Source organism: Nicotiana attenuata, unplaced genomic scaffold, assembly GCF_001879085.1.
Source record: "Nicotiana attenuata strain UT unplaced genomic scaffold, NIATTr2, whole genome shotgun sequence".
Lineage (NCBI taxonomy): Eukaryota > Viridiplantae > Streptophyta > Magnoliopsida > Solanales > Solanaceae > Nicotiana > Nicotiana attenuata.
Window position 1 is genome coordinate 100,790 of NW_017671863.1, and position 72,089 is coordinate 172,878.

The 72,089-nt window shown below is 38.7% G+C and overlaps 3 protein-coding genes across 3 annotated transcripts; 1 reads left to right on the top strand and 2 right to left on the bottom strand.

Moving 5' to 3' along the window:
- The first annotated feature begins 2,506 nt into the window (after positions 1–2,506).
- On the top strand, positions 2,507–9,955 carry LOC109210608 (auxin response factor 4). The gene is made up of 12 exons (XM_019374051.1): positions 2,507–3,397; positions 3,502–3,558; positions 3,983–4,168; positions 4,273–4,357; positions 4,425–4,515; positions 4,769–4,933; positions 6,859–6,978; positions 7,064–7,139; positions 8,008–8,167; positions 8,252–8,997; positions 9,079–9,269; positions 9,517–9,955. Exons 1-12 carry the CDS (start codon positions 3,017–3,019, stop codon positions 9,698–9,700), a joined length of 2,442 nt encoding a protein of 813 aa, XP_019229596.1. The 5' UTR covers positions 2,507–3,016; the 3' UTR covers positions 9,701–9,955.
- Positions 9,956–10,772: 817 nt separating this feature from the next.
- Positions 10,773–20,941, bottom strand: LOC109210609 (isovaleryl-CoA dehydrogenase, mitochondrial). The gene is made up of 15 exons (XM_019374053.1): positions 20,729–20,941; positions 19,054–19,137; positions 18,905–18,962; positions 17,055–17,179; positions 16,922–16,966; positions 15,735–15,783; positions 15,297–15,406; positions 13,985–14,061; positions 13,744–13,794; positions 13,586–13,650; positions 12,042–12,196; positions 11,907–11,947; positions 11,753–11,807; positions 11,578–11,634; positions 10,773–11,189 (listed from the first exon to the last, which is right to left on the bottom strand). The coding sequence occupies exons 1-15, from the start codon at positions 20,843–20,845 to the stop codon at positions 11,043–11,045; spliced, it is 1,236 nt and encodes a 411-aa protein (XP_019229598.1). The 5' UTR covers positions 20,846–20,941; the 3' UTR covers positions 10,773–11,042.
- A 9,497-nt stretch (positions 20,942–30,438) lies between these two features.
- Positions 30,439–31,147, bottom strand: LOC109210607. Its single transcript, XM_019374050.1, has 3 exons — positions 31,034–31,147; positions 30,816–30,967; positions 30,439–30,769 (listed from the first exon to the last, which is right to left on the bottom strand). Exons 1-3 carry the CDS (start codon positions 31,145–31,147, stop codon positions 30,439–30,441), a joined length of 597 nt encoding a protein of 198 aa, XP_019229595.1.
- Positions 31,148–72,089: the final 40,942 nt, after the last annotated feature.

Consider the following 72,089-nt stretch of genomic DNA (forward strand, 5'->3'; position numbering starts at 1 on the left):
TATTTGTAACTAATATTGTAAAAATAATTGATATATATATATATATATATATATATATATATATATATATATATATAAATGTGTGTGTGTGTGAGTGTGTGTGTTTCAAATTAATAATATTTTATTTTAATCAATTATACAAACTAAAATTACATATTTTGTAAGAACATCATGGACTGCATGCTTGATAAAATGATTAATATTTATAAATATAATGCCCTAGTATTACTCGAATATTTTACGAAAAAATAATCTATCAACTTTAACTGACAAATGAATGGCATGCAATCTGAATTAATAAGTGAGTACTACTAAAGCAAATAAAATGAAAACAAAATATAACATAAAACTCAAAATCCAAAAAAAAAAAAAACATAATACTCTTATGTAAAATTACAATATAACATAAAATAACTTTCAACATAATTTAAGTAAATATAATTTTTTTTAAAAGGAAAACATAAATCTATAACCTCATTCAATAATGAGACTCTACTTTAATGACATCATTCATAATATGCTAAGTTTATTAATGATTCATTTTATATTAGGAGTAGTTTCAAAACTAGAATAATAGCACAATTATACTAAATGAAGAAAAAAAATATGAGCAACTACATGGAATCACAAAAAATAGAGGTTGAAAAATGAGAATATTATTTAGATATTAAAAAGTAATATATCATTTTAACATAGTTAAGTTTGCATAGAACCTCGTTCAATAATAAAGTTCAACTTTAATGGCATCAGCCATTATAAGTCAATTTTATGGATGACTTACTCTTTCTAAGATTACAGGGTATAACTTTTTAAAAAATTAGAATAATAACATAACTAAATGTAATAAAAAATAAAAAAAATAATTAAGAAATAAATAAAATATGAGAAATTATATAGAAACGCGTGAAGTAAAGGTTGGAAAATGAGAAATAAGAAAATAAATAATGTAAAAAATAATATTTGAAAAAAAAGAATTTAAAAACTTAAAAACATAAAATAATCTAGACTCTTTTTTTATTTGTGGAATTTACTAATAAAGAAACTTTAACTATCCGATATATATGTCAAGTCAAAAAGTGCACAATATATGTTTATTTATATAAATTTTCATTGTTTAGAACATAATTTTATATTAAAAATTTACTAGCTTAGTACATGACAAGGATTCATCGAAAGAAAAACAAATCCCTGAATCTATGACAAGTACAATTTTAAAGCTAGTTAAATTGAATTCGTTGCATATATTAATTAGTGTACTAAAGTTTTTTAATTGAAGGGTACTTCACTAACCCTCATCAGAAAGACAAAAAGCTTTTTGAGCTCATCAGTGTTAAAAGAGAAAAAAGAAAGAGAAAGAAAACAGCTCATGATTTTTAATGAAGGTATTTTTACTAATAAATAATGTACTGATATAGGTATTTCTTTATGTTTTTTTTTTCAGAAAAAAATGATAAATACTGTTGGGGTATCTTTAAATCCCACTCAACAAAAAAGATAGGTAAGGCAAGAAGCATAATTAAATTCAGTGACCAAAAAGGAATAGTGCTACTAGCTACTAATTGAACACCTATAAATGTTTTTTTTTTCTTTTTTCTTTTTTCTTTTCAACTTCTTTTTTTGGGAGTTAAAAGCTGCATTTGTTTGCATTCAATGAAAAACTCCCCTTTTGTCTCGGTTGATGGAAATGGGGACCTCACCTCACTTCTGCTTAGTTAAAAAAAATTACTTTTCTAACTTTTAACATTACAATAATATTTATGTCTCGATCTCAAACAAGTTAAAAGGCAGCTCGGTGCACAAGGCAATAATGCAAGATTCGGAAGAGGGTCGCACCCCAAGAGGTGTGATGTAAACAGCCTATCGCTGCTTCCATAGCTCAAATCCGTGACTTATAGGTCACATGAATATAACTTACCATTGCTCCAAGGCTCCCCTTCACATAAGTTGAAGACAAGTTTACCGTTGTCAAACCTGTGACTTATATGTCTCAATTTAAAATAAGTTGAAGACCAGAAATTAAACTAATTTTACGATGACGGTTAGTCTATTGCAATTTTTATCTTTTATTCAGATTAAGACAGACAATATGAACAAGTTGATAACAAGAACAACAATAACAATACCAAATCCAGTGTAATTCTATCAGTGGAGCCTGGGAGGGTAAAGTATACGCAAACTTTGTCCTTATCGGAAGAAGATAGAGAAACTGATATCAGGAAAAAATAGAAAGGAAAAAGTTATAGCAAGCAATAAGCTGATATAAATAGAATTATTTTTTCAAATCTAACCATGGAGAAAAGAAATTACAAAAAGAAAAAAGAATCAATACTATGATTATGCTCCACATATATTGGTTTTTAAAAAAAAAGAAGGAAAAAACAAAGAGAAAAAGGCAAAATGCAAAGCAAAAGAGAGAAGGTTGATGAAGATGTGTGGGTTCTGTACTGTCTTTAACCTGTCCCCTCCACTCAACACAGTATTTGTTGGGGCTATCTTTCTCAAAAAAAAAAAAAAAGACAAGAGTCTTGAATCCAAAAGGGCACTAAACACATTGGCTTTTTTCCAACTTTTGCTTCTGTGCTACCTTAGCAATTGTCTATGTCTTCTGCTCCCTCTTCTCAGAACTGCAAATGGGAAGATGAGGAATCATACTTTGAATTTCTTGTTATTATTTGATACCCTTTTAACTTCTTTTCTTCTCCTCAACTTTTCCTCCTCCCTCTTTACTTCCTAAAACATGACTTTCTTCTTCTTTTTTATTCAATCTCTTTTCTCTGTTCTTGCTTTAAAGACAACCCCTTTTTAAATATTAACATTTCTTGAACCATGATTTGACTTCATTTCCCAATTTTCTATTACTATTTCTGAACTTGGTGACAAGTTCTTGATTACTATCCTCCCCACTTTTGATCTGCTTTTTCCCTATTTCTTTTTTTTGTTGAGGGTGTAATGCTAAACTAAGAACAAAGAAAACCAAACCAAAAAAACCAAAAAAAGAACCATTTTTTTTGGTTTAATGGAAATTGATCTGAACCATGCAGTAGTAAGTGAAGTGGAGAAGAATGCATGTTGTAATGGAGAATGTGACAAAAAGGGTGTTGGTGGTAGTTGTGTTAATTGCAATTTGTCCACTACTTCTACTTCTTCTTGTTCCTCAAATGCATCTTCCTCTTCTTCTTCTTCACTTACTCTTTCCTCAATTTATATGGAGCTCTGGCATGCTTGTGCTGGCCCTTTAACAAGCTTACCAATGAAAGGAAATGTAGTGGTTTATTTCCCTCAAGGTCATATGGAGGAAGCTGTTTCTGTTTCTCCTTTTTCACCCATCAAAATGGATTTTCCAACTTTTGGTCTTCAGCCTCAGATCTTCTGTAGAGTGGAAGATGTTCAGTTGCTTGTAAGTACTTGATTTTTTACCCCTTTGGGATTAAAAGGTTTTAGCTTTACTTGTGAACTCCTTGTAAACATGTTTCTTCTTTTTATAATCTTGTGAATTTACAGGCAAATAAGGAAAATGATGAGGTTTATACACAGCTCACTCTTCTCCCTCTTCCAGAGGTAAGACCAATTGCAACTGTAGCTACTTTTATGTCCAATCATGATTTTTTGCTGTTCCATGTGACATCAAGGAGGTCACGGTTTCGAGCCGTGTGTAAGGCTTCGTACAATAAACCCATGTATCCGGCCCTTCCCCGGATCCCGCACCTAGCGGGAGCTTAGTGCACCCGGCTGTCCTTATGCTCAATTTGTGGATAAAGGTGTTAACTTTACTGTGTTTAGCTGCTGTTCTATGTTCAATTTGTGAATAAAGATGTTAATTTTACTGTGTTTAGCTGCTGTTTTGGTTCATTTTTTATTTGGTTTCACTGTAAGGGGCCTTTTTCAGTTCTTTTAACTTGAACTGGTCTGTTTTTTTTTTTTAGTATGACTTTAACAATGAGCTAGAATTGAGTTGTCCATGATTTGTTGGTACTTTGCACAGTCAGTGGCTATAAGCTTAAAGGGAAAAGAACATGAAGATTTGGGGGTGGATGAGGAAGGAAATGGAGTTAATCCAGGAAAATCAGCTTCTCACATGTTCTGTAAAACCCTGACTGCTTCTGATACCAGTACCCATGGCGGCTTTTCAGTTCCTCGTAGAGCAGCTGAAGACTGTTTCCCACCTCTGGTGCGACTCCATTGTGCGATTTTTGCTAAAAGAGATTGTTAGCTGATTACATGTAATTGTCTGGTAAATTTACTTCTAACTTGTTGCTACATTATAAAATGTAGGATTACAAAGAGCAAAGGCCATCTCAGGAGCTGATTGCTAAGGATCTGCACGGAGTAGAGTGGAAATTCCGTCACATTTATAGAGGTATTAAGTTAAATACTTAGATACTTGCTCAGTCTGAGATTCTTATGATGTGATGCTTTTCTTTCAGGTCAGCCGAGGCGACATTTGCTAACTACTGGATGGAGTATTTTTGTCAGCCAAAAGAATCTTGTCTCAGGGGATGCAGTTCTCTTCTTGAGGTATACATATCTTGACACAATGGTAAACTCAGAGTGGTTAACTTTTAAGGCGCTAGAACATATGAAAAATATGAAGTCGTCGTGCTAGAAAGCTGTCAGGATCATTAGGTCCAATTCCTAGGTTTTTACTATGCAATAACCAGTTAGGATATCATTGCCAAGATTTTAATTGTTCCGATATTCAACTTTTGAAGCTTGTTCAGTTGCCATAGTTATTTAAATTTTATTGAATTAGTCCCAACGATCTTTGTAGGGGAGAAGGTGGAGATCTCAGGCTGGGAATAAGAAGAGCTGCTAGACCTAGAAATGGGCTTCCTGAATCAATAATCAAAAGTCAATATTCTGGTTCTGATGTTCTTTCAGCAGTTGCTACCGCTGCGTCAGCCAAGAGCACATTCCATGTTTTCTATAGCCCAAGGTAATTCGCTAAATCTCTGTGTATGGTTTTTTGTTTAGTTGCCTAATTTACATAGTAAAATCTGTGGTAATCTAAGTTGCGCGGACTCTTCGATTTTGGTGCCGTCCCCGTCCCGATACGAGACGGGACGGGAGCGGGAACGTCCCGGATTCGGTCAACTGACTTCGGACACTTTGACTGGAGTCCATCGACAAATTTGGGAGAAAAATTGAGATTTTGATTTCTCAAAATCAAAAATAAAACAGATCTAGGAGAATGAAAGAATAATGTCCATCTTGGAGAATGAAATTCAATATTCATGTAAGTTTTTCACAGAATATCTCTCAAAATTTACAATAGTTTTATAGCTCTATTTTTATTAGCCAAATCTCCGCACACGTATCCATATTCGAATCCGCACCCCCGAATCTTAAATTTTAGATTTTGCCGAATCCGATACTCGGATCCGTCCCCGTATCGGATACCCGCACCCGAGTCCGAGTAACTTAGGTGGTAATATCCCATGTCTTTACAGTTTTACTATTTAAGGCTGTACGATGTTAATTAGATTTGATATTCACGTCCTTAATTTTAATTCCATTTATTTGATGAAGTCAAAACAACCAAATATGTATAAATAAGGATTGCTAGTCCATCCAACTTGTCGTTGGTGAAGATTGAAATGAAGTATCTAAGCTTTGGATAACCGCCATATAATGCTTCCTGTTAATATCTTAATAGATACAACGGTGTAGCCTTCTACATGCAGATAAGTCGTATTAGAAGATTTGCTTAGCTTTCTATAAGGAAATAGTTGCACTAGGAGTAAAGCTGTACTATTTACAGTCAAACTTGGGAACTGAACTATTTTTGAAGTATATATTGATTTACTATCTCCTTTTCAGATGGTTTTGAGTGTTATTTTTTCTATTTCATTAAATAAATGTCAGTGCATAGACAATACGGAGACGACTTTATAAGACGGATGACACTAAAACATCAGTGATTGTTGTCATTGTTACATATTATTGTGTTGTTTTAGTAAGAATGATGTGATATTACACTGAAGCATGAGGTTAGATTTGGACTGTCATTGGTGGAGCGCCAGAACAGAGCAGAATGGTTGCATGGCCGTGTGGCAGTTATTTGGCTCTATTGCAATCCACCTTTATTCTATTTGTCAGTTGTTTCTAAATCCAGGAAGAGCTAGGGGTTCTTAATTCAATTATGTGGCATCAGCTGTGAAACAAAACAGAATTGAGCCTAGTAACTTATAAGAGCACCCCAAGTATTTGATCCGAAATTAAACTAGGTAGTGGTCTTTTCATTTACGAAAGAGTTCATCACCTTAATTAATTGTCCTGGATTCCCAACTTCCAGTAGTCAGATGAAAAATATTAGGTGAGACAAAAATAGGCTCGCTCGATTAGAATGAGTCATTCAGATGCATTTTGTGCTTACTGTGCAAATGTGGTGCATGCATTCTACAGTGGCTCATTTCAAGTATTTTGGCCTAGTAAACTAATTCTGTGGAAGCTTACTTGTGTACGAGTAGTCTGTACCTCTAATGGCTTGTTTTTCATGTTCGCTAAAGCAATCAATGGCTCATCTTCTTGATTCAGTTAAGAAGATGCACGAAGCATGATTTCTGCTGCTTCCCTCAATTCATGTGTGTCCCAGGCAGAGTCTTCTCCTGATTATAATACCCTTTATATCCTAAGGAACAACAAAGAATTATGAATTTTTTTATAACAAAAAAAAGAATCTAATGAATGAAAAAAATCTCATATTATGTGCAATCCTGTAATCAAATTCCTTTATGTTAAAATGTGTGAAATTTACTTCAAAGTCACTTTTGCAGCCTGCAGGAGTTTGCATTCATGAATTTTCCAGATATTATTAATGCTACATAGATGGTTTTGTGATAAAGTTTGCTTGTAATGTAGGGCAAGTCATGCTGATTTCGTTGTACCGTACCAAAAGTACATGAAAAGCATCAACAGTCGGATTCCTGTTGGAACAAGATTTAAAATGAGATTTGATCTAGATGATTCACCTGAAAGAAGGTACTTATATCCTTACAATCCCATATTCAGCTTTTCTTTGCAGAAGGTTTATGTTGTAATAAAAAATTTCCACTACTGCATGCAGGTACAGCGGTGTAGTGACCGGGATAAGTGATATGGATCCCTTTAGATGGCCCAACTCAAAATGGAGATGTTTGATGGTACTTCTAGCATATACTTGGCATTAAATTGTATATAGATGTTGTTATGCTCCACTTATCATTTCATGTTTTTGAGCCAGTTGGAAATTTGTTCTATTTATCTAGGGTGCTCTTCTTGCTTCCTTGTTAGTTTCAGACCCCTTTATGTTCTTGAATTTTCTGCCAGTGTTCACTTGTAGCAGTACCCTGTTTATCCAGACTCGGCAGTTTTCTAACACCTAGATCTGCTTGTTGAATACCACTAGGAACACCAGAAGGACACGCAGGACCATATGCTCTTTTTTTTCTTTTATTAATTGTATTTGTCGAAAGTCGGCAATTTGAAGAATTGGATAATTCAAAGGCTTGACCGGGTGTTGACTTTGGTGTTGTCGGACTCCTATGGTGGTTTTGATACCTTGGATAAGTTCATTTAGTTGATTGGAACTTGTGTGTAATGTTTGGTTGTGAACTGGATCGTCTAACTGTGATTCAGACGAGTTCGGCAAAGTTGGAATGTTTGAAAGTTAAGAGAATGATTTTGACCTTCGATTCTTTGTTTTGATGTTAAAAAATAATAATTAGAATATGGATGTGCATTAAATCCTGTAGAGCCCTTCAGGGCTAAGATTAATTATCAAACTATTCTTGCTTCGATTGTAACTACAACGAGAAATTGCTAAATGCTCAGTTGTTGTAAGATGCTTGATAGATTTTTCCTGTCAAGACTGATAAAGTTTGCTTTTGGCATAATATTAAAATACATCCTTGTATTGCATATCTTGAAATAATTTCTTCCAACCAAAGCTGTTACAAATTTACAATAAGTATAGTGTCCGTCGACTCGAAAACTTTTTGATCTAAGTGTCCTTGTTATCAACTATAATAGGTCAGATGGGATGAAGATATCATGAGTAATCATCAAGAACGGGTTTCTCCATGGGAAATTGATTCTTCAGTTTCCTTACCACCACTGAGCATTCAGTCTCCAAGACTGAAGAAACTGCGGACTAATCAGCAGGCTCCATCGTTAGACAGCCATTTTGCTGGTACTGATCAAACTTTTCAAATATTATTTTGATTATGTTGTCATTATGTCATGATTCCACTAACGTTCTCGTTCTTTTTTACAGGAGGGAGTGCTCTTTTGGACTTTGAGGAGTCGGTAAGATCCTCCAAGGTCTTGCAAGGTCAAGAAAATTTAGGTCTGATATCACCTCCCTATGGATGTGATAAGACAGTCCGCCCACTGGATTTTGAGCTGCAAAATGTAGCTCGTCACAATCTCATGCCAACTGGTATAGAGAACATAATTGTTGGAGACTTTGTGAAAACTCAGCCTCCAACAACCTACACAGGCTTTCTGGAATCCAATAGGTTTCCAAAGGTCTTGCAAGGTCAAGAAATTTGCTCGTTAAGATCCCTTACTGGAAAAGGTGATGTTAATTTTGGTGCTTGGGGAAAACCTGAATTTGGTTGCAATGTTTTTAGCACATATCAGAGGCCGAAGACCAATTTCTATCCTCTTGCTTCTGAAGGGGCGAGGAATGTGTTTCTACCATATAATGCGATGTATAGAGCTGGACAAGATCCTGTAGTGCATTCCTACATTAATAATAATTTCCAAAGAGAAAATCCTACCTCAAACCAGAATTCAATCCAAAATGGGGTTAGGAGGGAAGAAGGTGGAATGCAGAAGTTTGCAAATGAGCAGAGGCCACTGGAGATGTCCATATTGTCTATTCCGGAGACAAATTTCAAGAATGAGAACGGTGGCTCCTTAAATGCACAGGCTTCTTGTAAACTATTTGGCTTTTCCTTAATAAAAGAACCCTCTACTCCTAGCTCGCACAGTTCTGGTAAGAGGAGCTGTACAAAGGTAAGCTTCGATAAGTGCACGTAACGGATTGGAAATGCTTTCACTTCAGACTCTATTGCTAATTTTAATAAATGGATGAAGGTTCACAAACAAGGCAGCTTGGTTGGACGAGCCATTGATCTCTCAAGGTTGAATGGCTATGAGGATTTGCTGGTTGAGTTGGAGAGGCTTTTCAACATGGAAGACCTCCTAAGAGATCCCAATAAGGGATGGCGAATCTTGTATACCGACAGTGAGAATGACATGATGGTTGTCGGAGATGATCCATGGCAGTAAGTCTCTTTTTCATGCATTTGAGTTCTCATTGCTGTCTCAATTATTTTGTACCAAGTTCAAAAGATATTACTCAAACGATGTATATCTGTGAATCATGAGAACCCCACAAAATTTCTCTTCCAATTAGCTTCTTGAGTTTTGGATGTTAAATCATCTCTACAGGATCCGAGTTTTCTTTTACTTTTCTCCTCCCATAAGTGATTGGTCGATACACTTACGGGTACTTTCTAATGACTGTTGTAGTGAGTTCTGTGAGGTAGTATCCAAGATCCATATATACACTCAAGAAGAAGTGGAGAAAATGACAATTGAGGGGATCAGTGATGATACTCAAAGTTGTTTGGAGGAGGCACCGGCATTCATGGATGCCTCGAAATCTTCTTCAGTTGGCCAGCCTGATTCTTCTCCAACTGTAATCAGGATATGAAGAAGCTGAGGTCCTACGAATGTTGTGCTTGTTATGTTACTTAAGTGATATATATGTGATACTATTCTACCTACTAGATGTTCCTGTTATGTTAAATAAATTGTTACTCCTTAGTCAACTTGTGAAGTTATGTTGGAAGTCTGTTTTCAACTTACAATGGGGCTTCTTGTGATAAAATTATATGGTGACTCATATGCCATAACTTTGTATTCTGAATATGTTCCACTATGTATAACTTTGAACATTGTATGACTACCCCTTCTCTCCACCCCCCCCACCCCCACCCCACCCCCACCTCCACCCCCCAAAAAAAAAAACCAAACCCAAGTTGTGCCTGGGAAATACTATATCACCTACGTTAACTTTGTTTTCACCTTCTAACTTGTCTAATCTCTTATTTAGGTAGGAGGATATAAATGAATTGAGAGGAAATCTGAGTTAGCTTCTGATGGAGTTTGGAGCATGTTAATATTAAAATCATATTTTTATGACATCATTTGTTGAAGATAGTAGTGATATTATGGTGTTAGTGCATGCTATAATTGTAAGTTTTTGTAAAAAAAGAAACAAAAGGTTTGAGGCACTTATTCCAGACATACTTCTTTATTGCCCAGTAACAAGTCTAGACAACACTAAATATTTTTGGTGGGGAAGGGGGTGGGTTGTTAGTGCCATCTAATGCCGGCCTAGATTGCACTGGTAGTGTCAATAGTCAGACTATAAACACTACAAGTAAGTAGGCTTACTAATTGAATATTTTAATGAAGTAATCACCAATAACAACCCTATATAACTCGTTTCTAATACTAAGCTATGAAAGCACTGAAACCAATTTTCATAGGCTATCTTTGTATAAAATTCTTTGTTCTTAAAAATGGTATTATCTGTACAATTCCTATTAGCTACATGCGCTGAAAGCATGATCTGCTTTTCTTTTCTTTTTTTGCCTTTTACATTAACTTTAAACGCTTTACTAGAATCAAAATAACTAAATTTGGTGCATGCATCGCTTAGATTAAATTTTTTTCCCAAAATACTATCCCGGCTTCTCAGAGTAAGCTCATTTCTAGCCTCAATCACAACTCTTCCATTTCATTTATTAGGAACTCCCAAAAATAGAATGGCAATAAAGATTATTAGTCTTCCAGAACACTTGAGATAATGGCTTTCTTTCCTAATACACGAATTACTTCCTTTTTCACGTACATAAAGCTAAAGGGAACAACTTCACTTATTTTTTTTCTTTTGTTCCAGAAATGTAAAGAAAGGAGAGGTGGGAGGTCGTCAATTTGTGAGTTGTGATATTTTCCCAAGGAGCTCAAGAAGCCATCAATTTCAATGTTTATTGTTCTTTAAAGAGTTCACGACCTATTATCATTCTTCTGATCTCACTTGTGCCTGCCCCAATCTCATACAGTTTGGCATCTCGGAGAAGACGTCCTGTTGGGTACTCATTCACGTAGCCGTTGCCTCCAAGGCATTGAATCGCCTGCACCACACGCACAATCTCATAAGCATATCATCTTTCCTACTAAACTTGTATAACCGAGAAATTCCCAGTAGCCAGATGACACAGTTCAAAATTTGATGGACTACGGGCCGTCTCTCTACCTTATCATCTTTCCTACTAAATGATGGCAGCTTTTGTGCCTTTAGTTCCATTAACATTTTGGCATTACTAGACTAAGCCAAGACAAAAGAAATTTGTAAAGAATCCCCTAGCAGGGATTCTTTCAGAAATGACAGTCATTTTCTGTGTTCTTAAACCAGTCAGAAATAATAATAGCAAGTTCCGAACTAAAGATGACACGTGAACACAGCCGATGTAAAGAAGAATTAATTATCATAAAGGAACAGAAAGGAATTAAGTTTTTCACCTGAAGAGCTACTTGGGTTGCTCTTTCAGCAGCAGTGAGTATAACACCAGCACAATCCTGAACAAACATAATTTGCATGTTAAGTGCAAAGGAAAAATGTTTCTTTGGTTAAGTTTTAGCTTCTAAAGAGTAAAGAAACTAAAATTAAACAAATGAAAATTTCTACTGCAAGGACCTTTGTGTTAATATTCCCGCTGTCACATTCCCTTGCAACAGAATAGACATAAGCTCTGTTGTGAACAATGAAAAAGAATAAGTACATGATATTATCGATCAGAGTGAGTAACGAAAAGGATATAGAAGAAGTATGACAACAAAGAACACCTGACCTTGAAGATTGCAAAGACGTGTACATGTCAGCTACTTTTCCCTATGTTTTCAGGTCAAAGGCAAGATAAGTTTAAGAATTCTGACAGACAAAGAACAGCAATAAAGGTACATTTGTCCAGAAGGCAGTTAGGAACCTGTATAAATTGAAATTCTCCAATCGGTCGACCAAATTGTTCTCGTTGTTTAACATAGGGTAGAACGACATCAAGACAGGCTTGCATAAGTCCAACGGGACCAGATGACAAAACAAGTCTCTCTAGATCGAGTCCCGACATCAGGACATAAACACCTGAAGCAATAGAAAAACTTTTCTAAGAGAGAGATAGGAGCAATGACATTGTCTAGGTGTGACACTATGATAAAGAAATAAAAAGGAGACGAGGTAAACCCAACAAAAAAAAAATTCAAAGTAGTCGCTGCAAAAGACCTACAATCTCTCACAAGCTATGCAGACTTACGAAGAACTTCCAGTTCAATTTATACTACGGTGTTGGACAGGAAGTTTAAGATATTCATGTTTATATATGAATTATACTGATGCTGGTGGAAGAAAATAGTAAAGTAACAGTTGAAAAATTAGTGCGATAAAGAAAAATCACGTCTAAAATTTGGATAATTTAAGGAACTGAATTCCGGGAAATTGAAGAAGTTGACAGAAATGAAACGGTTTTAAACATTTCGGAACATCCCAAAATAGGAGTGTCATATGAATTGAAACAAAAGGAGCAGATGCAAAAGAATCCACATACGCATTACCAGCTAGTTTGGATTAAAGCTCAGTAACATTGTATTATACTACTTATAGGTTTGGCATAAGACTGAGTTTTAGTTCTTTAGAGATTTTTTGTATAGAATTTCTATTGTTGGAGAATCCCTAATTGTTTGAAAAAACAAATTATTAATTAGTGGAATAAAAATGGTCCGGATGGCATAGAATGAATATTGACGATTCATATAGCCAACCAAAAAAGATTAGGACTAGGCTTAGTTGTAGTTGTTGTAGTATTCCGAATTAAATCTCCATATTTCACTTGGCATGCTCTTTCAAAAGTTAAAGAGCATCTGCCGTTTAATCTTACTGCAAATAAATATGCAGGAGAGGACAAAGAATAACAAACTTTGAAGAGTCCCAAGTAACTTCCTTGTATTACATACCAATCAGGTACTATGTAATCGATCAAAAAAGCTGTTTCTCTTTAGGGAAAGGAACACTACTTGGTGCAACCAAAATAAAAGGGTGAATATATAGTGTGCGAGGAAAAAAGGGTATTATCTCAGAAATAGTAAAAGTAGGGGCAGTATAGCAGAATGAAGAAAATAGTTGGAATTCAAAAGTCAAAACTAGTGACAGCTTAACATAAAATCTTTGAACTTTACCTATACATAAAAATCTAGACAAAAACTTTGTGAAACTCTAAGATTAAGAATTCTTTAGCATAAGCTGTATTTAAAAATTAGACAAATGCTGCACTCTTTGCTTGAAATTTTTGTAGCTCATTAGATCACACCCTTCAAGTTTTTACCCTTCTTTTTTTGGATTCTCCACTACTTATTCCATTAGATAAGCTAGTCCCTCTTTTTTCGCTTTCAATACCGAAAGTGGAAGTAAGGTGTAATATTAAGGAAGAAATGAGGCAAGATATTTGGGCCAACATAGAAGTTAATTAAGAACTCATACCTTTTCCTACCTGCCCCAAAATATTTTCTTCAGGGACGAAACAGTTCTCAAACACAAGCTCACATCTACAGTTTAGATTGAAGTTATTAGGCCACCTTCAGTATAGTAAAAAAAATATAAATCCAAACAGAGCAACACTTGGGCAAAGATGTACATACGTATCACTCCCTCGCATCCCAAGTTTGTCTAATTTCTGGGCCGTAGAGAATCTGTATATTCAGTTAAAGTAGATGAATAAGCATGTCCCGACTCACTGGGATATGTTTTGTTATAATAAATCATGCTTTACTATTTGTGTCATGCAATCATGCAGCTGCGAAAAACAAAACAAGAAACGATTTGTATTTTCTCTCCCTTTTTCATTTTCTATCGCAAGTAGTATCAGTACAGGGGGCATACCCTTTCATTCCCTTCTCGATAATGAAGGCTGTGATTCCTTTTGAACCAGTTGTTACATCCGTTTTTGCATAAACAACCTGATCCAGAAATAGATTTTCAAAACTGAACCTTAAAATTAAATTGCCGTTCAGAAAAAGACCAGAAATACCAATTCTAGATACACAAAGATAACACTTAGCCAAAGGATGTGAGAAAAATTGATAGACGGCTATTTCTAAAGCCAAGTTTTAACAAAAAAACACATTTTCATCTATCAGCGATACCAGGAAAATTGAACTTGTAAGAGAATCTCACAGACAAACCCCACTCACAGCTGAAAGTTAAGGTATTTCCCCCAAAAAAACATATAAAGGTAGGTGAACTCGAAAGAGGAGGAGAATTTTAGTAAAACCAAAGAGTATAGAGACTTTGCAGGTGCATCAATAGTATATCTCAAAAGTAACATTTCAATAGCCAATCTGCTGTGATTGCACATGTGCCAAAAGTGATTTGGCATACTGCTAGAAAGAAACCAGACAATCTATCTTACAAATTAACAGTCAATAAGCAAATTTGGATGAGTACTTCTATTTGGCTGATCAACAGAAACCAAATAAATGAGAAAATTATAGATGAAGAGTGCAAGAAAGAGCTCTGGGCATAATAAATAATAACCCAAGGCTGTAAAGAGAAACTCAATAACAGGAACCCAAGTAGTGAATCAAATTCAACTAGAATAAAGTATTGCATGTTGAATGATTCATTTAGCACAACGAAAGTAACTATTCTCAGGAAAACTAACAAACTATTTTTATTTTATCCTTCACTTAATATAACATTTTGAAAAAAAAAAAACATTTGTTTCTTTCCCACCCTTCCTCGATGTCACAAATGAGCTTCTCCAGAAATCAGTCCTTCACCTTCGCAGGAAAAGAGCTGAACTGCTGGTATTTTCTCTTATCGTCCTTCAACCATTCATTTTCATATGGTATTAGGTTTACGTGTGGTGTATATGACTTTTCCCCATCTTCCAACTTTCTCACCTAATAGATTAGGCATGTCAAATCTAAAATTCATATTCTTAAGACTACTTTTAGAATGAGGTAATAAAAATTACTATTACTACTACAACAAAATAAGAATAGATCCTTTTTTAATCCATTATCTGTGGTACAAAAGATAAATCCTCAGGAACTAATGGCAATCGAACAATATAAAGTGAGAACAAATCTTGACAAAATAAAGTACAACAACAACAACAAACCAGTGTAATCCCACAAGTGGGTCTGGGTGATAAAACCGAAAAGTAAGGAGAGATATTCAAGAAAAGTACCAGTGTCTGAGCAGTCGGACCATTTGTGCACCACATTTTATTTCCATTCAGAACATAACCACCCTCAACACGATCAGCTTTGCACTTCATGCTAACAACATCTGAACCAGCTGAACCGTGAAAATGAAACTATTCAGCGACACTCAACACACAAAATTCACAAGCCTTTCGCTCTCTCGTAATAGCTGACCACCTCTCCATTCAATGAAATAGGAAATGGAGATTTAACATCCAAATTAATATGATGACGAGAGATACAAAATGAAATTGAATTAACAGTAATTGGGGATTCAGGTAGCTCACTTGGTGAGCTATCCAACCTCCACCATGTAGGTGTGGTTCAAATCCCCATATGTACTCCCCTTCCCCATTCCCAGTCCCCTTCCCCTATGTATAACAAAATTAATTATAAAATAAAGAGGAATTAACAGTAGTTACCATTAGGTTCACTCATAGCTAGAGCACCCACATGATCACCGCTGATTAGCTACATCCAATCAAGTCATAAAAGAGTTAGCCACTACGTTAGTCATTCAGACATTTTATTCAAAAAAGAGGGATTAAAATTAACTGAACAAGGATATTAAAAATAAAAATAACAAATGTCCCACTTCTCTTGCCCCCTATATTTAAAGCCAAATCCTTGCCAATTGAAAGCCAGAAGAAATTTGGGCTATGTTTGAGCAAACTATAGCTCAACTTGCTCTCCGTAGAACTTCTTAAAGAGAATATTAGATTAGTAAATTTACAAAATCCAACCATAGGAATAACCTTCATCTATAACTCGAAGCCTACATGTTTCCTAATATTCTGAGTTATAAATCCATATCAGCTGCTTGCTATAAAAGTCTAGAGTTCATAATTGTAATTTATTGGTGTTCTACATTTGGTACCACATGATTCTGCCATTGATCATCTGAGCTAATCCAGTTCAGATAATTTCTAGAGAAGACTCATCTAAGTTGTGGATGTTGTTGATGACTTGTAAGAAATAATAGACTAGGTATTTGAAGCTTCAGTAAGTCAGTATATTCAATACCTAGTCCTTTGTGAATCGAGCTTGAGCCGTTACAATGTGAAGTTGTTGAGTGCATAAAACTATGGCCTACCCTGGGCAAATGGAATACTCGCACCAACAGTATTTCTGTATTTTCCTTTTCTTTATTTCTTTACCTTTTTTCCTGATAAAACACCAACGCCAACAGTTTCAAGTAATCTAGACTGCGGATCCACCATCAAAGATTTGAAGCACTTACGAGATATATTTTGGTGAATCACGATATCCTTGAGGAATACAAAACTAAAGAGGAACTTTCATGAGACTCCAACCATTGTACTAATAATAGCATGTCTGAACCAATAAATTTGATAGAATTTGTGCAGGGCAGGAGTAGACCGAATCGTAAACATGCATAATATAAAAGAGAGTTGTTAACATGAATGATTTCCTCTTCCAATAATCAGGTGATTTTCTGAAAGAGATGATGTAATTTTTGGTTCATCGAATATGAAGGGTGGTCTATTGAAAGACCACGGATGTAAATCACCTATACTGGAAAAAACATAGTAGCTGGCAGGAAATGTAAATATACTACTGAAAACAAAATCTGATGGTGGAAGATAACCTTTGGTAGGTACTTTTGCTTCTGCTCATGCGATCCATTTCTAACCTACAAAATCATCAGTAATTGTTAAATATTTGGCATGCAACTCAGATAGAGCACCTACATATAAAAACATGAGTGGTAAAACAGTTACCAACTGATTAATGCATAGGTTCGTGTGGGCACCATAAGAAAGGCCAACTGACCCTGATGCTCGACTAATCTCTTCCATGGCTATGCAGTGATACAGATAACCAAGGCCAAGTCCTCCATATTCCTCTACAAGAAAGGAGCAATCTCAGACATAAAACTTTCGCCACTGTCACAAGTTCCAGTATGTAAAGAAATTTATAGCTAAAGGAAGAAGAAAATCGAAGGTCATAGTGCTTAAAATGTTATGTGCAGGTAAAAGAAAGGAAAGAAAACAAAAAGAAAGATAGCTCTGAAGTGAAAGAAGTCGAGCTACACGGTTACTCATTCCCTACAAATAACTGCTTTCATAAACATATTTTGGACATGGGATGTTAATTTCTTAATTCAAAAGGCAAAGAACAGTATCTCTTGAGAAAAATGAAGCATACTATTAGCTATATGCTTCTGCAACCCAAAGGAAGAGTAGGATAGACTCCTGTCTTTGTTTAACGCAAGTCAACTCCCTTATAAGTATGGGCTGACCAGAGATAAACAATACCACCAGAAAAAGATATCCTGATTGAAGCTTTATTCAAGACATCAGGAGATTCCGATTCCCCCTTACTCTATGTGAACCTAACTCTTGTTACACATGTTAAGAATATTGAAGCTCATTATCACTAAAACATTATACTCTAATCTGAATTTGAAGCTTCAAATTACATTGGCAACTGATAAATCCCTATTCTCAATCTGTAAAGCTCATAGGGCCAGTGATTGAGTGCTCGATTGATCAACGACGAAGCAAACAAAGAAATTGTACAACAGCTTTTTCGTACACATTCACTTGCATTATACTATCTTCAACCAAATTAGCGAATTAATAGTTCAGTTCCTATTGGATGCCGCTAATGGGGATGCCTCATCAATTCAATTCAAAGGCAAATCCATTTCCTAGTCACACGGCTAAACACATATTGGAGTGAAAGCAAAAAGGGTAGAGGGAGACTAAAGAGCATAATAAGAGAGACACTGGAAGTTATCATATTTTACATCTTCCCCTTTTTTAGCTGGAACTACAAATAGGTGACTTTACAATTCTTTTTACTGTAGTGACTGTCTCCATACCAGGTTTCCCTAGAGCAAAGACAGGTTGATCTAGTTACATGAAATAAAAGAATTGACGCGTGACAGCTTAATCCCCAGTTAAGTGAGATTTCCCTTTTGGTATTGGTCCATGCCATTTCATGGCAAGCTGATCATTTATGCTGAAGGCAGCGAACATAGTGATTTCAAACACCACACACAAGTGAAAGGCTGGTGGACAATAGACTGATCCAGACTTGGGATAATGTAAGGTATACAAAATAAGAGCTGAGATACTGTTTCCAAGTTTGCACGCCAATTATTAAAGAGTGTAATTGTCAGCTGGTAGTATGTTGATTCACTTGGGAAAGAAGTGTTCAATGAAATAATTTTGTGTAGCCCTATCACAGCTTCGGCTGATATAATGTCCAGGCATAAATGTCCATCTTAATGAACAGATTAAGCCCTCAGACTGATAACTGTTTAGCCAGAATATCTCCAATACTATGTATGTAAGTGCACAAAAAATCAATTAAGATAATATGAAGTATTAAGTTCCTTTTTTCATTCCCAGAATCCAGTTAAATAATGCAAGTCAAGAAAGAGTATAAAAACAAGTACGGCTTTTAACATCAAGAAGGTTAAATTATGGTGTCTATATCAGTGTCAGGGTTCTTCTTTAAAATATAGCTCTCTAGAGGAGTGTTAGTAGTTTTCTTCTCCGCCCTCTCTTGGCCCTATAATATCACATCAAAATCAATAAAGAGAATATGATCAAAGGCTTACCTGGCACTGTAATACCATGGAGATTAAAATCCCCCATTAGTTTCCACAAATTAACATCCTGATATCAGAAGAATAAATAGAGATTTAAATATCAATTCTTGTTAATAGAATACTCCTGAGAACAAGAGCAGATATTGCATTGCATGTACCTGAGGGAAATAATTTGTTTTATCTATCTTTTCAGCATGAGGGGCAATATTCTCTTGAGCAAATTGTGCCACGCTTTCTTTAAACTGTAAATTTGCATATGGAAAAATTAGAAAACTGCCATAGTGCATTAGGAAAAGATTGCATTCAGATGTGATGCAACTAAAACTATTGCCTTAAAGTAATACATATTCTTAACTGGCTTAAGTAAATAGGAAACGATTTCAGCAGTGATGTACTGACCGCTGAACTGCATAGGAAAATGCTAAACCAATTTTTAACCCATTCTCAGACCTCTATAGTGGTTCCAACCAGTGGTGAAACTAGGGGAAGGGAAGGAGGTTCAATTAATCCCCTTCACGGAAAAATTGTACCACGCAAATAGGGTAAAAACGATTTTTTTTTTGGTTATATATAAACTATTGAATCCCCTTGACATAAGTAAAGATTCTGGTGTTGTGAAGAGGGGGTTCAAAAATTACTTTTGGTCATAGGTTTGACATTCTAGTATTTTTTGAAACCCCTTGTATGAACTTCTGGCTCCTGGTTCCAACTTATCCATGTGACATGAACCCTCCCAACCGATAGGAGGCGAGATTTTGAACCTACTGCAAGAGGGACGGCTCATGAGCATAGCTTATAGAAATGATGCCTTTTAGCGCCCCTTTTACAGTATATAGGATGAAAGAGCTTTCTTTCATAAAGATTCAGCGAAATTGCATAATTTCATTGACAATTCAGCAGATTGACCACTGCTGAAGCGATAATGCAGCTTGCACAGAGAATGAACACATCAATTTAGCAATTTATCAATTCCCAGTCTCAGCAGACATCTTTCAAGAATCATCCAAAACCTTGACACCTTTCAAAAATAACTCAGATTTTAGGGTTATAAAAAAATCAGATTTTAGAGCATCACGTATGACTATGTGAACCAGCGACGGAGACATGCAATCAAGGGTATTCAATTGAAATCCCCTTCGCCAGAAAGTTATACTGCATAAATGAAGTAAAAACAATTTCTACATATATAGAATTTTGAATCCCCTTAATATAAGAGAAATACATATTTAAATTCCAGGTGCAGCATTTTTTTATTTTTTTTAATCCTCTTGTCAGAATTCATGGCTCCTACACTGATGCAAACCAAGAATAACAGATCAAAGACAAAAAGCAACTCAATCAAAATTGCTACAGAAGGGGCCCACAAAAGGGAGAGAAAATCAAAAAGAAGAAAGTAAAAGTAAATGGTCTTCATTAATATCTGAAACAAGACTACCCATATAACATTAATTACCTAAACCAACTACCTCCATAGAGTCATAGACTAATAGCAGAGCCTGGAATTACCAACCCAGTTGTAAAAACCATAAATAGGCAACTATATTTACATAATCCAAAAAGAGAAATTCTACTATGTTAATGGCTAGCCTAAAAATTTTGATTCAAATCCCATAGAAAAAAAAATACTAAGTGATTTCTTCCTGTCTACCCAGTATCCGTGCGCGCAAGGTGGCCCGGACACCACCACCATTTTATAAAAAAAAAAAGGAAAAAAAAAACATAGAGGAGATTATAGCGCAGTTGATTGACATTTGATAGGCAACTATAAATACATGCAAAATAATTGTCTTCACTAACATAATGACTGAAAGAATTATATAAATGGGTTAGGACCTGTTTTTGTGTATCATCGAAGAGTAACGAAGTTGAAAACGCAGCAAGCTGTGGCTGCTGCTTTTTGGTTCTGCACAAAGCAGATGTCAAAGACCTCGCTGCGAACAATTTATGCATACCTTTAATTTATGGGTATGTCACGCAGTTTATTGAAAATGGAGAACAATTGGAAAAACAATGACTAAAGGAAGCGTATTTATAGTTGCACATTATGTGTACAGTGTACCAAAAACTATGGTGGTTGGACTATCCAAGTTGTGGACGCAACTGCAATTATGTAAACTCTGGTAAGATAGACATTGGACCTTTCTTTGTCCCTAAAAAAAAATTTAATTTTAACTCTGACTTTTAAGCAGGGGTGGATATATTTTGGCCAAATCCGAAATCCAAACTGAAATCCATTTTTTTTTTTTTTAATTTTTGGTTTGGATTTTCGGATTATGGATTAAATTTTAAATTTTTTGGAATGAATATTGGATTTGGTACTTCGGCTTTTGGGATATCCAAAAATCCAAAATTTTTATACTTTATATTTAGTCAATTATCCATATGTGAATAGTAATAAGTTCAATATCCTAAACATTAGATATTATCTCATATATTCAATATTAATTATTAAGTTACTGTGAGAATATTTTCTATTTGGACATGATTTACTATTGCTACTTCTTATATGCCGTATTAATGTCTCTGTTTTTTTTTTATAAATAATTTCATTACTTGAATGCTTTATTTGAATGATTGCGGCAAGAATGAGGAACTTTTTAGGCAATTTAATATGAGTACTTCATTTGGATATTCATTTTTGTAAAAAGTAGAAACATCTCAACTTATAAACAGAAAATCCATAATATCCAAATCGATTAATCCGACATCGAGCTTAAAAAATCCAATCCAAACCAAAATTTCCATATTCAATCCAATCTGCCCGAACGCCCACCCCTACTTATAAGAGGTCGAGTTTTTTGTGGGTAGAATTTTGGTGTTTGATTTAGAGTTAGTCAGAAATTATTTATTTAGTGAATAATACTTTGACTCTAATAAGAAATTATACGGGCAGATATGCAAAGTATTCTGCTTCATGATCGGGAAAGGGTCGCACCCCAAGATGTGTGATGTAGACAGTTTACGATAATGTAAGCATTAGTAGTTGTTTCCACGGGTTCGATCGCACCCAAGAGGTGTACTATAGACAGTTCACCATAATGTAAGCACTAGTAGTTATTTTCACGACTCGAATTTGCGACCTATAAGTCACACGTAAACAATTTTACTATTGCTCTTAGCTAGCGTTTGGCCATAGATTCCCATATTTGTTTTGAAAAATCTAATTTGGGTGAAGTTTGATGTGAAGATGAAAATGTGTTTGGACATCAGTTTTCAAAACATATTTCCCAAATTTATTTTGGAAAAACATGAAACATGACTTATACCCACAAGTTCTAAAAATTATCACAAATACCCAACAGTACCATTAACATTCATTATATTATCGTAAACTATAGTCCTGAACATAAATAAATCTGGTACAAAATTATCATTTTTATAATGAACTACATGATACACTATCAGATGACCGAGAAGACGAAGCAACATTGTTACAAAAAAAATAAATGGTGGGCTCTTTTATAAAATACAAAAGTTTGGGGTAATTTTTTAAAAATGTAATAGTGATTGAGCTGGTTTTGGGATTTGGGATTTGAGAATTTGCCAAAATGTAGGTAAAATCTATGATCAAATATGTGTTTGCCAAATAAAAATCAAATTTGTTTTGGCAAAATTTATGGCCAAACGGGTCCATTCTAAGCAGAAATTGTGCATACAAGAAAAATAATAGTACTAGTAAGAATTATTATCTAATGTTTTACGCTTTATATGTTTGATTTGAAGTTAGGTACTAGGTAGATAGAAAATGTTTAGATAGTGAATAATAATAATATACTTTGACTCTAATGAAAAATTATTCTTTTTTTGAAACTTTACGAGGTTGTTTAATTTAAGCAGAAATTATTTATACAGGAAAAATAATAAACTAGTAACTAGTAAGAATTATTATGTATTTTCTTAGACTTTAGGCGTTTGATTTAGAGTTAGGTAGGCAGAAATCGTTTATATAAAGTGAATAATAATATACTTTGGCTTAGATAAGAGATCATTTTTTGGGTTAAATTTTACGAGGTCGCTTGATTTAGGCGAAAATTGTTATATAGAGAAAATAATATACTAGTAAAAATTATTATATAATAATATAAGAATTGTTTATGTATCACATTATGTTTAGAAGCTCTTGTTGACGTATTGTTAAACGACATATTCTTGCTTACCTTCTATTCATAATAAATAATACATATATTATTGTATAAGTTATTCCAATTAACAACTTTGCTTTAGATAATAAAATTCCACATATATTATGCGTGTTTAATATTAAAAACAACATATGATAACGTAAAAATCATACTATTAATTATACACTATTGTACGCCGAATATCAATAAATTATTTTATAAATAATAAGGAATGTTATAAAATTTTATACCAAAGGTTAAATTATTGGGAATACTACGAGATAAACATCTGACTAGATGCAGATAGACACGTGAGCTGGTAAAAGATCCATCCCAAGTATGAGGATGTTCGCGTTTTTAATGGAAGATGCTAAGATTTTTATATTAATTGTTCCACAAGGATACAGATTTAATTACGGGTTTTAAAACGTGCTCATAGAGAATTCAAGTTATTTATTATATTCATTTTAATTTATGTGACATAATTTAATTAGGTATGAAATTAAATTTGTTATGATATTTTAATGACTATAAAAATATGTCACTAAGCATAAATTAAAGACCTAAAATTAAATTATTTTTAAACGTCGAAAGATATCATTCTTTTTAATTGAATGAACCAATTAGAAAATAGTGCCAGTTGAAGAGAGAAATAAATGTTATTCTATTGTTAATATGTACTCAATATGGACGAGCCATTTTTTTTTTGGAAAGCTACACTTTTTTTTACCCAACTACCTATTCATCGTATTTATATCAAATCAATAAATGCAAAATACATATATATTGTATTCATAGATTATCACCTAATTATGATTTAATAATACGCTTCACTTTAATAATGATTTTGTGTACGGGTAAAATTGGGGGCAAAAGTTTTCCCCAATTCCCCAATAAGGAAACAAGAGGGAAGCATGGTTCGACGCGACTATAAGTGAGGCCGAAAGACTCTTGTATCGGAATCCGGGAGGGGTGAACGACGTGTCTGTGATTGGGCATGGTAAAATAACAGACCCAGACCAAGTAAAGTTTCTAGACCATGGAAACGCGGGGAACGGTTATACAGGACAAGTAGGGAGCCATAGTATTCGCCCTCAATCGGATATTACGGCGCGAATCCCGTCCGATATCAATTGCGGATCGAGATTTACCGGAAAAAGAAGATTTTTACTTTATTTGGACTTGTACTAGGGTTGAATTTCCTTGCTATATAAATAGGAAAGTTTTTTTTATCTTGGCACGTGGCTGACAGGCAAATCAAAGCAATAAAAGTTCATTTTTATCTTCTAGCTATTGTTCAAAGTGTTCTTCATTTGTTCTCTTCTTTATTTGCAACCGAGCTCATATCGAGGGTCCGGTCGAGGTCGAATTTCACTGTTCAACCCTAGATCAGGCTTGATCATCACATTACGATTGATTTGATCTTTTATTTTATCTTTAACTTAATTACTTGTTGTTCTTAGATCATTCATATTGAATTAATCGTATATCCTTTAAACCGCGTACAAATTTAATTGTTACTCATTTTTTAGGGTAAACAGTTTGGCGTCCCTCGTGTGGCTAAGAATAATAGTGGTGATTTGATACGAATATCCATAACACACCTTATTTTACGCTTGTTCTTTGAAGTTTTAATTCCGGGTTAGCCCAAGGATGTCAAATTCTCAGTTTGTTCACTTGAACGTTGACGCCGAGTCAGGCCACCATGGTGAGAATAATAATGTGATGCCTAGAAATGATGTGCCCCCTGTCGTTCCGACCGGTCGATGCTAACTCGCAGGTGGCCATCAACATCAATCTAACGACTGATCCTGAAAACACCATTCGCGGGGGACCCCAGCCAGCGGCTCGAGAGGCTTCCGAAGGTGAAGGTGATAGGGTGAGCCTGCAGTTGATTTTTGAAATGTTGCGGGCTCAACAAGCAGCGATAGCGCAGTTATAGAACTAGAACCATGACCCTAACAGGGTCGAGCCCGAGCAGTCCTGGGAAAATACTCTAAGGGATGAACAAGTTGTCGTAGAACCAGGTGAGTTCGGGCGCAAGGAAACTTCTAAGGTGATGAAGATGCTCGAAGCATTGGCAAAACGGGTGGAGCCTGGCGAGAAAAAGATAGAGGCCAATGACAAGAAGATGGAAACGTATAACTCCAGTGTCGATCAGATCCCGGGAGTGCCGCCGATATTGAAGGGGTCGGATTCCAAAAAGTTCATTCAGAAGCCTTTCCCCCCGAGCGCGGAACTAAAGCCGATCCCGAAGAGGTTTCGGATGCTAGACACTCCCAAGTATAATGGGACCACGAATCCAAATGAGCATGTAACCTCCTATACATGCGCAATCAAATGGAATGACTTGGAAGATGACTAAATTGAGTCGGTGCTGCTGAAAAAATTTGGGAAAATCTTGCCCAAAGGAGCAATGATATAGTATCACAACTTGCCTCCGAATTCTATTGACTCGTTTTCCATGCTACAAGATGCTTTCGTGAAGGCACACGCCAGTGCCATCAAGGTCAAGACAAGAAAGTTAGACCTTTTCAAGGTCATGCAGAGGGATAACGAGATGCTTAGGGACTTCGTGTCGAGGTTCCAGATGGAACAGATGGATCTGCCACCGGTTGCGGATGATTGGGCCGTCCAGGCATTTACTCAAAGGCTCAACCCCCGAATTTTGGTGGCTTCTCAACAGCTAAAGTAAAAATTGGTGGAGTACCTGGTGGTCACCTGGGCCGACGTCTACAACAGGTATCAATCGAAGATCAGAGTCGAGGACGACCAACTCGGGGCCCCTTTAGGGTCTGTTTACCCCATCAAAACTGATGACAAGTCTAATAGAATCATCGATTATGAGCTGAGGCCGGTCCGAGACCGATACCAGCCATATGACACAGATCGGAGGGGAAACAGACCTTGCCACTCGACAAGGAACGACAAGAGAAATGATCGAGGACAGAGCATCCGGGGCCTGATGAGCAAGAGCGGGTTTGACAGGTCGCTCGGGAGTAAGGAGGCACCAAGTTATCGAAGTATAATTTCAACGTGGACGCTGCAAGTATAGTGTCGGCCATAGGACGCGTCAAAGAGACCAAATGGCCAAGGCCATTGCAGTCTGATCCTGCCCAGAGAGATCCTAGTTTGGTGTGTAAGTACCACGGTACTCACGATCATAGGACCAAAGATTGTCGACAGCTAAGAGAAGAAGTAGCTTGATTGTTCAACAATGGGCACCTTCGAGAATTCCTGAGCAAGCGAGCCAAAAACCACTTCAGATAAAGGGACGCCAACAAACAGGTCGAACAAGAGAAACCTCAGCACGTAATCAATATGATCATTACCCCAAGGGCCGATGATAAAACACACCAAAGTTTCTATCACGAGAGAAAAACGCACCCGAGATGACGTCCCGAAAAGAGCTATCTCGTTTAGCGACGAAAACGCCGAGGGCATCGTACAACCTCACAATGATGCACTGCTATTATTCGCACTTATTAATAAATCTCGGGTTAAACGTGTGTTGATTGATCCAGGTAGCTCGGCCAACATCATCAAATCGAGGGTCGTAGAACAACTGGGGTTGCAGGATCAAATCATACCGGTGGTCCGGATATTAAACGGATTCAACATAGCGTGCGAGACCACGAAAGGTGAGATAACTTTATCGGAAAACACTATCGGGACTACCCAAGAAATAAAGTTCTACATGATCGAAAGGGATATGAGGTACAATGCCTTGTTCGGAAGGTCGTGGGTTCACAACATGAGAGCAGTGCCTTCGATCTTACACCAGGCGCTAAAATTTCTCACTCCGGGAGGAGTCAAAACAGTTTATGGAGAATAGCCGACCACAAAGGAAATCTTCAATGTTGATGAAGTAATTCCGGTGCTTGCGGTTTCAACCAAAAAAGTGGGGAACCGATCAAAGAAGAAAAAAACTAAATAGCAATCAATAATACCGACCTCACCTGAGCTGGAAAAACAGAAGGAGCACAGAGCGGATGATGAGGATGATTTCAGCATCCTGAGATCATTCATAGCACCCGATGACACTGACGCCACCAAATCAACGATCGAGGAGTTGGAGCAAGTGACGAGCGCAAAACACAACACGAAATTGACGCTCGATAATCAAAGATAGTATAGTAAAATATCGTCTCCACAAGGATTGAATTTAAACAATGTTCAAGTGAGGATCAACACTTGAGTTAAATGATTATGAACTACGATTAACTACTAAAGTAAAGCAATTGACAATTGACGACAAGGAAATAGAGATTCGCAGAGTTGGTTTCTTATCAATATGAGGAATAAGGGTCGTGACAGGATAGGTACAAAATTGCTATTTGGGATTTAACTCTAGTTTAATTCACCCTAATGTTCTAATGATTCTCATGAATTCACTCGAGGATTAGTTCAAATGTGTAGTCAAGACTCCTCTTTCAATTAAATATTAACTCTACAAGGTGAACTAATATAAGCAATGTGAAAGTATGCAAGCATGCGTTAATGGATTAGTCTTTAGGAAAACGTCTCTCGAATATTCTCCTAACTTGATATAATCAACAATTCAACATGCTCTTTCGATTATTTAAGAGAAGCACTGAATTAAACCAAATAAAATAATACAAAGATAATCACCAAAATATTCCTCTTTCGATTAAATACCTCCGTGAATAACGTTACAATAATTCAAAACTCCGTAAACGAATACAAGCAAGAACACGTGTTAAAATCCACAAATATTTATCAAAATATCATATCCGTCAAACCCTAAGGTAAACTACTCCATAATCATGGAGGAAGTCATCACAAATATAATTAAAGAATAATGAAGCATCAATCTAACGTTACAATCCAAACTCCCGTATTGAATTGATGGAAAGATGATGAAATCCCGAGTCTTGTAGCCTCCATTGCTCTCCCAAAGCTTCTAAGGTCAAAAGTCCCCTAAATATCATATTTTTGGTGTATTTATACCATGTAGGAATGGGCCCGGATGAAACTACCCTTTCCAAGCCGAAGCAGGAAAAATACTCTAAGAATTTTGTACGCGCGCGCCGCACCACGTGGTACGCTAGTGAGGATTTATAGAGACCTTGCAAATTTTCTGTCAGGCTGATTTTTACACGGTCGCGTCGCGAAGGGCGTCGCACAGTGCGTCGCGTTAGTGGCCTTTTTCAGAGAATTGGCCAATTTCATTTCTGCTCCTATTTTGTCTTGTCTAATGATGAATTGGGCAGCTACTTCATGGGGACACGTCACTTGCATGTCTTAATTTTGGAGCATTCAGTTCCTTAACTTTTTATGAGAATTTTGGCTAGCCACTTCAAGTTGCACGTCTTCCAACAAGCCGTGATAGGCCATTTACATGGCCTTGAGCATTTTTCTTTTACTTTTTATATACATACGCAGTCGTCGATCCCCGAACTCGATCCCGACTTTAATTCTCAAACTTCTATTTATACTTCAAAGTTTTCTTTTACTTATTTTAGATCCAAAAACTCAGCTTAGCCCGAAATCTCAACCTATATAACAGAAAACACGTAATGAGTATAAATTATCTATATTTTAGCTCAAACACAATTAAAGTGTATCAAATAATAGGTGCAAAGTAGCCAAAAATTCGTATTTCTAGCCTACCATCAATACCCCACACTTAGACCAATGCTCGTCCTCGAACAATCAAACTACACTTTAAATAGGGATGACCTTATCAAGAAACTCTCCTAACTCATCATGCCAAGAATATTTAAAGTAGACTAAGCACCCTATCATAACATCCTAGCCTCAACACTCGACTCCAAAGCACCATGTATTTTTCAAAAACCTGCTCACTAACTTTAACACAAAGGCCAAAGACATTACCTTTTCTTTGCAAATCATGTTCCCTCACACCAAAGATAGAGAGTAGTTCCACATACAATAAAATTCAAGAAAAAATAGGAACTGAAGATAGAAAGAATTAACTCACTCTCAGAAATAAGATTCATGCGCCACAAAAAATGTACCATAGGCTTGCCCGTAGTGTAGTACTCTACTAACTTGAGCTCATTCAGTCAGGGATCAAGTAGGACTTTATTTTGGTGTAATGTAGGCTGCGGAACGGGTATGATACATATAGATAATAGTGTTTACACCTCCCTAAGCACTTTAATACATACAAATTCACATTCTAAACCCCACACTTATATTGAACCAAACCCAACCTTCACACATAATAGTATCAACCTCCCAATATTTTTAAGCACACACAGGATGAGAACTACCACTAGCAATGAATCTATTTTTTTTTCTTTTCAAAGTTCTAATTTTTTCTTCTTCTTCTAAGCACTTCATTTTTTCTTTCTTTCTTTTCTAAGTTCTGAATTTCCTTTCTCTTTTTTTTTCTTTGTTTTTTAATTCCCTACAAGCGACTCTTACAAATTTTTTCAAATAGTGCACCTTTTTCTTTTTCTATAGTTCCACTCAAAAATCAAACTATTCCTCCACTTTGCTTTTAACAAGCTCATAAATATTTCAAGTGCTCAAGAGAGGTGAAAGGTTCAAACAAATAGTCAATTCAAACAAAAGGGTCAGGTTTGTAGTGTGGTTGTCAAAAAAATAGGAATATTGGCTCAACGGGGCTAACTAAGGTATCCATTAATTAGGTGGGTAAAAGCATCTTGTTGGCTCAACAAAAAAAATGCCTAAATCACTTCCTAGACTGAACGAGACTACTATTTTGCTTTGCAAACACATGGGGAAAGTTCTAGACATCAACTGACATGCACAGAATATCAACAAAATCTTACACACACTTTGGTACATAACTCACTCAGGATCGGATTTCCCGACTCTATAGTCAAAGCAGTTAAGCAAAGTCACAATCAACCAATTTAAGGCACTTATCTATGAGTCAAGAACTGAGCCTAGGTATCACAACTAAGGTACTCACTACTTTCAAGGTACAACAACATCAAGAAAAGTCATCTCCATTTAATACATAGCACAAGATGTCACTATTCCTAATAAAAAATATTAATTACACCCGATTCAAACAAAATCCTTGAAAAAGAACCGCGGCACAAAGAAAAATCAAGAGGGAATTGTTACACTACCTAAGCAAACAAAACAAAATAAATGGCTAAATTTTTTTTTTCTACTTTAATCCCTCAAGAAGACAGCCGAGGAAATCCATCGTCGAGAAAAGTCAATTTTTTTTCAATCAAAAGAAACGAAAACAAACACACATATATATATTTACATCCCCCACCTCACACTTTAAATTGTGGCATGTCCTCATGAAGCACAAAAAAAAAGCAAGAGGTAAAAAAAAAAACTTCCTTGATTCATCTAGTTGGGGTCTATCGAAGTCGGGATCTCCCTTGCACGCCCGACCCAGTGCACACATCCATGCTGAGAGCTTCTTTTCAGCCTTCTTTCCCACACTTATTCATTTGACTCTCTCCAAGTTTCTCCTTTACCCCTCCCCCCTCCTTCCATCTTGAAGATCAGCCTTTCTTCTCCCACTCTGAGCATGAGCTGCCTTTCCTGAATATCCAGAATTGCTCTGCCCGTAGACAAGAATGATCTTCCTAAAATCAGCGGGACCTCCCTATTCTCCTCCATGTTCACCACAATGAAGTTCACATGGAATACAAACTTGTCCGCCCGAACTAGCACATCTTCCACTATTCCTTCAGGTATGATTGCGGTATGATCCGCCAGCTGCAATGACACAGGTATCGACCTGATTTCTCCAATCTCTACCTCCAATTTCCTGAAAATAGACAAAGGCATAAGATTAATGAAAGCACCTGAATCACACAAAGACTTCACTTCCTAAAGAGCATGGTATAGTAAAACTCCGTGGATCACTACATTTTTTAGGGAGCTTGTTTTGCAGAATGGCACTACAATGCTCTATGAGCTTGGCCACCGATGTCTCTTCCACTTTCCGCTTCTTGGGCAATATCTCCTTCACAAATTTAGCATAAGCTAGCATCTATGAAAGCATCTATGTGAAAGGTATATCCACATGCACCTGCTTGAGCACTTCTAGAAAGCGCCCGAATTGTTTGTCCAGCTTTTCTCTACTTTGCTTTTGGGGGAAGGGTAGAGCAGACATGTATTTGTTCTCCCCAGTCTCCTCATTCATTTTTTGTTTGTCTTTCTTCTTCCTTGTTGGAACTTTAGACTTGTTCGTCTACTTCAGATCATCCTCTTGCTCTGCCATCTCTTCATTCTAAACTTGATTTCCCATCAACTCATTCTTTTCTGCTACCAACGGATCTTGCAATACTTTTCCATTCCTCAACGACACTATATTTATTAATTCCTTTGGATTCCTTTCGGTATCCACAAAGAAGTTTCCTGGAGACCTCTCAGACAACAAACTAGCAATCTGCCCCACTTGCCTCTCTATGTTTTGAATAGCTGTACTATGAGTTTCAAATCTCTCATCCATTTTAATAATAAAATCTTTTATTAGATCTTCCATCCTAGACTGATTAGAATGTAGAGGATGGTATTACTGCCTCTGCTGATTCTGAAAAACTGGAGCTCCTTGTCCCTGGGGTCTCGGATTTTTTTGCTGCCATGAGTTCATGCTACCACTTGGTGAACTCCAAGAAAAGCCTTGGCGCCTCTGTTTGATAGAGTTAAAATCATTACCACTCTGGTAATTGCCTCTATCAAAGTTTCCCACAATATTTACCACTTCATCTGCAGCTGAGGCCTAACATTCATGCGTTGGATGACCCATTCTATAAAAATTACAAACAAATGATGGTTGGCTGTGGACCTTGGCTAAGGTCAATTTTCTTATCTCTTTGTCCATGGCGTATAGCTGGGCTTGCACTGACGTGTTAGAATCTACTTGATGAACCCAACTGATTTTCTTCTATCATTACTCTCAGCAGGCTACTTGTTAGCATCTTCAAAGAGCTTATCAAGAATTGCCACAATCTCCTCAGGAGTCTTCTTCATTAAAGGATCTCCAACTGCAGTGTTTAGAGTTCGTCGTGAGGGAGGTGTCAGTCCATTTCAAAAGTCCTGAAGTTGCATCCACAATTTATTCCCATTATGCTGATACTTCCTTACTATCTATGGGAATCTTTCCCATGCCTCGAATATTATTTCGGTTTTTGTCTGGCAGAAGTTGTAAATTTCTCTTCTGAATTTCATTGTTTTAGCAGCTGAGAAGTATTTATCAAGAAACTTTTTAGTCATATCTTCCCATGTCCTGATCGACCCCATTGGTAAGCTACGAAGACAGTGCTTCGCATCATCCTTCAGTGAAAAGAGGAACGCCCTTACGTATATTACATCTTTTGACACTTTGTTGTACTTGAAGGTGTTCATGATTTCCTCAAAATCCATCAAGTGAGTGTTAGGATCTTCGTTCACCTTCCCTCTAAAGACACAATTTTTTTGGATAGTTTGAAGCAAGTCATGCTTCAACTCGAAATTATTTGCTGCTACTGGTGAAGGTCTGACACTAGACATTCCCTGAATGTAGACTGGTCTGGCATAATCACCCAATGCTCTACTAGGCCTCGGTACTATATTCTCGAACTGGTCTTCAACCAAGGATCGATTTAGATTGAATATTTTATCCCTATCATCGTCGACAGTCTCATCAGCAGCTCTACAGGCTGCCTCAGCTGCTATTCGTGCAATTTCTTTTCTTTGTTGTGCTGCCTCTCTTGCAGCTAAATCTACTCCGTCGTCACCGTTATTAGCCATGTGTTCTGGGGTTGAAGGTTTCCCCAAGAACTTCCAGATGAGTTCTTTCTCTTTCCTCAACTGTCGCAGACTCTTTTCCACCTCTGGATTGTATGGAATCAATTCCTTTGAAGAAGATCGAGTCATACACCAGAGACGTCAATCTGTTTCCTACACACAGAAGAGGAAATCCGTGAAGAATAAAATAAAATAAGTTCCTGAATTAGAACCAAAAACTAATTTGAACACTATTGATTGCCAATCCCCGACAACGACGCCAAAATTTGACAAATGCAAAACACAACACGAAATTGATGCTCGCAAATCAAAGATAGTACAGTAAAATATCGTCTCCATAGTGATTGGATTTAAATAATGTTCGAGTAATTTCTGGTGTAATTGCTATTCAAGAGGATCAACACTTCAGTTAAATGATAATGAACTACGTTTAACTATAAAAGTAAAGTAATAGACAACTGACGGTAAGGAATTAGAGATTCGTAGAGTTGGTTTCTTATCAATGTGAGAAATAAGGGTCATGACATGATAGGTGCAAGATAGCTATGTGGGATTTGGCTCTAGTTTAATTCACTCTAATGTTCTAATAATTCTCATAAAGTCACTCGATGATTAGTTCAAACGTGTAGTCAAGACTACTCTCTCAATTAAATCTTAACTCTACGAGGTGAACTAATATAAGCACTGTGAAAGTATGCAAGCATGCGTTAATGGATTAGTCTTTAGGAAAATGTCTCTCGAATATTCTCCTAACTTGATGTTACAATCCATATTCACATACGTTAGTTCATGCCATAAGGTCGTCGAGGTAAATCCATGAAGAGATTATCTTTAAGATGATAAGAGGTTAATCCTATTGGTCTTAAATGATACAAAGGTGTATAAGGGTGGTTAACAAGTAAAGAAGTTAAACGAATCAAGGATGTTGTCAGCCGTATTTTTGGGTAAACCTAGGGGTGCTTAATACTCTCAAGAGGTCGTATTTTAAGGTATATGAATTATTAAATATCCGTATCATAGTCTTGAAGTCAAACGAGTTATGAAACAAAAGTCGACAAGAGTTGTTGCAACTTAGGTTCATAGTTTTACTTAAACTTTAGGTCAAATGTTATTAAGCTTTTCTCCCAATATACTTGGAATTACGGGGTGATCTACCTACCAAATTGAAGATCTATGAGTCTAGTATCCAATGCATTAAACCTTTTATCAATACGACATTGGAGTAGAGAGATATAGACATTTTTGCGAGACTGCACAAGCTGCTAGGTGACAAGTAGGAGGGTCACCTACTTGGTTAAATGATAGCCCAAAAAGAGGCAATTTCGGGTCAGACAAAGAGCCCATTAAAAGGCTTATCTTCTGCAATATATCCCTCATTATATTTCACAAATAACCAGACCTAAACCCCTGCAAACTTCCTCCCAAAAATTATCCACAAACCCTAATTGATTTTCCCTCTCTTTCAAGTTCAAATTGGGGGTAAACCCTAGAGTTTGAAGAACCAAGATAAGGGCTGAGTTATCCAACAAGTAAGGTGAGTTTACTCTTATCTTTCATACATTTATTCTGCTGTGAATTCATGGTAATTCGTTCTATACATGTAAGAACTCACGGGACGGTGATCGGAAGCCGTGAGTTCGAGTTATTCACTTGTAGCGGACTGTTTTGTGGACTGTTTTGTGTTGCTGTTGGGCTGCGTGTTTTACTACTGTTTTGTGGAGTTTTGGAGGAGGAAGGGTGTGGAGAAACACCATATAGATGTAGGGTTGTGGGCTGGTAGTTCTTCGCAACATTTCCGGGTCGTTTGACACGACTACGGTGGTCGTCGTATGTATGAAGTGATTTGGTTGTGCTTGGACTATTTTGGGAGGCTCAATATGATTATTATTGATGTTGTTTGGGCTGTTTGGTGATTCTTTGGAATTGTGTGAAGTCATATATATAGGGGAGGTGCTGTCCGTTTCATCGTAAAATAGGTTGTGGTCAATACATAATAGTTATGACGCTTGAATGGTAACTATAGTATCGTTTCTCTTATTGTAGACTAAGGAGTCGTGAAAATTGCATAGCTTGAGATTGGGGCAGTATATACAAGGTATGTGAGGCTATCCCTTTCCTTCTTTTGCACGACTCCGATTGTACATAATGTAATGAACGAGCTTCCAAAGATACTCTACTCTTAGAAGCTAGCAGTACTTACATTGTTTCCCCTCTTATGGAACGATTGATGTTGATGTTGCTTCTCTTATTCTTATGTTATCAATGTTATTGGTACTTCCTGATTCTTATAAGGTTCATGGTGAAGAGTTAGTCCTAATAATGTGTACAGAGGATACCGATCTTACGTCACTCCGAAAGGTTTAGAACGTGAGTCCATGAGTCGAGCATGCATTATATATATGTATCTATTTTACTCTACCGAGTCGCGCTATAGTCGGCCGGGTACGGCACCTATTGTGCAACCACTGATCAGTTGGGTTTTACCGAGCTCCACGTGGCCGGGTACGTTTTTACCGGCCTATTACGGCCGGGTACGATATGATGATGAAGATGCCCACAGAGGCGTATGTTTTAAAAGTTTATGTATATATACATATGTATCACGCATTTCATGTCAGTAGCCCTTAGAGGTACCCAGATGTTACATGTTGTTTATTCTCTATCCCTGCTTACATTACTATTCGTACTTATGGTTCCCTGCCTTACATACTCAGCACTTTATTCGTACTGACGTCCTTTTATTTGTGGACGCTGCATGTCGTGCTGCAGGTCCTGATAGACAGGCAGGCGCAGCTCCCCCACCATAGTAGGCTGTCCAGTTCTGCGGTGATTGGCGAGATCCCTTCTTCGGACTTGCCGTGGTCTTGGTATGCATTTTTTGTTATAGATATTATGGGTATGTCGGGGCCCTGTTCCGGCTATGTTGCAACACTTATGTTCCTTTAGAGGCTCATAGACAGGTGTCGACTCATGTATAGTTTGGTTGGCCTTGTCGGCTAGTTTTTGTTGTATAGTCTCTCATGGTAGTGTGGTAGCTCGTACCTTATATATAGTTTCTTGATTGTCTAGTCATCCCATGTTATGTATGTTCATGCCATCATATTTTATTGTTGGTTGTCCATGACCCATGTCTACCATTTATATTGATCTCGTCAGCCCTAAAAGATAACAAAGAAGGTTAGATAAAATGTATGTTGGTGCTCGGTAAGTATGGCCGGGTGCTAGTCATGGCCCTCCAGTTTGGGTCGTGACACTTGATTTAATCAACAATTCAACAAGCTCTTTCGATTACTTGAGTGAATCACTAAATTAAACCAAACAAAGTAATGCAAAGATAATCACCAAAATATTCCTATTTTGATTAAATACCCCGGTGAATAACGTTGCAACAATTTAAAACTCCATAAACGAATTCAAGCAAGAACTAGAGTTAAAATCCAACAATATTTATCAAAACACCATATCCATCAAACCCTAAGGTAAACTACTCTATAATCATGGAGGAAGTTATCACAAATATAATTAAAGAATAATGAAGCATCAATCTAACATTACAATCCAAACTCCCGTATTGAATTGATGGAAAGATGATGAAATCCTGAGTCTTGTAGCCTCCAATGCTCTCCCAAAGCTTCCAAGGTCAAAAGTCTCCTAACTAACGCTCCACTTGGCTCGGGGGGATGTAGCTCAGTTGGTAGAGCTCCGCTCTTGCAATTGGGTCGTTGCGATTACGGGTTGGATGTCTAATTGTCCAGGCGTCTTTTTATGGTGTAAGGGTCGGCAACAGCTCCCTTTGGAAGGAATCGATCGTCAACGTCTTTGGTTCCCTCCACCCGCTGCTATAAATGGCTACTCGACCTATTTGGAAAGAGCTACTCTAAAGCCTATTCTATTGGTAATTTTTCAGTCGAATTTCAGTTTCAGAGATCACTTTTCTCAGGCCAAGACCGCAGGAATCAAAAAAACGAACTCGATCCCGACTTTAATTCTCAAACTTCTACTCAGACTTCAAAGTTCTCTTTTACTTATTTTACCTCCAAAAACTCAGCTTAGCCTGAAATCTCAACCTACTCAACAGAAAACGCGTAATGAGTATAAGTTATCTATATTTTAGCTCAAAAATAATTAAAGTGTATCAAATAATAGGTGTAAAGTAGCCAAAAATTCATATTTCTAGCCTACAATCAGCAAGTTATATTGATCGGGCACCTACCGGATCGAAAGGTATACCTGGGCATAGGATACACCTCCGAGCTCGGAAAAAAAACTTATTGATTTTCTTAAAGCTAACGCCGATTATTTCGCCTAGTCCCATCTAGACATGACAGGGATTCCACTGGGGGTAACCACTCACAAGTTGAGCTTAGATCCAAAGTTTCATTCGGTTAAGCAAAAGAGAAGGCCACAGTCCGAGCTCAAACACGCATTCATCAAGGACGAGGTAACTAAACTTCTGAAAATTAGTTTCATCCGGAAAGTTAAATACCCGGATTTGTTTTCTAACATAGTATTCGTACCCAAAAAAGGAAATAAACTTAGGATGTGTGTTTATTATAAGGATCTAAACAAGACGTGACCGAAGAAATATTTCCCTTTTCCTAACATCGATTGAATGATCGACGATGCGGATAAACACGAGATACTGAGTTTTCTCGACGCCTATTCCGGGTACAACCAAATTCGGATGGACCCAAGAGATCAAGAAAAGACTTCTTTCATAACCCAATTTGGCACCTACTATTATTACGTAATGTCGTTCGGGTTAAAGAATGCATGTGCCACATACTAACACCTAGTCAACCGGATGTTCAAAGAACAAGTAGGGAAATCAATGGAAGTTTATATTGATGATATGTTAGTTAAGTCTCTGCGAGAAGAGCACCACTTGAAACATTTGCAGGAAACCTTCAACATACTGAGGAAGTACAACATGAAGCTAAACCCGGAGAAATGTGCATTTGGGGTCAACTCGGGCAAGTTTCTGTAACGACCCGGCCTGTCGTTTCGAGAGTTGTAGCCCTGTTCCCCCATATTTCTGCTTCTTTTGTGTTCTACAATTGTATTATGACTTATCGGGTTAGTTTGTTCGGGTCCGAAGTGATTTCAGAATGAATTGAGACACTTAGTCTCTTATTTAAAAACTTAAGTTGAAAAAGTTGACCGGATGTTGACTTATGTGTAACGACCACGGATTTGAATTTTGATGGTTCCATTAGCTCCGTTAGGTGATTTTGGACTTAGGAGCGCGTCCCGATTGTGTTTTGGAGATCCGTAGTAGAGTTAGGCTTAAATTGGCAAAAGATAGAATTTTAGAAAGTTTGACCGGGAGTGGACTTTTTGATATTGGGGTCAGATTGGATATACGGAAGTTGGGGTAGGTCCGTGGTGTCATTTATGACTTGTGTGCAAAATTTTAGGTCAATCAGACGTCATTTGATAGGTTTTGACGTCGTTAGTAGAATTTGGAAATTTCAAAGTTCATTGGGCTTGAATCTGTGTGCAATTCGTGTTTTTATGTTGTTTGAGATAATTTGAGGATTTGACTAAGTTCGTACGATGTTTTGGGACTTGTTGGTATATTTGGTTGAGATCCCGAAGGCCTCGGGTGAGTATCAGATGGTTAACGGATCATTTTTGGACTTAGGATGTTCGCTAATAACTGCTGGTATTTTTCATCTGTTTTCTTCTTACGCGTTCGCGAAGGGCTAATGTGAGCTGGGTAGATTTAGTTCTTCGTGTTCGCAAAGAAAAGGATGTGAACGCGAAGGTGTGGTCTACGTGTGCATCGCGAATGCGGGAGTGGTGTCGCGTTCGCGAAGATGAGTGAGGCAGATGGGGACCCCCTGGTCATTGGTCTATGCGTTCGCGAGGTCTGGGTCGCGTTTACGATGAGTTGTGATGGTAAAGCTTCATGTCCATGAAGAGTTTAACTGGGAGGCAGCCTGTTTTGTGCTTCGCGATCGCGAGGCTATTTCCGCAATCGCGATGAAGAAAATCTGGGCAGATAATATTAATTTAAAAAATGAGGGTTTGAACCCATTCTTCATATTTTGAGATAAAGACCACGGATTTGGGCGATTCTTGAAGGGATTTTCGTAGAGTTGATTGGGGTAAGTGATTCTTACTTGGTTTTGGTTAAATCCCATGATTATGTCTTTAATTTTATCATCTAATTTTTCATTTGGGGTGGAAAATTGGGGGAAAAGAGGAAGAACTCTTGAGTTAAGATTTTGAGGTTTTGAATGAGATTTTGTTATCGGATTTGAGCAAAATTGGTATGGTTAGACTCATGAGTGAATGAGTTTTGGGTTTTGTGACTTTTGTCGGTCTCGAGACGTGGGCCCAGGGGTGGGTTTGGGCCAATTTCAGATTTTTTACTATAATTTAGTACTTTTCTTGTGGAATTGATCCCTTGAGCCTATATTGATTGTATTGTACTACTTGTGACTAGATTCGGGACGTTTGGAGACTGATTTGTGGGGAAAAGGCATTTCAGAGTAGAGTTTTGCTCAGTTTGAAGTAAGTAACACTTTCAAACTTGGTTCTGAGGGTTCGAAACCCAAATTTCATCTTATGTGATTGGCATTGAGGTGACGTACATCCCAAGTGACGGGCGTGCGGGCGTGCACCATGAGAATTGTGACCTGGTTGATTTCATGGCACTGTATAGTGACTCTATCTTATTGATATCCGTGTTTTCATCATGTGATAAAGTAATTGAGCTGTCAATCATGCTAGATATGATGTTTAGGCTTTATGTCGGTACTGTTGGGACCCATAGTGGTCGTTTCTTGCTGTCATCTCACTGATTTCATTGATATTTCGTACTCAGTCATGTACATGCATTTCATATCATATCTCAGTCTCAATTGTTATTTATCGATACATCATATCATTGTTTCGGGCTATATTTCATGTTATTGTGAGCCCGTGAGTGAGATTGGAGAGATTGATGACTGAGTGAGGCCGAGAGCCTGATTATGAGTGACAGTTATGGGATCGGGCTGCACCTCGTAGCTGTTATATTGATTTGTAATATCACTTGGGCTGCAGGAGCCCCTCCGGAGTCTGTACACACCCCTAGTGAGCGTAGTTAATATTATTGAGGGATGGATCTTCCTTGGACATGGATCTTGTTCGAAGTACTTGATACTTGGAGATGGATCTTCTCCACAGGGCTGGATTGGCCTTTCTCGGTGCTAGGTGATTGATGGTCAGTGATGTATATATATTCCGAGATGGATCTTCCCTGGGCCATATGGGCCATATACAGTACCGAGTGGTTGACATTTGAGCGTGTGAGCACATGAGGCCGACAGCATGGTGCATCACATACAACATGTGCATTGGCATGTAGAGATAGCAGAAATATATTCTTTACATTGTTCGGATCTGCTCACTTTACTGTTTTGAGCTGCCTATTTAATTTGAAAGCATGCCTATGTTTCTGCTCAGTTATTTCTATTTATCTGTACCGGTTGAGTTCGTCACTACCTTTTAGTCCAAAGTTTGGACTTGTTACTTACTGAGTTAGATGTTTTCACATTACTCCCTGCACCTGGTGTGCAGATCCAGGCGTTTCTGGTCACGCGGCGGTTACTGATTGAGGCTTCAGAGTTCGGAGACTACCAAGGTAGTTGCATGGCGTTCGCAGGCCATGACTTTCCTTCTTTATCACTAGTTGTATTTTCAGTTTATTTCTCGAGACATTGTAGTGGACTGTATTCTGATTTAGACGCTCATGTACTCAGTGACACCCTGGTTTTGGGATTAATTGTATCATATTTTGGATTATCTTCTGTTTTCAAAAAGGCTTTTGTTTAATATTAATTGCTTCCGTCTTTATTTTAATGGTTTTCACTATGTTGAGTTTTTAAGTTGAGGCTATCCTAGTTCCACGATAGGCGCCATCACGACGGTTGATTTTGGGTCGTGACATTTTCTCGGATTCATGGTATCCAACCGGGGAATAGAGATCAACCCGAACAAACTAAAGGCCATAGAGGATATCACCGTAGTCGACAACGCCAAGGCAGTACAAAGACTGACCGGGCAGATAGCCGCGTTGGGCCGGTTCATTTCGAGATCGTCGGATAAAAGTCGTCGGTTCTTCTCACTATTAAAAAAGAAGAACAACTTCTCTTAGACCTTGCAATTCTAGCAAGCTTTAGAAGAACTGAAGCGATACCTATCGATCCCCCCTTGTTGCACACTCTGAAGGTGGACGAATAGTTGCACCTCTACTTGGCGGAATTCGAGGTGGCGGTAAGTGGTGTCCTGGTCCGGGAAGAAGAAGGTACAAAATTTTCTACTTATTATGTTAGTATAACACTAGGCGATGCTGAAACATGGTATCCTCGCCTAGAAAATTACCGCTCGCCTTAGTAAACTCTTCTAAGAATTAAAATCGTACTCTCTGTGCCCCCCCCCCATATGTGTCGTGACCTCTTACCCGCTGAGGAATATCATGCATAAGCCCGAGCTCTTGGTCCAGCTGTTCAAATGGGCCGTAGAAATTAGCGAGTACGATATCGAGTACAAACCTCGGACCGCCATAAAATCTTAGATTTTGGCAGACATTGCGGCCGACTTTGCGCCGGCCTGCATCCCGAGGTCAAGAGGAAATTAATACTCACTTTTGGACTAGCTCGGGGATTTGGACCCTATTCACGGACTGTGCCTCCAACGCGAAGGGGTCCGGGCTCGGTGTCGTATTAAAACCACCTGCAGGTAAAGTGATTAGATAGTCCATTAGAACTGTAAAATTGACTAACAATGAAGCCGAGTATGAAGCTATGATTGCAGGTCTAGAATTGGCTATGAGCCTAAGGGATGAAGTGATCAAGGCCAATTATGACTCCCTCCTTGTTGTAAATCAAGTCAATGGGACATTAGAAGTAAAGGAGGAACGCATGCGGAGGTACTTGGATAAGTTGCAGGTGACCTTGCACCAATTCAAGGAATGGACTCTACAACACGTACGTTGGGATCAAAATAGTGAGGCCGGCACACTAGCGAAACTGGGGTCGTCTATTAACTCCGATGAATCCGACTCGGGGGCAGTGGTACAAATGATGAACTCGGTAGTACAAGAAGGTCACGCCGAGGTAAACTCGAAAAGTTTGACTTGGGATTGGAGAAACAAATACATAGACTACCTGAAGACAGGAATATTGCCATCAGATCCCATGGAATCGAAATCCCTGTGCACCAAAGCTGCCAGGTTCAGCTTGGTTGAGGGGAAGTTGTTCAGAAGATCCTTCTTCGGCCTACTAGCTAGCTGCTTGGGTCCGGGAGAGACTGAATACGCTATGAGAGAGGTCCACGAGGGCACTTGCGGGAACCACTTGGGGTAGAATCTCTGGTTCAGAAGTTAATCAGAGCCTATTACTACTGGAATGAAATGGAGAAAGATGCGAACGACTTCGTACGGAGATACAATGAGTGTCAAAGACACTCCCCAATGATTCATCAAATGGGAGAGATGCTTCACCCGGTCTTGTCGCCATGGCCGTTTATGAAATGGGGGATAGACATCGTCGGTACCCTGCCATGGGCATCCGATAAAGCCCAATACATACTACTCATGACCGATTATTTTTCCAAGTGGGTTAAGGCTCAGGCGTTCGCGAAGGTCCGGGAGAAAGAGGTCATCGACTTCATCTGGTATCACGTAATATGTCGATTTTGGGATACCGACCAAGATTGTTTGCAACAACGAAAAATAATATGTCGGTAGCAAGGTAAGTAAGTTTTTTGAAGACCACAAAATCAAAAAGATATTATCAACACCTTACCACCCTAGTGGGAATGGATAAGCGGAGTCAATGAACAAAACTATACTCCAAAACATGAAAAAGAGACTGACCAATTCGAAAGAAAAGTGGAAGGAAATCTTGCCCGAAGTATTCTAGGCAAACCGAACAACTTCTAAGTCAAGTATCGGAGCGACCCCGTTCTCTCTAGTCTATGGTGCGGAAGCCTTAATCCTGGTCGAGGTGGGGGGTACCAAGCCTCAGGTTCCAGTATGCTAATAAAATGTCAAACGGCGAGGCCATGACCATGAGTTTGGACTTGTTGGACGAAATGGGGGAAGCTGCCCTGGTTCGGTTAGCCGCCCAAAAGCAGCGAGTGGGGAGGTACTACAACCGAAGAGCTAACCATCGATATTTTCAAGCCGGGGACTTGATGTTAAGCAAAGTAACGCTGCAAAACCAGGAACCCAAATGACGGGAAACTAGGCCCAAATTGAGAAGGACCGTATAGAGTTGTCGGAATAACCAGGAAAGGTTCATACAAACTCGAGTCGAGAAACAGTGTACACCTAGCGAACAACTGGAACGTGGCACACTTAATGTGATACTACTGCTAAGGTACGAGCATGACTCCCTTGTGAAATTTGTTATACTATGAACTAACTTATGTAGGAACTCGGCCGAGGGAAAATGTGTCTATTAGGTATGAAAGTACGTGTTGTATTCTTTTTCCCTTGAACTGATTTTTTTCCGAAATGGGTTTTATGGCAAGGTTTTAAACGAGGAAATAGTAAAATGTGCTACCTTAGTTTCAAAGGTCGGCCTAAAGCCGGAGTTGCTAGTCACCTATACAGGATCGACAATATCCCAGCCCTCACAAGTTCGGTCTCAAATACTGGGAGCCATTACCCGTAAGTCAGGATCCTTAGAAGGTGTTATTATTTAATATTAAAGCTAAGGCTAGATGATTAGGTTTCGTTGTAAGGGTCAAATGGTCAAACGAACTGTACCCATGTAGCCTACTCATGCTATGGCATAAAGCTTATGCGCCCCCGATTATATACTCTACATAAAAAGCAATGAAAGAAATTTGCCCTTTATATTTTATCACTACGCATTTTGCACCATCGATGCGTTCGTTGAATTACTTAGAACAATTAACGGATCCTAAATCCTAGAGCCCACAGGCTACCCCGACTCAGGGACTGTCGTCCAATAAAAAAATTGGATGGCCCGGGCTATCGAATCCCAGAGGCACCGAGCCTATTAGATAGGGTCCGAAAATACAAGACTACGGCCAACCTAAAATGGCTTGGAGATGTCCAAGTCCATACTCAGAAAGTAAGGCCCTTACATATGATTTAAACCTATTAAAAGGTCATCCTCGGCAAAACACCATTGTGTACGACTAAAACACTCGAGTATCTTAAAGGTCTTCATTGTTATCGAGATTTCAAAGCCTAAACAGCTCGGAGTTATTATTGAAACTGGGCCTCATTCGAGCCTCTGGAGAACGGTTACTCTAGGTCATGTCCAATTCTATGCTAAGGCATTGACTACGATCTTCAAATAAGAAATTGCAAACAAGAATTGAAAATAAAGGACACAGTATTGTCGAAGGAATTTTTTTATATATTTCAAAACATATTTACAAACGCACGATAGAACGGTCTCAAAATAAGCAAAAACGAAATATACAATAGAAAAAAAAAGAGAAGCTAAGGCATCTCCGCCTAATCTTCACCGGAGCTCGACTCGGCACCGGAACCTTCAGGACCTTCGGGATCATACAGCTCTTTTGCCTCAGCCTCGAGCCTATTGGCCTCTTTAATCTCGGCCGACAGGTTAAACCCCCGGGCATGAATCTCCTCAAGGGTCTCCATCCGGGACACCCGCTTTACATACTCGGCCTTTGTTATTAAGTGGGCCTAGGCTATTTCCACATCTACCTTGTATTGGGCCAACATTTCCTCGACCTCAGAGGAATCAATAGAGGCTGCCTCTAACTTGGACTTCAGTGCAATATATTCTTCCAAGGTCATCCCGTTTCGAGACGGTTGAATCCAGTTGTGCCCGAAGCTCGTCATTTAGCCGAGACCAATTGTCGGCCTTATCCTTCTCTACCCGGAGCTAGTCCTTGACCGACATCTACTCCTCTTTTTAGCCTCCTTTTCCGAGCACAGAAGGTCCATCCTGCCCCTCAGCGTCTCAGCCGAAGTTTTGAGCTCGTTCATCTCGGCCCGTAGCTGGTCAATCAGGTCTATCTTCTCTTGGACCTGTGAGACTGCGGTAGTTAGTCGCTACGTGTAACCTCTCATTTTTAACCTAAAAAATGCTTACCTTCTCGACCAGTTCAGCATGCTCCTGTTTCATGGACAAAGCCTCTTTTTTGAACATTTTCCAGCTCGGCTCGAATAATAGGGAGATCCTTGAGGGCCTTGTCTTTTTGCTTGCTGAGAACCCTGTATATGTCCTTCTGCCAGACTTTCTCCTTAAGCTCGAACTCGAGCTGGCCGACTTTTATTCGAGACCGATGGAAACTTTCATGATGGAGCACCGAAGCATGTAAAACAAATCAATAAGATCATGAGAATACGCTGAAGTTCAATAAGGTGCATGAAAGACAAAAGGAAAGGGAAACTTACCCAGTTTAATGCCTATTGTGCCTCGTTGAATATGCTCGATGTGCTCACTTTGTTCATCTTCGCATGGTCCTCTTTGATCATCAGGCAACGAAGATAGCTAGCCACGCCTACCGGAGTAGACAGCACCCGAGTGTCCGTCGAGATAGTAAAGATGACCGTTCTTTTACGATCGGGCTCCACGCTCGGAGTAGGGAACTGCCTCACCAGCTTCATGCTCAAGCTTGGCTCGCCTGCCCCTCACAATATATCCTTTTTTGGGATCTCCAGGTGACCAAACCCGGAATAATCCTCCAATGCGCCCATGATCACACCATCAAAGAACATGTTGAGGGCCTCGTCTGTGGCCCGTGCCATCTCATTTGGATTTTTCTTAACGGCCAGAGCCTCCTCGAACAAGGACTCTGTATAGGATGGCAATTCAACGATATCGATGACACCGACAACTTCCCTCAGAGCAGGGATGACTTCTCGAGAGACTATAGCCTCGGATTTTTCCTCTAGCTCCCGGGCTAAAGAGGGGTCGGCCTCTCGGCCACTTTCTCCAGTTGCCGCCTGCTCTTCATCATCAATGGCCGGCCCATGGGCGACGAACTCCAGATTGTCAATTCAGGGTAATCCCCGAGCTGGTAGAGGGAGTCAGAGTCCGGTAGCCTGGCCCGGTACTCTTCTTGTTGCTTTCTTGACCCCGGACCGTTACTCTCTTTTTCTTGGTTTCGGCGTCTGGGGAGTTAGAAGATTTTCTCTTTTGTTTCTTTTTCTCCTCCGGTGCAGTAGCTCTAGGCTGTCCTGAAGCGAAGGGTTTATCAAGTGAGGACGGAGCCTCGTCCAAGGCCGAAGCTTAGTGGTCTTGGGAAAACCTATGAAAGAAAAAGAACTTAGTGGAAATAACGGTTGAGTATGAAAGTAGACTTGTTCGGGAGGAGCACACACCATGGGAACAGGCCTCCCACTTGCCCTTTGAGAGTTTGCGCCATTCACACTCAAAGTACGACAGTTGTTTGCAAATCCCCTATACCTACTCTTTAAAGAGAGGGACTACGTTGGAAACTCGGGCAACCGCTACACGATGGTAGAAGCAGATAATAAAAAAAGAACAAAAGAAATTCCAAATACTTAGAAGGAAAAAAAACTTACGGGCTGAGTTCCACTTTTCAGGGAACGATAAGAATTTGGGGGAATGAGATCTTTGGTTTTTACCCGAACGATTCTCCTCTGCCAGCCTCGATCCCGATCTTCATCGATGCTAAAATATGGAGCTTTACTTGCCCGACGAACGAGCTTGATTAGCCCCCCTCGGAAATCTTGAGGACTGTAGAGACGAAGCAGGTGGTCAATGGTGAATCGAGGTGCTTCGATGTTGTTGACAAAATGGCGGAAGAGGATTACGATCCTCCAAAAGGACGGGTGAATCTGCCCGAGGCAGACCTCGTACCTTCTGCAAAAGCTAAGGGTTATGGGATCTACCGGGAAAAGTGTGAAGGGGTAAGTGTAAACACTTAGGTACTCCTCCACATGAGTTGTAATGTCCTTAACGGGACCATGGACGACCATTTCTTTGCCCTCCCAATTGTAATCCTCCCGAACTATTTGGAGTGTATCCTCGATAATGGAGCATATGTACCTCCATACCCCCTCGCCTCGGTCCTGTTAGCTGGAGGCTTTTTTGACCTTGAAGTCGTTCTTAATGGAGCAACCTCCGGGGATGAAGCTCTTCAAGGGAGGTTTCGGGGCCACCTCAGGTACATCCACCTCGGCATCCGTGGCCGGGTTATAAGTTGAAGGGACGTTCTATTGAGGCACAGATTTTGAAGTCTTTGCCATCAAATTCTGGGAAACATGAAGGTTTGAAGGCGAGGAAGAAGACTTGAAGGTGAGGATAAAAATATGATGTGATGACCTTTTGGGTCATCACTTGTTTTGAAAATAAAATTTGTGTTCTGAGGCTTTAAAACCTCCTTTTTGTCTCACCTCGATTTGCGTGCGCAGTCCGGGTGTGTATCCGGAAGTCCATTATGTGAAAATCTGTAAAAAATGATAAATTTTTGCTTTTAAAATAAATTTAAGTTGACTTCGATCAATATTTTGGGTAAACGGACCCAGACCCGTGATTTGACGGTCCCGGAGGGTCCGTAGGAAAATATGGGACTTGGGCGTATGCCCGGAATTGAATTCCGAGGTCCCAAGCCCGAGAAATGAATTTTTGAAAGAAATTGTTTAACTGAAATTATAAGAATTTTTAGAAATCTGAATGTGTTTGAATTTGATGGTATCAGGCCCGTATTTTGGTTCCGGAGCCCGGTGCAGGTCTTATATGGCATTTAAGTTGAGCCTGTAAAATTTGGTAAGAAACGAACTTGATATGACGTGAATCGGACCATCGGTTGTTAAAAATGGAACTTAAGAGTTCAAGAGATTTTTCTTTGATTTTGATGCTAAATTCATAGCTATTAATGTTATTTTGATGATTTGATCGCACGAGCAAGTCTGTATGATGTTTTTGGACTTGCGTGCATATTTGGTTTGGAGCCCCGAGGGCTCGGGTGAGTTTTGGATAGGCCACAGAGTGAAATTTGGACTTAGGAAATTGCTGGTGTGTTGTAGGTCTGCAGGCTTCGCAATTACAAAGCATGGCTCGCAAATGCGAAGCTGTATCGCAAATGCGAAGATGGTCTAGGCTGGCCTTGGTCGCAAATGTGACACATTTATCGCAAATGCGATGGGTCCCTCGCAAATGCGAAGGTGACCGGATTTCTTCAGGGTTGCAAATGCGACTAAATCTTCGCATTTGCGAAGTCAACAGGTTCTTAAGGGGTTAGCAATTGCGAACCCTGGTCGCAATCGCGACATCAGAGACCAGTTAATTGAGACTTAGACGCATTTTTATCCATTTTTCAAACCTTCTCAAAACCTAAACACCTTTGGGCGATTTTTCAAAGACGACTACTCTGCCAAATCATTTGTAAGTCATTTCTAACTCATTTCTTTCAATCTAATCCATCTTTTTACATGATTTCAACTCAAAATAAAGAATTTTCATGGGGGAAATTGGGTGTTTTTTGTAGAACCTAAGATTTTCAAATTTTGGGGATTTGGACCTCGATTTGAGGTCCGATTTCAAAACAAATTATATATTTGAGTTCCTGGGTGAATGAGTAATCGGGGTTTGGTTCGAACCTCGGGTTTTGACCATGTAGGCCCGGGGTCGATTTTTAACTTTTTGGGAAAATCATTGGAAAACTTATTTTCATGCATTGGAATTGATTCATTTAGCATTTATTGATATAGTTAAGTAACTTGTGGCTAGATACAAGCAAATTGGTGGTGGAAACAGAGGTAAAGCGGTAGTTGAGGCTTGAATTGTGTTCGTGGCATCGAGGTATGTGTTTGGTTTAACCTTAGTTTGAGGGATTAGGAGTTGTGTCTTATTTGTTATGTGTTAATTGTTGAGTACGACGTATAGGCATGGTGATGAGTATCTATACGTTGGTGTCAAGCATGCCCGTGAGTCGTATACTATGATGAATGTGACTCCGTTTCGTATTATTTATGCTTTATATGATAAAATCTATTGTTGAACAAGGCTTGTGGGAGTATTATTGGTAATTGAACATTTTAGAGCGTTGGCTCGAGTTGTGAATTGAGTTGTGGAAGTAATATTGGTAGTTGAACATTGTAGAGCGTTGGCTCAAGTTGTGAATTGAGTTGTGAAGTAAATGTGAAAAAGAGAAGAGGTTTATGATATTATCTCCCTTGCCGGGATGTTATTGCTTTTGATACTGTTTTCCCTTGCCGGGATATTGTTGTTATGCTATTGTTTCCTTGCTGGGATTCTATTATGGTTTTATTGATTTCCTTGCCTGTATTGCTTTGTGATTGTTGTTTGGGTAAGGAAGAGTGTAAAAGCACGAAGGGTTATGTCGTGCATGATATTTGTGAGAGAGTGTTAATGCACGAAAGGTGATGTCGTGCCGATATTGTGAGGTTAAAGCACGAAGGGTGATGACGTGCCGTACGATGTACAATGCCGTGCCATGATATGAGTGATAATGCACGAAGGATAATTCCGTGCTATGATTATGTGAGGTAAAAGCATGAAGGGTGATGTCGTGCCGATTATATTGATTCTTATGGTGAGGACAAGAGTAAAAGCACGAAGGGTGATGCCATGCACTTGTCTTTGATTTCCCGATTCTTGCTGATAACTGAGTAATGGTGTTCTTTACGGTTATTCATTGGTTTCCTATTGTTATTGATTTCCCCGCAACATGTTTTCCCCCCTCCTATCTTTACCTGTATATTTTTGCCTTTATTTTCCATTGTATATGATTTAACTGCACAAGTTTATTTGGTAGTCTGGTCCTAGCCTCGTCACTACTTCGCCGAGGTTAGGCTAGGCACTTACCAACACATGTGGTCGGTTGTGCTGATACTACACTTTGCACTGTGTGCATATCCTGGTGCTGCAGCTTTTGGACCACAGTGAGGTTGCTGCTTCCAGACCGTCAGGCGACCCGAGGTAGTCCTGCAGGCGTCCGTAGGCCTTGGCATATCCTCTATCATTTTCTTTCTATTTTTACTTATTCAGAGACAGATTCGTGTAATTTTATTCTGACCTTATTTATAGTATTCTTAGACAGTCTGTGTGATTGTGACACCAATTCTGGGTAGAGTTGTACTTAGACTTCCGTAGTTTGTATTAATCTAAATTATCGAATTTTGTTTTCCGCACTGTCTTTGTTATTATTATTTCCGCTATTTTTATTATGTTGTTTTGGAATTGTTAAGGGATTTAAAAATGAAAATGGTTAAATAACTGGAATAACTAGCTTGCCTAGCTTTCACTAGTAGGCGCCATCACGTCTCCCGAGGGTGGGAAATCCGGGTCGTGACAAGTTGGTTTTAGAGCTCTAAGTTGCTTAGGTCTCACAATTCGTGGACAAGCTTAGTAGATTCTGAGGGATCGGTACGGAGACTCCTGTATTTATCCCCAGAGGCTACAGAGTTAGGAAAAACTTCACATCTATCCTTTCCTATCGTGCAATTTGGTTTCTCAATGCTAATTGAACTTCTACTCTGTTCTTTCACAGATGGCGAGAACACGCGATTCTTCATTCACTGATCAGCAGCCCGAGCCCCCAGCGGTAGCATCTACGAGGGGCGGAGGGCGAGGCCGAGGCCGAGGCCGAGACTATGCTAGGGGCCGAGGCAGGGGCAGAGCTCAGCCCAGAGCAGCAGCACTAGTGGCGAAGCCTCAGGTTGAGTTTGACGAGGAGGTTCCAGCCCAGATAGTTCCAGCAGAACCTGCTCAGGTCCCAGAGGGGTTCATTACTACCCTAGTACTCCAGGACGCTCTGGTCCGTCTAGTGGGCCTTATGGAGAGTGTCACTCAGGCAGGCCTATTTCCTATAGCACCAGCTGTCTCTCGGGCTGGGGGAGGAGCACAGACTCCCGCTACCCGCACTCCGGAGCAGATGGCTCCCTAGTTTCAGACTCCAGCAGCTCAGCCAGTTGGAGCAGTTCAGCCAGGTGTGGTAGCACAGACCGGTGAGGGAGAATCTATGTCTGCCGATGCTTTGTGGAGGTTGGATAGGTTTATCAAGCTGTTCACTACAACTTTTGGTGGTACATCTTCTGAGGATCCCCAGGATTATTTAGACAACTGTCATGAGGTTCTTCGGAACATGGGGATAGTGGAGACCAATGGGGTTGACTTCGCTGCTTTTTGACTATCTGGATCCGCCAAGACTTGGTGGAGAGATTATTGTTTGGCTAGACCAGCTGGGTCACCAGCTCTGACTTGGGATCAGTTTTCTCAGCTATTCCTGGAGAAGTTTCTTCCTGTCACTCAGAGGGAGAACTATTGGAGGCAGTTTGAGCATCTCCAGCAGGGTTCTATGACTGTTACTCAGTCGAGACCAGGTTTATTGATTTGGCCCGTTATGCTCTTCTTATACTTCCCACTGAGAGAGAGAGAGAGAGGGTGAGGAGGTTCATTGAGGGACTTATTCAGCCTATTCGACTAGATGGCTAAGGAGACGGGGAGCGAGATTTCCTTTCAGGATGCGGCCAATGTGGCCAGGAGAGTTGAGATGGTTCTGTCACAAGGGAGCAGTTAGGGGTCTGACAAGAGGCCTCGTCATTCAAGCAGATTCAGTGGTGCCTCATCCGGAGGCAGAGATTTTTTTGGGAGAGGCCATCCTCCTAGGCCTTTTCAATCAGCACTTTAGGCTTCTCACGGTGCTCCAGGTGGCCGTGGTGTCCATATGCAGTATTCTGATCAACAATCCTACAGTGCACCGCCAGCTCCTATCAGTGCACCGCCGCTCTAGAGTTTCCAGGGTGGTCATTTAGGTCGTCAGGGTCAGCAGTCTCAGCAGCCGAGGGCTTGTTATACTTGTGGCGATACGAGGCATATTGCTAGATTTTGCCCTCGAGCATCGAGCAACTCTCAGCATCAGGGTTCTCGAGCCATGGTTCAGGCGTCGAGTGTTCCACAGCCCGCTCAGCCAACTAGAGGTGGAGGTAGAGGTGCTAGAGGTGGAGGTATAGGTGTTATAGGTGGAGGACAGGCCGCTAGAGATGGAGGCCAGCCAGGAGGAGGCCGTCCCAGAGATGTAGCTCAGAGTGGTGGGGCCCAGCCTCGATGTTATGCTCTTCCAGCCAGGCCCGAGGCTGAGGCCTCCGATGTAGTTATCACAGGTACTGTTCCGGTTTGTAGTAGGGATGCTTCAGTGCTATTTGATCCAGGGTCTACATACTCCTATGTGTCATCTTATTTTGCACCGTACTTGATCATGCCTAGTGATTTTTTGAGTGCTCTTGTATATGTGTCTACACCGGTGGGTGATTCTATTGTGGTAGATCATGTCCGTCGTTCCTGTATAGTTGTGATTGGGGGTCTTGAGACTCGTGTAGATTTGTTGCTTTTGGATATGGTTGATTTTGATGTCATATTAGGGATGGATTGGTTATCACCTTACCACGCTATCTTAGACTGTCATGCCAAGACTGTGACCTTAGCCTTGCCGGGGTTGCCTCGGTTAGAGTGGAGAGGGACTCCTGGTCATTCTACCCGTAGGGTTATCTCATATATGAAAGCTTGGCGCATGGTTGATAAGGGATGTTTGGCCTACTTGGCGTATGTTCATGATTCTAGTGCTGAGGTTCCTTCTATGGATTCTGTGCATGTTGTTCGAGAGTTTCCTGAGGTATTTCCTTCAGACCTGCCGGGCATGTCACCCGATAGGGATATTGACTTCTGCATTGATTTGGCTCCGGTCACTCAGCCTATTTCTATTCTATCGTATCGTATGGCCCCACCTGAGTTGAAAAAATTGAAGGAGTGATTGCAAGACTTGATTGATAAGGGCTTTATTAGGCCTAGTGTCTCGCCTTGGGGTGCGCCGATATTGTTTGTTAAGAAGAAGGACGGATCGATGAGGATGTGTATAGATTACCGGCAATTGAACAAGGTCACAATCAAGAATAAGTACCCATTGCCTAGGATTGATAATTTGTTTGACCAACTTCAGGGTGCCCAAGTGTTTTCTAAGATCGACTTGAGATCTGGCTATCATCAGTTGAGGATTAGGGCATCCGATGTCCCTAAGACAGCTTTCCGCACTCGCTACGGGCATTATGAGTTCTTGGTGATGTCATTCGGATTGACAAATGTCCCAGAAGCTTTCATGGATTTGATGAACCGAGTGTTCAGGCCTTATTTGGATTCCTTCGTGATCGTCTTCATTGATGATATTTTGATTTATTCCCGCAGCCGGGAGGAGCACGAGCAGCATCTTCGAGTCGTTCTTCAGACTCTGAGGGATAGTCAGTTGTATGCTAAGTTTTCAAAGTGTGAGTTCTGGTTAAGTTCATTTGCATTCTTGGGTCACGTTGTATCAGCAGAGGGTATTCAGGTGGATCCGAAGAAGATAGAGGCAGTCAAGAACTAGCCTCGACCCACATCAGCTACATAGATCAGGAGTTTCTTGGGTTTGGCAGGCTATTTCGGTTTGTGGAGGGGTTTTCATCTATTGCAGCCCCGATGACCAGGTTGACCCAGAAGGGTGCCCAGTTCAGGTGGTCGGACGGTGTGAGGCGAGCTTTCAGAAGCTCAAGACGGCCTTGACTACGGCGCCAGTGTTGGTTTTGCCTACAGGTTCAGGGCCATATACAGTTTATTGTGACACATCTCGTATTGGACTTGGTGCGGTGTTGATGCAGGATGGCAAGGTCATTGCTTATGCTTCGCGGTAGTTGAAGATTCATGAGAAGAACTATCCGGTCCATGATTTGGAGTTAGCAGCCATTGTTCACGCGTTGAAGATTTGGAGGCATTATCTGTATGGCGTGTCATGTGAGGTGTTCACGGATCACAAGAGTCTGCAGTATTTGTTCAACAGAAGGAACTAAATTTGAGGCAGAGAGGGTGGTTGGAGCTGTTAAAAGAATATGATATCACCAACTTATATCATCCGGGGAAGGCCAATGTGGTGGTCGATGCCTTGAGTAAAAAGTCATCCAGTATGGGCAGTCTTGCGTATATTCTGGTCGGTAAGAGGCCGCTTGCTTTGGATGTTCAGGATTTGGCCAATCAGTTCATGAGGCTGGATGTCTCTGAGCCCAGCTATGTGTTAGCTTGCACCGTTGCTCGTTCTTCATTATTTGATTGTATCCGAGATCAGCAGTATGATGATCCTCATTTGTGTGTTCTTAGGGACACAGTGCGGCATGGAGGTACCAAGCATGTTACAGTTGGAGATGATGGAGTTTTGAGGATGCAGGGTCGTATATGTGTGCCTAATGTGGATGGTCTTTGTGAGTTGATTCTAGAGGAGGCCCATAGTTCCCGGTACTCTATTCATCCGGGCGCTGCTAAGAAGTATCAGGATTTGCGGCAGCATTATTGGTGGAGGAGGATGAAGAAGGACATTGTTGCCTATGTAGCTTGGTATTTGAATTGTCAGCAGGTAAAGTACGAGCATCAGAGACCTGGTGGTTTGTTCCACAAGATTGAGATTCCTGAGTGGAAGTGGGAGCGTATCATTATGGACTTTGTTGTTGGACTCCAACGGACTCAGAGGAAGTTCGACGTAGTATGGTTTATTGTTGTTAGGCTGACCAAGTCAGTGCATTTCATTCCTGTGGCGGTTTCTTATTCTTCCGAGAGGTTAGCTGAGATCTATATCCGGGAGATTGTTCGTCTTCATGGTGTGCCCGTGTCTATCATTTCTGACCAAGGTACGCAGTTTACCTCACATTTCTGGAGGGCAGTTTAGCGAGAGTTGGGCATACGGGTCGAGTTGAGCACAACATTTCATCCTCGGACGGATGGGCAGTCCGAGCGTACTATTCAGATCTTGGAGGATATGCTCCAACCTTGTGTTATTGACTTTGGAGGCTCGTGGGATCGGTTTTTGCCTTTAGCGGAGTTTGCCTACAATAACAGTTACCAGTCGAGCATTCAGATGGCTCCTTATGAGGCTTTATATGGTAGGCGGTGTCGGTCGCTGGTTGGTTGGTTTGAGTCGGGAGAGGCTCGGTTGTTGGGTACAGATCTAGTACAGGATGCCTTGGACAAGGTCAGGATTATTCAGGATAGGCTTCGTACATCTTAGTCCAGGGAAAAGAGTTATGCCGACCGTAAGGTTCGTGATGTGGCATTCATGGTCGGCGAGCGGGTGTTGCTTCGGGTGTCGCCTATGAAGGGCGTGATGAGATTTGGGAAGAGGGGCAAGCTTAGCCCTAGATTCATTGGCCCGTTTGAGATTCTTCATCGAGTGGGAGAGGTGGGCTACAGACTTGCGTTGCCGCCGAGTTTATCAGTTGTGCATCCAGTATTTCATGTGTCCATGCTTCGGAAGTATCACGGCGATCCATCCCACGTGTTAGATTTCAGCACTGTCCAGTTGGACAAGGACTTGTCCTATGAGGAGGAGCTGGTAGGTATTTTAGATCGGCAGGTTCGTAAGTTGAGATCGAAGAGTTTCCCTTCTGTTCGTGTTCAGTGGAGAGGTCATCCTGTTGAGGCATCAACCTGGGAGTCCGACCCCGATATACGGAGCCGTTATCCCCGTCTTTTCTCCGACTCTGGTACTTCCTACTTATGTCCGTTCGAGGACGAACAGTTATTTTAGAGGTGGAGAATGTGATGACCCAAAAGGTCATCACTTGTTTTGAAAATAAATTCTATGTTCCGAGGCCTTAAAACCTCCTTTTTGTCTTACCTCGATTTGCGTGCGCAGTAGCGTGTATCCGGAAGTCCATTATGTGAAAATCTGTGAAAAATGATAAATTTTGCTTTTAAAATGAATTTAAGCTGACTTCAGTCAACATTTTGGGTAAACGGACCCGGACCCGTGATTTGACGGTCCCGGAGGGTCCGTAGGAAAATATGGGACTTGAACGTATGCCCGAAATTGAATTCCGAGGTCCCAAGCCCGAGAAATGAATTTTTGAAAGAAATTGTTTAACTAAAATTATAAGAATTTTTAGAAATTTGAATGTATTTGAATTTGATGGTATCGGGCCCGTATTTTGATTCTGGAGCCCGGTGCAGGTCCTATATGGCAATTAAGTTGAGCCTGTAAAATTTGGTAAGAAACAGACTTGATATGACGTGAATCAGATCATCGGTTGTTAAAAATGGAACTTAAGAGTTCATGAGATTTTTCTTTGATTTTGATGCTAAATTCATAGTTATTGATGTTATTTTGATGATTTATCGTACGAGCAAGTCCGTATGACGTTTTTGGACTTGCGTGCATGTTTGGTTTGGAGACCCAAGGGCTCGGGTGAGTTTTGGATAGGCCACGGAGTGAAATTTGGACTTAGGAAATTGCTGGTGTGTTGCAGGTCTGCAGGCTTCGCAAATGCGAGCTCGCAAATGCAAAGATATTCTGGGCTGGCCTTGGTCGCAAATGCGACACATTTATCGCAAATGTGATGGGTCCCTCACAAATGCGAAGGTGACCGGATTTCTTCAGGGTCGCAAATGCGACTAAATCTTCGCATTTGCGAAGTCAACAGGTTCTGAAGGGGTTCGCAATTGCGAATCCTGGTCGCAATTACGATATCAGAGACCAGTTAATTAAGACTTAGATGCCTTTTCACCATTTTTCAAACCTTCTCAAAACCTAAACACCTTTGGGCAATTTTTCAAAGACAACTACTCTTCCAAATCATTTGTAAGTCATTTCTAACTCATTTCTTTCAATCTAATCCATCTTTTTACATGATTTCAACTCAAAATAAACATTTTTCATGGGGGAAATTGGGTGTTTTAGGTAGAACCTAGGATTTTCAAATTTTGAGGAATTTCAAAATAAATTATATATTTGAGTTCGTGGGTGAATGGGTAATCGGGGTTTGGTTCGAACCTCGGGTTTTTGACCATGTGGGCCCGGGGTCGATTTTAGACTTTTTGGGAAAATCATTGGAAAACTTATTTTCATGCACTGGAATTGATTCATTTAGCATTTATTGATATAGTTAAGTAACTTGTGGCTAGATATAAGCGAATTGGTGGTGGAAACAAGAGGTAAAGCGGTAGTTGAGGCTTGAATTGTGTTCGTGGCATTGAGGTATGTGTTTGGTCTAACCTTAGCTTGAGGGATTAGGATTTGTGTCTTATTTGTTATGTGTTAATTGTTGAGTACGACGTATAGGCATGGTGACGAGTATCTATACGTCGGTGTCAAGCATGCCCGTGAGTCTTATACTATGATGAATGTGACTGTTTTGTATTATTTATGCTTTATATGATGAAATCTATTATTGAACAAGGCTTGTGGGAGTATTATTGGTAATTGGACATCTTAGAGCGTTGGCTCGAGTTGTGAATTGAGTTGTGGAAGTAATATTGGTAGTTGAACATTGTAGAGCGTTGGCTCGAGTTGTGATTGAGTTGTGAAGTAAATGTGAAAAATAGAAGAGGTTTATGATATTATCTCCCTTGCCGGGATGTTATTGCTTTTGATATTGTTTTCCCTTGCCGGGATATTGTTGTTATGTTATTGTTTCCTTGCCGGGATTCTATTATGATTTTATTGATTTCCTTGCCTGTATTGCTTTGTGGTTGTTGTTTGGGTAAGGAAGAGTGTAAAGCACGAAGGGTGATGCCGTGCATGATATTTGTGAGAGAGTGTTAATGCACGAAGGGTGATGCCGTGCCGATATTGTGAGGTTAAAGCACGAAGGGTGATGCTGTGTCGCACGATGTACAATGCCGTGCCGCATGATGTACAATGTCGTGCCATGATATGAGTGATAATGCACGAAGGATAATTTCGTGCTATGATTATGTCAGGTAAAAACACGAAGGGTGATGCCGTGCCGATTATATTGATTCTTATGGTGAGGACGAGAGTAAAAGAACGAAGGGTGATGCCGTGCACTTGTCTTTGATTTCCTGATTCTTGCTGATAACTGAGTTATGGTGATCTTTACGGTTATTCATTGGTTTCCTGTTGTTACTTGATTTCCCCGCAGCATGTTTTCCCCCTCCTACCTTTACCTGTACATTTCTGCCTTTATTTTTCGCTGTATATGATTTAACTGTACAAGTTTATTTGGTAGTCTGGTCCTAGCCTCGTCACTACTTCGCCGAGGTTAGGCTAGGAACTTTCCAGCACATGAGGTCGGTTGTACTAATACTACACTCTACACTGTGTGCAGATCCCGGTGCTGCAGCTTTTGGACCACAGTGAGGTTGTTGCTTCCAGACCATCAGGCGACCCGAGGTAATCCTGCAGGCGTCCGCAGACCTTGGCGTCTCCTTCTATCATTTTCTTTCTGTTTTTACTTATTCAGAGACAGATTCGTGTAATTCTATTCAGACCTTATTTGTAGTATTCTTAGACAGTTTGTGAGATTGTGACACCAATTCAGGGTAGAGTTGTACTTAAACTTCTGTAGTTTGTATTAATCTAAATTATCGAATTTCGTCTTCCGTATTGTCTTTGTTTTCGCTGTTTTTATTATGTTATTTTGGAATTGTTAAGGGATATAAAAATGAAAATGGTTAAATAACTGGAATAACTGGCTTGCCTAGCTTTCACTAGTAGGCGTCATCACGACTCTCGAGGGTGGAAAATCCGGGTCGTTACATATGAAGATAGGAATGAAGGTATGCAGGTTAGATTTGAAGGTTTAAAGATGGAATATGAAGATTTGAAGATGGGAAGATGAAAATATGAAGATCTATGGAACAATGTATGAAGATTTGAAGGGGTTAAGAATAAGTGAAAAGTTCAAGGGTAAATTGAGGAGCTCTGAAATCGGAAAGTAAAAAGTGAAAAAAGGGACTGAAGCTTTTATAGAGAAAGGGTAATCCATGCGTGACGTTTCGCATTCGAGGTCGGTCAACCGGAGGCTGATACGTGTCCGAAGTCAGAACAAAACGACTGATGGGACATTTCATTGACCCGTCAAATCGGTTGTAGCGTACATAAGAAGGAACTAGGGTTAATTCATCGCTTTGACAAATTTGCTCTCCGAAAAGCGAGGGGACTATCTCTGTACGGGTAAAATTGGGGGCAAAAGTTTTTCCCGATTTCCTAATAAGGAAGCAAGAGGGAAGCACGGTTCGACGCGACTATAAGTAAGGCCGAAGGACCCCTCGTATCGGAACCTGGGAGGGTGAACGACGTGTCTGTGATCGGGCACAGTAAAATAACATACCCAGACCAAGTAAAGTTTCTAGACCACGAAAATGTGGGAAACGGTTATTCATGCAAGTAGGGAGCCGTAATTTTCCCCATCAATCGGATATTATGGCGTGAACCCCGTCCGATATTAACTATGGATCGACATTTACCGAATTTTTTTTTACCTTATTTAGACTTGTACTAGGACTGAAGTTTCTCTACTATATAAAGGGGAAAATTTCTTTTATCTTGACACGTGGCTGACACGCAAGTCAAAGCAATAAAAGTTTATTTTTGTCTTCTAGCTATTGTTCAAAGTGTTCTTCGTTTGTTCTCTTTTTATTTGCAACAGAACTCATATCGAGGGTACGATCGAGGTCGAATTCACTGTTCAATCCAAGATTAGGCTTGATCATCACATTATAATTGGTTTGATCTTTTATTTTATCTTTAACTTAATTATTTGTTGTTCTTAAATAATTTGTATTAAATTAAATTACGTATCCTTTACAATAGCATACAAATTTAATTGTTACTTATTTTTTTTTAGGGTAAACAGGTTTAAGAAAAAAGTTTGACTTCATCACCCAATCAAGATTTTAGCATCCAATATTAATGGTCATCGCATTTTGAGTTTGCACGAAGTTTAGTCAATAGTTGAATATTCCGAATTGTTTGGCATTTGTTGGGATAACATATGAAGCTATATGTAGAAAAACGGATCTCATGTGATTTTTTTGTGATTATATATATTTGGAAAGCTTTCTTTTTTTTATAGAACGTGGACATTATTTTTCCACGACTAAATAAGAAGTTAAGGCTTTCAATTTACCACGCAATGTCTACTATTTTGATAGAGTTCACATGATTTTGGTCATCCGTAACAGTAACTGTCTAAATTTACTTCTCCAAGATATCTGCAAAGTTTTATTACATATTTTATATATGAGTTAATACCCTCAAACCCGCCTAAAATATACAATTTTTGTCAGTTTCCTACATAAACTATCGAGTGTCCCCGGAAACCCCCTGAACTATAAGCCCCTTCGTAATAAAAAACCCCCGTCGCATTAGCCCTAGTGCGTATGATACACGCTCTAAATAAATTATAAAACATGTCATGTGTCATGCCACGTGGATAATTAATCATAAAATCGACTTAATTAGCGTAAAATAAGTTAATTACTCTCAGTCAAAAAATTGGGTGGGCTTTTACTCGTTCCCTTCAGTAAAGTGGGTCATTTACTCTCAGTCAAAAAAATATCCTTTTACTCCCATCAGAGAAAACTCTCATCGGACCTTCAACATCTCTTCTCCGATCATCTTCCTCCGATTTCTCTTCAAAACTAGTCGCTGCTACCATCGATTCCTCTTCAAAACTAGTCGCTGCTATTTTGAATTTGGAATAAAGGTGAAGTTTTGCTGGTGAATCAGAACAAAATTAGGGCTTAGGGTTTTGCTGGTGAAATATCTTCCTCCGATTGAAGAATCTGAAGATTATTAAAGAAGATTGCTTCAATACAAGTTTTATTCTTTATTCCCTATTAATTTTGTTGCGAAATTATGATAGGTAGGTGCTACGATTTAGTTCGTAGTAGAAAATTTTGGGTCTTTTTTTTGAGGTGTTAAACCTCATAACTCTTCTACAATGGGTGTTCTTCTTTCAAATTAATTTGGGTAACAATAAAGGATGGATAAAATGCAAAAGCTAAAAAATAAACTCAATAAACAGAGAGAGAATTTCAAATGGATTAAGATGAAGAAAGAGATAAAAAGGGTGAAGAAATGGTAAAGAAAGGTGAAGAAATGGTGAAGAAAGGTGAAGAAATGGAGAAGAAAGGTGAAATAATGGAGAAGATGGTGTAATATAAAGAAAAAGGGATAAAATATAAGATTTTTAAATAAATGGGCTAATTAGCCGTTATTCAAGCTGCAGGTGGGCCCCTTTTCATGTTGATTTTCACCCTTCACGCGCTCTTGCGCAACTAATTTCACACAATATGCCACTTAAGCGACAAGGGGGTTTTATTACGAAGGGGAATATAGTTCAGGAGGTTTCCGGGGACACTCGATAGTTTAGGTAGGAAACTGACAAAAATCGTATAGTTTAGGCGGGTTTAAGGGTATTAACTCTTTATCTATCTATCTATCTATCTATCTATCTATATCTATATCTATCTATATCTATATCTATTTTTTTTTGTGGTTAAACGTTTAAACTTTATTAACCAAGTGAAATATTTACAGCACCTCTAACTCTTTTGGACTAAAGAGCTAGACTCAAAAAAACATCAAAAGAAACACTATCTCACTAAACCATTTACAAACTTTATGTTTCCTCTACTAGGATCATAGAGGAAAACTGTTAACTTTTTGTAAGTATTGCTTCCATTTAATTCTCTGTTGTCCTCTGATGTGCAATTGTAGGACAATTTCTCGTATTATCTTCTTCCATTTAGTCTCCTTTCCTTGGAATCTACGCATGTTCCTTTCTATCCAAGTATGATATATTAGTGCTGCAAACAAGAATGCCAAGATACTGCCATGGGCACGATTGTTCTTTGTTCTTGCACTCAACCATTTGACTTCTTCTTCCCATGATCCAATCTGATGTTTCTCTCCTATCCACTGAAGTAGACTGTCCCATATGCTTCTTGAATAGTTGCAATCAAAGTACAGATGATTATGTCCTCAATTGTCCCAGTTTTGCACAGGACACAGCCATGATCCACCTGTATACCCCAGGCTGCTAATCTATCTACAGTAGTAAGTCTGTGATTTAGAGTTAGCCAAAGAATAAAATTGTGCCTGGGTACACTTGTACCTAACACTACAGCTTTCCACTCTACCTTTGGATCCCGAGGTCTTGATATAGTATATAACTTCTGAATACTAAACTTTCCCCCTCTGCAGAACCTATTTATGTTTGCAAATGATTCAAAGTTCATGTACCAGCTTCTTACATCAAGTATCTTCCTCACCAGCCAACAGGCTTGACTTGGGATATGCATACTGTTGAACTCCTTTCTCTTTATGTATATTGAATGAATCCACTTGATCCAAAGGGCATCCTTCTTTGAGTGTACTGCCCACATCAGTTTGCACAGTGCTGCTTTATTCCACCATTCAAAATTTATGACATTCAGTCCTCCAGCTGATGTGGGCATACATATTCTGTCCCAGGAGACTAAAGCTTTCTTTGAGGGACAATAGCTTCTTGTCCATAGAAAGACTCTGCAGACTGAGTTCACTAGCTGAATTATTTTCTTTGGCATCAGGAATACCTGCCCCCAGTATGTTTGCATTTCAAATAACACACTCTTTATCAGCTGTAGTCTTCCACTATATGATAGTAGCTTTGATGTCCAGCACTTTATTCTATTTGTGATCTTCTCCACCAGTGGCATACACTGCTGCAGTGATAGCTTCCTTGAGGATAATGGTACTCCCAAGTATTTGAATGGCAAGGACTCCAGCTTGAATTGGAATTCTGAGACTACCATCTCCTTGAATCTCTGATTGACTCCAGCTACCTAGATAGAACTTTTATCTAAGTTAGCCATGAGCCCTGTCACCTTTGAGAAGTGATTGAACTTGTCCAGCAACAATTGAATTGAGATCTTGTCAGCCCTGCAACACATAATAAGATCATCTGCAAAACAGATGTGAGTAAGATTCATTTTTGCACACCTTGGGTGAAAATTGAAATCAGGGATATCCTTTAGGTTCTTCAAAGTTCTGCTCAAATATTCCATCACCAAAACAAACAAGTATGGTGACATAGGATCCCCTTGTCTCAATCCCTTCTTTGCTTGAAATCTTTTAGTAAGGCCCTCATTAATCAGTATGGAATAGTTTGCATTTGTGACACATTCCATAATCCATTTCACCATTTTTGTAGGTATCCCATATTCCAGTAGCACCATTTGTAAGAAAGCCCATTCCACAGAGTCATATGCCTTCCTTATATCTACTTTGATAATGCACCTGGGTGAACTCCCCTTCTTGCTGTATCCTTTCACCAGCTCATGTGCTAGGATAACATTATCTAGGATACTTCTCCCTTCTATGAATGCTGATTGAGCTGGTCCGACTATGAAGTCCACCACTGTTTTAAGCCTTGCAGTGAGGATTTTGGCAATGAGTTTATAAATGGTAGTACAGCATGCTATAGGCCTGAATTCTTTAACAAAAGAGGGACTAGTCACTTTTGGGACTAGAGTGATGGTTGCACTACAAACACTCTTCAATAGTTTCCCTGATTCAAAGAACTCTTTCACTGCCTCTATTACCTCTGCTCCAACTATGTTCCAGTACTTCTTGAAAAATTCCACTGGAAATCCATCAATGCCAGGTGCTTTGTCACCTGGTAATTCCTTTAACCCTTTTAGAATCTCACTTTCAGTCACATCCTTTATCATATTCAGCTGTTGTTCTCTATCCAAGCAAGGCCCATTTCTAGCTATATTTACATCTAAGCATGGTAGTTCTTGTGCCCTTGTTCCAAGCAAACTTTCAAAGAAAGATGTAAACTCTTGTTCAACTAGAATGGGGTCAGTCAGCTTTTGTCCATTCTCATTGCAAATAGTTGAAATTCTGTTCCTAGCTTGCCTTGCCTTTAGGTGCCCATGGAAAAACTTTGTATTTGAGTCTCCTGCTTCAATCCATATTGCCCTGGACTTCTGCCTGTACACTCTTTCCTGTATACCTTGCCACTTCTCCACTTGTATCATTAACTCTTTTTCCTCTAGAATCAGGTTATTGTTGAACAGATCATTGTCTATCTGTTGTTGAATTTCCTGCAGCTTGTCTCTCAGCATTCCAACTTTTTTCTCTACTGAATTATAGGTTCTGTTCATGCCCTTTGCTTTGCTTCCAAGTTTCTGCAGTTTTTGCCAAACTGAATACATAGTGCATCCAGTAACTTTTTGCTCCCACACTTCTTGTACCATTTTTTTTTAAATTCTTCCTCCTACAAAAGAACTGTTAGCAGCCTAAATGGCTTTGGGAGATGGTTCCTAGTAATCTCGGTACATAGAACTATGGGTGAATGATCTGAGACCCCATAGTTCTCATATACTGCCTCTATATAACCATAGTGTATAAACCAGTGAGAATTTCCCAATGCCCAATCAATATTACTATATATTCTATCCCCAGACTCTCTTTTATTACACCAAGACCATTGGCATCCTTTTCTGTTTAAACACCCCAGTCCAATATCATCAACACAATTTTGAAAATCAACCACTTCATTCTGGTGAACTGGATTACCATTTATCCTGTCATTAACAGATAGCATAGTGTTGAAGTCTCCAAGAATAAGCCATGCCTCCACCATAGTACTGTGAATCTGTCTAAGGTGAGTCCATATCTCTTGCCTCTCTGCTATAGTATTGCACCCATATACAAAGGTCAGCCAACATTTGAAATTTGAGTTCCTATCCTGGATCTCACAGTGCACCAATTGTGCTCCAGCCTGAACTATATTGACATCTATATGTTGAATCTTCCACATTACCATATCCTCCCATTGTGGGCATATGAATAATTTGGAAATACTTCCCATTCTATTCCAAACTTCCTTCTGACTTTTTTCTCATTCCCTTTCTTTACTTTGGTCTCAAGGCACCCTAATATTGTTATTTTATTTTTAAGCAGAAAGGCCCTGAGTTCTTTCTGCTTATAGGGCTTATTAATCCCTCTAATATTCCAAGAGTTTATAATCATGGGGGGTGGACCAAGGAATTATTTCTTCCTTTGATGCCAAGCTAGCATCCTCATTTTCCTGAATTCTTAGGGCTGTAAACCTGTTTTTGTGTAGCATAGCTGCAAGAGCTTCATCAGTCATACCCTTTCTCATTGATCTGCTCTCCTTAGAATTATGTATCTGTTTGCCTTTTGACTTTGCTATTTGAAAATTCTAGTCCTGTTGTTCTGCTTCTGTACTGGTAGTTACTGCAGCAATTGGTTCTTCTTTGCTAGTATCCTTCCTGACCACTTTTGTCTGTTCTAGTGGTTGCTGCTTCACAATCCATTTTTTTGCTACTTTTTCCCCCCTCTTATCTTCTTCTCCTAATTGCCTCCTATTGCCAGGTCCATGTTGTTTTTCCTTTTCAGCTTGGCCATTACACTTCCCTGTGTCATGGCCTATTGTGAGGCAGTCATGACAAAAGGAAGGATGCCAATCATAACTCAAAGTCTGCTCCCTTGTTTTTCCTTCAGCAACTTCTGTCAACACTGTCTCAGGGAGTGTTTGTGACACATCCATTTCAATCAGCATACGAGCATAAGATACTCTAGCTTCCTATGCAGTTAGCTTATCAGTGCAAACTGGTGTTCCTATCGAACTTGCAATTCTCCCCAGATTCTCTGCTGTCCAATACTGTATAGGTAGCCCAGGAAAATTAACCCACACTGGTACATTCTTTGTGGATTCCTTACTCATTTGGAAATCTGGTTCCCAAATTTTCAACATCATAGGCCTGTTATTAAACGTATATGGTCCATTTTGAAGGACCATATCTCTGTCATCATCAGACTCAAACTTGAAGATGAAATAGCCCTCATCATGTATTAGAACTTGTGGAGTTGAGGCAAAGTGCCACACTCCATATACAAATTTTAACATTTCTTTAAATTGAGGGGATCCACCAATAACATATCCAATTAAGCTAGTTCTCCATCTTCTATTCTGTTCTTCTACTTCTACAAGATTCAATTTAACAATCTTCTTTCCATCTTTTACAATAGGGGGATAATAGTTGAGTTTCAGACCTTGTTGTATAGACCTATTACCTTGGACCACCGCAGCTAGGGTTGGTTTCATGGGCTCTACACCTGCTGAGAATGTCAATTTCCTAGCTGCTTTTGCCATTTCCAGTTCACTTGGAGCTGGATCTGTATTTGTCTTTGTCTTCACAGCTACCTGTGGTTGGGTGTCCATCACTGGATCTGCTGCAATATTAGTAATCGGAGCTGCCTGTGTTTGTACTGCCACTGGTTCTTCCAATTCCTTCCTCTCCTGACCATGCAGAATAGTAGGAGCACTCCCCATACCTTTCATCCAATGAAACAGTTGTATCGAATCCAAGGCTTGGGGATTCCCGTTTCTGGTGTAACAAATCTTTTGTCTTCATCGTCTGCCTTACCTTCCTCATCCACGGTCGTCTGCTTTTAATATATCTATACTATATTAAAAGCAGGAAGGCCCTTAACAAAATATCGTTTGCCTTTTTTACCCTCTAAAAATAGAGTTTACATTAGACAAAAAAGTCTTTTAGTTATTTTTCTAATATTTAAGACTTTTAAACCAACTATAATCTTTAATATTAAATCTATTTCCTTATTTAATTATGTAAGAATTCTAAATATTTAAGAATTTGAAATCAACTAAACTTTTTCATATTAAACTTTTACTTATTCCAACTACGCACTTTGGCTTAAGTATTCTCATACCAAATAGTAAATTTTTACTCTTTCTTCTTGAAGGCCGTTTCCATTTGAAATGCTTGGACTAAAATAAATTAAAAGATAAATTAAAATTAAAGAATTTATTTAATAACCAATAAAAGAAAGGTAGACATTACTTTCCAATGGAAAGGAACATATTGTACTCCATTTTTTAAATATAATAATCAAGTAACATGATGTCTTATTTATTCAATCCAAATAGACGATATATTATTTTTAATTATTAATGATTATGTAAAGTCAATCAAGATATTATCACAATTTGAAGACATGCATACCGAAATTTGTTTTCAACTGTTTTCTTACTTATCTGTTAATTAAAATTAAGAAAATAATTTAAGAGGAAGAAGTTTAGCATTTGATACCAAATATTCAAATGTGATAAAATATTAGAATAATTGCGGTAATTTTTTTCTAATATCTATAACTTTCAAATCAATAAAATTTTATTTATTATGTCTCATCTTACTCAAACTATGCAGGATATTATAATATTTAAAATTTCAAAGTCAATTAAAAGTTTATCTTACTAAATTATTGTCTTTAATTTGTAACAATAAATTCGTGACGAATATCGGTATCAACATTACGATTGTGACAACGCCAATTCACGTTATAAAAGAGAACATCAATCTTCTTTTTAATTAAGTAAGATTCAATCAGTTGAACTCAAGTACCATGTCAGTAATATTACTAACAAATAATTTTAATTAATTAACTGTAATTTTATATAGTAACTCAATAAAATATCTTAAAATATGTATACAAATAAAAATAAATATTTTAAACACTATTGTATGATTTTATGTACCCATCAAAATCACCATAAAATATTAATAAATTTTTATACCTTTTGAGAATTATATTACACTACAAAATACTTCATGTTAGATAAAATAGTAATCAACGTGAATTATCTACCTTAATTTTTTTGACAATCATTATTTTCTTTCAAGAAAAAACTTAGTTAGATACAGACAGTACCCATCCAATTGAATTTTTTGGTATGGTAATTAAATCTAATAATATATCTCGTTGTTTTCCGTATTTTTCAATTTTAGTTTCACTAGAAATAAGATGAAATTCATACTATTAGGTATTTAAATTAACATAATTAATTTTTAAGAGCATAATGAATATAGTATTGTTGCACAATATTTGAATACAAGTCGAAATATTATTCAACTACTAAAGCAAATGCATAACTCATATATGTTAAAGTTATGATAAAATATTAAAATACTCTTACATGACATAATTTTTTTTATTACGTCGGGTAAATATGACAATATTCATCATTTTTAAGAGCTTGCGCTTTTTTAAAATATTTATTTTATAATTCAATCACATAGTTTAACAATATTTGTGTAATTTTAAAATTTATTTTACATTGGACAAAATAGTAATATTATTGTTTTCCTAACATATAGGATTCTAAAATCCTATAATTTTAGTTATTAAATCTTTTCTTATTTGAATTATGTAAGAATTCCTAATATTTAGGAACTTGTATGTGAATTGTACCTTATATAAATTGGTAAAAAATAGATTAACCCACAAAATCTTATATCTAATGCAAAAGCATTATAACAATGAACCACAAGAATTTCTTAAAATTTATATACAAATAATAAGTTTTAAAGCATATCGGCCACCTTGACATGGTAATATATTTATTCCGAACTTGACATGGTAATGGAATTCACCATTTTCTACTTTGAAACCGTCTTTAAGCACAATTTCACGATTTTTAAAAATTAAATTATTAAACAATTTAAACTAGATCTCTTCAATTACAGTTCACTATTTTTCTTCTATCAATATAATATATGGTTAAATTAACATATTAAGTTATGTACGAGTCAATATTGTTATATTTGTAACGACCCGATCGGTCGTTTTGCATTTTTGAATCCCGTTCCCTTAAATAAGACTTCCTGCACTTGTTTTAGCTAATTTATGACTTGCGGGGACGGGTGGTTCGGAAGTTAGAAGAGTTTTGAGCAAGAATAAGTCTAGTTGCTTCTTTAAGTTTCTTTAAAAAGGCCAAGTTTGACTTCGGTCAACATTTTGGGAAAACGGACCCGAAGTCGTGATTTGACAATTTCTGAGGGTCCGTGGGAAAATATGGGACCTGGGCGTATGCCCGGAATCAAATTCCGAGGTCCCTAGCCCGAGTAATGAATTTTTATGTGAAATTGTTAAGTTAAAGTTTTAAAGGTTTAAATAAACTAAGAAATCATTGTTTTCCTAGGTATCGGGTTCGGATTTCGATTCCGAAACTTGGTACAAGTCCGAAATATCAGTTAAAGACTTACCCATAAAATTTGGTGTCAATCCAAGTAGTTTAAGGGCGTTTTGACCGTTGGAGGAAAATTTAAGAACTTGAAGTTCAATGATTTGATTCATTTGGTTTTGGGGTTGATTCCTCGATTTAGCGTTGTTTTGAGTGTTTCGAGGGTTCTAGTAGGTCCGCCTCGTGATTTCACACTTGTCGGTATGTTCGGGCGGGGCACGGGAGCCCCGAGCGTCAAACGAGCGAGGCTCGAGTGAAGTTAGAATTGGGAAAATGACTAAAGCTTGCTGCTTCTGTCATAAGCGCATCTGCGGTTCTTGGACCGCAGATGCGGTCATTAGATCGCAGAAGCGGAGAAGGGGCAGGCCAGGGGAAACCGCAAAAGCGGCCCAGGGACCGCAGAAGCGATTCCGCCTATGCGGCCCCCAGACCGCAGAAGCGGTCGAGCCCCAAATCCCAAAAGCCGCAGAAGCGGCCAAAATTCCGCAGAAGCGGATTCCGCAGAAGCGGAAATACTTCCGCAGATGCGAAAATAACTGGGGGCAGAAGGGTTCATTTAATACGAACTCAAACTCATTTTTCACTCTACACTTAGGCGATTTGGGTTCTTCCAAGAGAGGGTTTCCACATAACTTGGTAAGGTAAGTAATTTTCCTTCATCCTTAGCTTAAATACATGTATATTAGGTAGATTAAACACCAAAAATTTAGTAAAAATCAAGGATTTGAGCTAGACCTAGGGTTTTAATAAAACTAAGAATTTATCATAAAATTTGCCATGTAATGAACTAGAAATCATATATTTGTGATCCTTAGGTGATAGAGAACAACTTCCTTCGAAAAATCTTGGAATCCGGGCACGTGGGCCCGGGGTCGGAATTTAGGAAACTTGTGTTAATTGTTAGAAAATTGCCTAAATAGTTAGAGTTCGACCTTGTAAGCCTTTATTTACTAGTTCTTACTGTTGGGTTTTGGATGTATTTAAATAATATATTAAATACTTAAAAGAGGGTGAATGGAAAATGGAGGGAAATGAAATTTTTGAGTGAAATTTTAAGTTCTCCCCCCCCCCCCCTGCAAATGGGTATTGTCCCATATTGGAAGAGGAAGAGGTTTTTTATGGGTATATAAGCAATTGCTCTTCTTCTAGCTCTTAAAGAGTTGAGAAGAAGGCAAGCCTCGCGCCGTCGTCGTCGTCGCTCGCTCGGCTCGGCTTCGGCTTCGGCTTCGGCTTCGGCTTCGGCTACGGCTACGGCTACGGCTTCGGCTTCGGATTCGGATTCGGATTCAGATTTGGTCAAATGATCGATTGATTGATTAACTTTTTTGGACCAAATTTATTTGTTAATAGTAAAATATTAACAAAAATATTATTAAATATTTGTTTTAGTAACAGAATATTAATATTAAATCCAATCCGTTTTTCTATTTTGGTAACAGAAAAGTAACTACCCTCTTCAATTTTTCCTCTTTATTTTCCCTCTTTATTATTGAGTAAATGGCCATTTATGTAATGGCATTTATGCTGTGGGCGTTTTGCATAAACAGTCATTCTGAAGAGTTGCACCTCTTCAGATTTCAGCCCAACTTTGGCTATAAATACAACACTATTCTGCTCAGAATTTCACTATGATTTTTTGAGTTTTCTCTCCCTCTTCTGCATACTTTTAGCATCAAACAAAGTAAAAAGTAAGTGTGGTTTGCTACTGAACTTTGTGTTCGCTGAAACACTGGGGTTTGAAGTACCACTACACCAGTGTGTAATTTCGTTCTATCCTGGGAGGAAATAATCCATAACCTTGGGTACTAGGAGGGGATTAAATTCCTTAAGGAAACACTGTGAATTCAGTGGGCTCGAATTGGTTTTATGTCATTTCTGTTTATGTTCATTTCTGTTTATATTCATTTATATTTCCAGAATTATTTTACAAATACAGTCTAATAACACTTACTTCGTTTGATTAGTTTGGGATTGTTCGGCTTCGAATTAAGGACTTGGGCTCGTTCTTGGACATTGGAAGTGCACTTTGGAGCGAGGTGAGTCTCCTTTATAACCTTGTAAGAGGGAATTGTCCCCATAGGATTATAAATGAGTAATTGTTGTTAAATGCGGGGGGCCCGTACGTACTAGGTGACGAGAGTCCGTGCGTAGCTACTATAATGATAATTGTTCGGGTAGTTAGGACCCACGTCATGTCTAATTGGGAAATATTTCTTGTTTTAAATTGCCAATATGATCATTTATGATTTGCTAGAGACTTGAGGAAATGAAAAGTGAACTTATGAGTTTGTTGAGTCTTGGTAGGAATTCCCTTGTATGTAATTGAGCCTTATGTGCTTTCCTGATATTTTCTTGATGATTATGGACCGGGCCGATCGCCTCAGTGAGAATAGATGCATCTATGGTTCGTGCCGCTCGACCCTCGGCAGTGCACAATTTATTTTCTGTTGGAGCGGGCCGTCGACCTCGGCATGATTGTGCATGACTTATATGCGTACGTTTAGATATGACATGATCACTTGTTTAATATGAAAAAAAAAAGGGAAAACTGGTAGTTTAGTTATGTCAAGAACATGAATATGACTCTTCTCTTAAACTTGTGTTATTGGAAATTCTTCATGCGTATATCTCACTTTATTATTATATTATCTTGACCTTAGTAAGTATCAAGTCGACCTCTCGTCTCTACTTCTTCGAGATTAGATGGGATACTTACTGAGTACATGTGGTTTATGCACTCATACTACGCTTCTGTACTTAAATGTACAGGATTTGACGCAGGTGGATCTGGACATCATCCTGGTGCGCATCAGTGAGCACGCTTGGGGACTTCTACGGTGAGCTGCTTCTCTTTCATGTCGATCCGCAGCCGAAGAAGTCCTTTCTTGTACTTTCTGTTTCTGTCTATCCTGATTCAGACAGTAGGATAGTGTATTATTCTTTTGTGTATATTCTACTAGTCGCCCGTAGCTTGTGACACCAGGTTCTGGCACACACAATAGTAGACATTTATTTTGGGGTTGTATCGCTATTTTAGCACTTTATGATCTTTACTTGTCTTATCTTTAAATTCGAAAATCTAGTATAATTGCCTTTGACTAAAGTAAAATGAGAACTTAATCACATTCCGCATCGGCTGGCCTGAAAATGGTGTTAGGCGCCATCATGACCTATTACGAAAAATGGATCGTGACAATATTTATCTAACATTGTCTTCTAGAATGAACTTAAGAATATACAATTTTCCAAAAAAAAAAAAATCTTAAATGTTTAATGATTATATTTTCTTGCTTAAACTTTAAAAGAAGCATGATAACTTGTGAAATTGAAGTAATTACATTATAACTGGAATCAATTTTAAGTTATACATTTACGAAGATGATTGAACACTTATAGAATAGATTTTTTTCTTCTTATTGAATAACTAAATAGGATAAATAATTATCATTTAAGGAACTTAATTATACTTTTTATTTTATAACTAAATTACAAGTTTTAGTGTAATTTTTTTATATTCTTGTAAAAATAAATTTTATTTGAA

Bases quoted from the DNA above. Each gene is read 5' to 3' on its own strand.
- LOC109210608 (XM_019374051.1), top strand. From the start codon at position 3,017: ATGGAAATTGATCTGAACCATGCAGTAGTAAGTGAAGTGGAGAAGAAT. The intron at 4,516-4,768 runs GTATACATATCT...CGATCTTTGTAG, and splicing joins GATGCAGTTCTCTTCTTGAG to GGGAGAAGGTGGAGATCTCA. The intron at 7,140-8,007 runs GTACTTCTAGCA...CAACTATAATAG, and splicing joins CAAAATGGAGATGTTTGATG to GTCAGATGGGATGAAGATAT.
- LOC109210607 (XM_019374050.1), bottom strand. From the start codon at position 31,147: ATGAATGAGGAGACTGGGGAGAACAAATACATGTCTGCTCTACCCTTC. The intron at 30,968-31,033 runs GTGCATGTGGAT...AAATTTGTGAAG, and splicing joins TTCTAGAAGTGCTCAAGCAG to GAGATATTGCCCAAGAAGCG. The intron at 30,770-30,815 runs GTGATTCAGGTG...GTCTATTTTCAG, and splicing joins TTAGGAAGTGAAGTCTTTGT to GAAATTGGAGGTAGAGATTG.
- LOC109210609 (XM_019374053.1), bottom strand. From the start codon at position 20,845: ATGCATAAATTGTTCGCAGCGAGGTCTTTGACATCTGCTTTGTGCAGA. The intron at 11,808-11,906 runs GTCAGGTGTTCT...TGTTCACAACAG, and splicing joins ACGTCTTTGCAATCTTCAAG to AGCTTATGTCTATTCTGTTG. The intron at 11,635-11,752 runs GTCCTTGCAGTA...ATGTTTGTTCAG, and splicing joins GCGGGAATATTAACACAAAG to GATTGTGCTGGTGTTATACT.